Genomic DNA, 72,089 nt, shown 5'->3' with positions numbered 1-72,089 from the left:
AGCTGAAACTCCAAAACCTCACTCGCTGCTTCATTTCAAATCCCATCATGTGCTGGAGCACAATGTGAAAATATTAAAAGTTTAGCCAGCCAAATACGTGCTGTGTGTGCACACCGCAGGCTCGGCAATTTGTTAAACTCTGACAAGTGGTCCAGATCTCTGTGCAAGTCGTTTAACCAGGTGCTCTTAAATATCTAATGTTGCACTTAATTACTTTACGTTGGCTACTTGTCTTTTGAAAAATCAAACTCGTGAAGTTGCGATTAATATACGGTCAGGCACTCATCTGTATTAGTCAGCCCCACACTATTATTATTAGGTTTCTAATCTTCTGATCAGGACTTCATAGTTACTGTTCTCAAGGCTTAAAACAAGAGACTGCCTTGGTGGTTGTGGATCCAAAGGTAACACAAAACTTAAACCCAAAGTCAAATCAAAAATACATATTTTTCCACATACCTGCAGCACCATCGTGACCGTTTTAGTGCAAGTTGCTGAGTTCTGGAGATACCAGCCATAGAGACGTCTGCATTCTCTCCAATATAATGGAACTAGATGGCACTTGGCTCGTGGTACTGCCAAAAAAAAATCCTTTTTCATCAAAACTTAAAAGTCTCTTTCCAGTAATCATGATCCGTTTACTCAAGATAATCCACAGACCTTGTTTTCAGCCCTGTCACGTAACAGCTATTTTCTTTCTGTATCACCACACAGGAAAACGTGCAAAGACAAGAGGCTAGCTAACTAAGCTAGCTAACGTAGACACCATTAGTGTTCCCAACAAGACTCTCATCCATGAGTAGATGCACGTTTCCTTCTGCGTGATGGCACAGTGTCGTTCAGTAGAATGAAAATAGTTCCTGCATGAAACTGCTCACAACAAGGTCTGTGGATTATTATGACTCAGTTATAATTTCTGGAAGGGGACATTGCTGTTGAGTTTTTCAAATTATGTTTTTTAAAAACTTTGACCACGAGCCGAGTGCCAGTGTCCAGTTCCATTATGTTTGAGAGAGGGCAGACATCTCAAGAGACCGTATCTCCAAAACGTGGCACTCAAACCAAAACATCCAGAGGGATTAACAGCATTAAAGTTAAGAAGACCAACATAACCTCAGCAACAAGCAACCGCTATTGTTAGAAAGTGGCTTTTTACAAAGTCGCGGACAGCCTTACCTTCATCCTCAATTTTCCATTGTGTCGAATTGTAAGGGATAAGTATCACGGCAGTTTGTGAAATTAGCTAATGTTAGCTACTATGAGAAGGTCTTGCCTTTTTTATCCATTCATTTTTACAACACAGCGTCATGACAGTTTGTGAAATAGTCACAAGCTGAATCTATAGTATTGGTCTACATGTACAGATTTTTTATTTAATTGTTTTTGTGACACTTAGCGTAACTTTCAACGTAATGTTTTTCAATCGGCGGCATCCTGCCTCCACCGTGTTTCTATCCGTGAAAGAAACACTACCGCTATGAACCGCCCTGCCGTCATAGGGACACGGTCGGGGAGCATGCAGGAATGTGACACCAGAATCACTGGAGTGCATCCTGTCCGCGGTTAGGTTTAGGCTACAAAAGCGTCTGGTTAAAGTTATGTAAAATTGTGATTTCAGTTATAAAATTAAAAAAATCATTTTGTAAAGTATTCACAGACTTCTCAGATTGTATGGTGTCTATTAGTGCATGCTGTCTTCTGGTATCTTTAAGCTAAAAAGCTAAAAGAACTACAGCCTATCACTGATGGAGCAGCAGGGTCCTATCGCTGGAGTAGAAGGCACAACCTGTTATGCTTGTACAATGAATTTCCATTTTGCACAGATGGTTGCAGGTAAAAAATATTGCATTTTTTCCCTTGCTTGTACAGTTATTTGACTTTTGAGTGAAACGTAACAGGCCCTAGAAGCATCTCGTTTTACATAAGCACAAATAAACTTTACTTACTGTTCACACAATAGAACAGGAGTGACCAGCATTTCATGACACTGGTTAAGCTATAAATATTCACATTAGGTATGTCATCGATTTGCCTCTTCAAGCTTCATGGCCCCTGTTTCAATACTTCTTCTTTTTTTTTTACATGGAAACAGAGTGGCTGCAGTGGGGAGAGGACAGAAAAGACAGCAGAGTGTTTTGTTTGAGACATTCTCTGTCTGTCTTCAGCCTGTCCTTCCCTTGGCGCTCATTTATGGGCAGTTCTGTTGCTAGGACACAGACACGCACAGTGGTTCTTCATCAGTCTGAGTGGACGAGATGCGCTGCCAGAACCTGGTCTGCGCTCGGAGCCAAGAACAAAATGCGAACACAAAACGACCTGCAGTAACTGTAACCTAACCTGCCAGTCTAAGTAAACACCAGCATTAGCCGCTGCGTGTGCAGCATGTCAAAGTCAGCGCAAATTGGATCAGTAAATTGATCAAATTTTCACCAACCGATGGACTGTTGTTGAGGGACCCAGGTTTACATCTCCATTAGTCGACTACTACTGCTCTCTTGCTACGCTACCTATCCGCTAACATGCAGGCTAATTACCGCATAATGACTTAATGAGAGCTGCGGGTTTGACTCAGCAGGAAACAACCGTTCTGTTTTACATCCAGTAGCATGCTCCTGCAGCATGACTCACCCCCGCTTGGCCCAGTACTCAGTTCCACGCATACTGGGAGACAGTGCACAGGCCTGCCTGCATCCTGCCTGTCTGACTGAATGATTGACAGAGAGGGATGAAGGGAGTGTGTGGTTGAAGAGGAGAGGTGGAATTAAGGGTGAGTTCTAGTACAGCGGTTGTCACTGAGATTTAAAGGGTAACAGGGGCTTTAGATAACTGCAGTGTAAGGTTACATTCCTGTGTTTAAAACATTCTGCAAACTGTTTCTTCCTCATCAAGTTTTAACAACTAAATGTTAACTGAAAAATTTTTAATTTTATGTTTTAATCAGAATACTAGGATAACAGCATACTCTGCCTCACAATAGAGTCAGTATATATATATACAGTCTCAAGTGTTTTTGTGTGTCTTCATCTTTCTTTGCCTTTACTTTACTCTCAGTTTCTAATGATCCTATCAAAACACAGATAAAACTGTGGACAATTTGTGGTTGGGTCAAAAAATGATGTTGTCTAATTAATGTTTATGATGTTATTCTCAAAACATAAAAAATAATAATCCACATTTATGGTGCTCTAAGGTTGAATTGTTAAACTCAGGATTGTTTTGTTTGTATAATTATCTGTATTTATCTATTTTTTTCCTGGAATAAACACTGTTCACCACATAAGGAAAACATCCCATCGGTCCACCTCCTGGTGGAAAAAAGACCGGGTCAGGCAATGTTTAACCTCTGAGATTCTATAATCCTTCCTTAATGCTGGCTCACTCTTCCACTTAAATGGCCTGCATGTCTGAAGCTAAGCTGACAAGATGGAGGTATTGACATGAATCCGGCAATAAAGGGCTGCCGGCTCCAGTTTGTAATTCCCTCTGAGGCCAGTTGGCTTATGCAAATAGTAGACCACCCGTTACCACTGAGGAAGGATTAGAAACCCACTGTAATGTGCCGGCAGTCACTTTGAATGACAAGTTTGGTACAATGGAAGTGTGAATAAAAATCGTTTTTGTTGTCGAATACAATGGGTGGTATATTCATATGATTTCACACACTTAGTCACTGCGCCTGCGCAAGAGAGTCCTGTTTTTTTGTTTTTGTTTTGTTTTATATTCTTGTCTGAATTGGTTCAATGCCCAGTCAGAGCAGACAGAGGGAGTGTGAGTGGCTTAGAGAGCCAGTGTACAGTGAACGGTTCGGGTTATCAGCAGTAGATCATATAACATATATTAGATGAGATAAACACAAAAAAAAAATTACAAGTGTGTCAGATGCACGGTAATTTAATAAGTAGACATATCTGACCTCACAACAGCAATTTTGCAATGTTTTTAACTGAAAGATTAGTTTAAGATTTTAAAAGTTAAAGACTTCTTTCATGAAAAAAAAGTTAAAGTAGTAGTAAGTTGTATTTTCCCTTGCAGAGTATAATTCACCCAATTGTAAAAACTAGATTGTAACAACATAGATCCATCAACAGATAGTGGAAATGACTGATGGGAGCTCCGGTGTGTGTCCCTGGCAGGAGTGTTGTTGGAATGGATGCCACTCAGGCGCATCCACTCTCACTGGATGAAGAGCAGGCACACCTGCAGTTGCGCCATATTTCTCTCTCATCACATCCACTGAGCGTCATTCACGAGGACAAAAACACTTTTCTTACACACTCAGACGCTAGATGTGTGCGTAGGTTCATATAGCACATGTAGCCACAGGTTTAGTCCAAATTCGGCTCTTTTTGGCGTTCTGCCCCAGTGAGTTTGCCTCATGGAAATGAAATCTGTACAATCTGAAGTATTTGGCCAGAATGGAGCGGGTCTTTTGAAGTACATGCCAATAGAACGTGGTCCCTTTTTTAGTATCTTACACACACCAGTACAGAATATTTTTTTCAGCTTTGTAGATCACATTTTGCTGGCTCCAAATCGTGAATGACGTTTCAAACCTTCATGGGTTGGATCACATTGTGACATCAGGCAGCTCTCTGGTGGCTGTTACCAAACATAGAGTTATACCTTTTCTGTAAAAGGAAAGATGGTGACACTCCAGACGAATGCACTGTTGAAAATTGCCAGACTTGATTGAGTCATTGACATTAATATAGGCTCTTTGGATAGCTGTAATGATACTTGGTCACTGTGTTGTAACGACTGAGAGAAAAGGAAGGTTACCAAATCAAACTGTCTTATGCAAATAAGCCACGTACAACCGTATTGTGTCCACGGTTTAATAATTAACTGACCTGCATACTCTACCCTCCTTTTTGCTTCTTATTTTTATTTGTTTGAATTTGAATGACTCCTTAAACACCATAGGACCACTGGAGAGAATCAGCAACAGGCGCACCGGACCCTCCTTGTGCTGGACCTTTGTCGTCATGTGGTTAATGTTTTGGAACAGTCGCAGTTTGGTTTAGTTTAGGTACCAACACTACTTGATTAGTTTTAGTAAAAGATCATGGTTTGGGTTGTTGGTTAGCTAACATTAAACATATTTTAAGTTATCTTATGTACTTGATGGAAGTTAAAATGCATCAACGTTGACTTTTGGTTTCACAAGGGACATGACCAGCTGTCCCAACCTTATCCCTACACTGACTTTGTCACTCTTTATGCTACGTCCCCTGACCTCCTCTTTTGCTGCCCAACAATAAATGTAAATATGGGTTGCAATAAGCTGCTTGAACAGATAACTTATACGTCTGTTTTCCTGGTGAGGACTGACTGGTTATAACTGCGTTTTTGTATAGTAAAGAAATGACTTACTCATAACAAAAAAGTTGTTTATACATGGAAATTGATTATATGGCCCTGAACACATTCTGTGGGAAAAAAAACCCAGCTCAGTTTAGGGTCTCAGACATGAAAGCATCAGACCACACAGTCCTCTTTGACCTGTGTCTCTACCTGCCTTGATTAACAACTCAGCACTGTGACCGGAACATTAGGACGCCTTGACGAATGGGCATTTCTAAAAGGTTTTGGACAGTTAAGGCTACACTTAGCGGCATGGTTAATGAGGTATATACTGTAGGTTTGGAAGTGGTTGAGTGTATGTGTATATGTGTGTGAGAGAAATCATTTTGGCTCCATGGATATGTGGTAATCAATTAGGAGACATTAGGCTGCAAAGTGAACTGATGCCAACAGAGTATTTGAGTCCAGATCGTTCAATTAGAGGTAAACGTGTTGAACTCTGAGTTCGGGCTGGGCCAGACAGATGCGAGAGGTGTCCTTGTGATTTTGCTCTTTAATGTTCCAATTGGCAGACTCTATGAGGATGTTTTTACAGTGGGTTCATTCGCAGAGCATTGGGTTGTCCTTCCCTCCACAGGGAGGGAGAAAGACTTGCACGCCATTTTATTTGTGTTTGCTTTTGCCTTGGCTTCTTGTGAGGCGCTTTTTATGATGTTGGGTGAATTCATGCATTTGTCATGCCTGCGGTCGAGCCTGTGAGCTCAACATGTACTCTTTATTTTCTTTTGAACATATGATTAGCAAATAAGCAAATGTTATGCTCTTGGCAAAGAAAAAAACAATATTTTGCTTTCTGAGAAGGCTGATTTATTTCAGGAAAATATATTAAAAAAAAAGAAATGTGGTGACGTTGAATTTCAGGAAATAAGAAGACAAAAGACAACCGAGACACCTGCTCTTAATTTTACTGGAATATGATCAAAACATGGTTAGCTAATCATGGACAGATGATCTTAATGTGCAATCTGTGTTCAGTTAAAAACAAGAACTTAAAATGGACTTATGCGCTTCTTAAGAGACCAGTGAAGCCTTTCAACTGTAACAACTAAACATGTTGTGAATTAGTGCCCGAATGTCAAAATGAACCACAAGCCAGCCCAGTGTTGACCTTTGAACTTGACTATACCCACCAGCTTGATGTTGGCACTCCCTTTTTTCTTCTGTGTGTGTGTGTGTTTGTGTGTTTGCACTCTGGTGGGGGTTCATTCATCTTCCTGTGGTTTCTGTGAGGATATTGGAAGTCGTCATAGAGACATGCATGGGAAAGGTTTGTCGTGGCCTCGCACATTTGGCAACACGGAGTTAGGGTGTTTTTATTTGGGTTTGCAAAGTCGCAGGACAGAGTTCACGGACCTGCAGCCAGCACTTCACTGGTAAACACAATCGTGTTTTCAAAAACACTTTTTATGGCTGTCACTGAGGCTGTAAGGAAAAAGAGATGGAGAGATGTATTTATTCGCACATTAGCTGTCACGCCATATTTTGCGCCGGCTATAAATGTGCCAGCGGTTGTAAAGAAACTCATAAATGATATTAACTATGTATAAACAATTTTGATTAGTTACTCATGCTTTAAATGAGACTTTATTTGGATTTGTACTCTTTGATTGTTGCTTTAAATCAAGAACGTTTTGAAACATCCAACTCAGCTGCACACACTCACACTGATATATGTATGGAAATGTTGTCCATGCTGAAGAACACATACAATTTTGCTCCACTCCTGCCAGGTGTTTGAAGCTCTTGTAATGTTTAACTAGCTGTTGTGACTCTATTAGACGTGAGGGTGGTCATGGCGCGGGGGACGAGGGGGGAAGCTGGGAAACACGCACCCACTGACATAGTCACATGCATGCTGGATGATACCCGCACTCATATAACATGCACACACACTCCTTACTCTAACAGCCCCGAGGGATTAGTAATGGTTTCTTGGCAATGAGCCTGGTTTCTAGCACCACTCATCGTTGGGATCCCATATCGAGGGGATTTTCACTTCAGCTCACCGTGTTTTTCTTGCACTAAACTCATATGTTTCCATCTTGACGGCACATGTTAAAAGAAGAGTGATCATCGTAATCACGGTAAAACATAAGAAGAGTTCAAGAGGCGAACACATGTTTGTCTAGTTGTGGTTATAAATTGTGTGTTATGTATTTCCGATGCGTAGGTCCGTGCTGCTTTCACAACAAATCCACTAATGGTTTAATAGCCGCCAGTCGCCATGGCAGCGCTGGAAGCCAAAAGAAGTGCTCCCTGGGAGGACAATATGAGTGTGTTGAGTGTCTTCAGGATTAGGACCACAGGGCTATTTTTCATTTCACCTTTGGGCCACCGAACAAGGGAGTAATGGGGAACATTGCCTCTCCCAGCATCTAATCTCCCTTCAGCACTTGAGGCCAAGCAGCACAGTGGGAGGATAGTGTGTGTGAGAGTGTGTGTATTTGTATGAGAGTGAGTAAGGACCAGATGATGCATGCTAACAAGTGCAGCCACGGAATATTAATCACAGTCCTTAGTCTCACCAGTGCTTTGGCTGAGGAGTGTATCAGCATTCATGACATGTCTACACTTGAACAGCAACACACAACCTGCTACTTTTGCTCATGAATTTCTTTATTTTGTGTGTTTTGGAGCTGAGAAATACTATCCTGAAAAATATTTTCTTGTGGATTTATTTCCTTGAAGGGGAATTCCAGTATTTGTCAACCTGGATCGTATTCTCATACTTGTGTTTATTAGAACTATTGGTCATCCTCCACCTCGTTTGTAGAGATTTGGGAACATTGACTCTGGTTAGAATTACAGTGATTGTGGCAAGCAGCATAGGCCCCCCTCGCGCCTGAAAATCACAGTGGTGCAATTCCAGATCAACTTGCCAGCTGATTCATCTGCTGTAGTCATGCGCGCACGCTGGTTTCGATGCAGCCTGTTTGTATGTGGAGAAGTAGGAGCAAACATGAGAAGATGGTTCATGTCGGAAGGAGTTTAACGTGCCTCAGCTGCTTCAACTGGAGCTGGCAGCCTGTCCGGTGCTCCACTGCAGGGCACTTTTGCATCAGCAAAAACCCCACGAACAAAGTCCAAGGAATGCTGGAGCAAACAGATTCAGACAACAAACTTTTATTAAATGACTTATGTGTTCGACACGATGTGGGAAACAGCTCTCTGATGAAGACGCATATGCTGTTACCTTGGACTTGGTTCCTTGGGTTTTTCCTGATGCAAAGATGATTCATATCTACTAGTTTCCAGGCTGCAGCACGGGTACATACCATGCAGTTTACATTGACTGTAGACACACAGATCGATATGAAAATAGATGCTTCGGACCAAATGTTTCTGTGCTAGGATCGATTCTATTTGCAAAATATTGATATCTAAACTCAAAAATTTGGGGTTATCATGTATTTAATTATCAACAGGGACACAGAAAAAAAGTAACCCAATATCCAGGATCCTGTCGAAACTATTACCTGGTAGATAGGACCTTTCTTCTTCTGCAGTATGTAAAGTACAGCTCTATAAATGTGTTAGGCACCACTCACTTGGCTGACTACAAATGCAGTTGTGAGTTGACTTTTCCAGGTCTCAGAACAGCAACGAAGCTGTACGTGATGTGTGTGTGGACTGTGAGGTACTGCAGCAGTTAAGCTTCTGAGATCTAATCCCAATACAAGAAATGAAGTTGTTAAGCAGTGGCACCTTGAATCGCTGAGTCCTTTGGCACTAGCAGACCATCCATTCACAGACAGAGAGAGAAACCGGTGGCGACATTTATCACTGTCAGTGGTCGTGGGAAAGTGATTCGCATCCATCTAGGTTTCAGTTTGTGTGGATGCTCAAACAATATACTACACATCAGTATTACACATCACTGCGGTCAACCATTTGGGGGAACTGGTCTAGAACATTTGCAGAATTGTAAGTTTCTGCAAACTTTACTTTTTTTATGTTGCAACATTAAATTTTTTTGGGGTTACATTTTTTATTTTATGTTGTGACAATGCTGTGCTTATGATCTGGTTAGGTTCAGGCGAAAGAACTTGGTTAGGGTCAGGGAAAAGTTATGTTGTGGCTTAAAATACTGTTTGGTGTCCACAAACAGCTTGAGATGTCCTAAGGTCTCGTTAAAAAGGTTTCTGTTGCCACAAACACTGCAGGAAATTGTCCCGAGGTCGCCTTAAAAATATCCAGTGGTGTCACGCTTACAAACGATGAAACACAGTCTTGAACTGCGGTCACTGGCTAGGCAGCCTTTTCGCCTGTAATTCCACCAACACCCCCTTCAGTTCCGGCGGTGACAGTCAGGTCTTAAACATACAGTATGTGAACGCATAACACATATTGTAGAAATGGCAATATGGTATGTAGGCCTGTAACATATACAAATACTTAGTCATACTCATTTCCCAAATTTCCAAAGACAAAGGGGGAACAAATATACATTTTCTACTCAAACTTATTTTTTTACCTTTCTGTACAGTGCGTTTTGTTGATATCTTGTGTATATATTGTTTTTTATAATTTTAGGATTTCATCAACTTTCTCATTAAGGATGTTACATAAAAACACTAAAGAAACATCTATGGCGGACAGGGCTGTTGTGTCACCGTTAAAAGCCGATGTGGATGTCAGTGCTGACGTCTTTAGGTATACAGTACTGAGCAAACTCCCCCCAGGGGATGAAGAATTATGAGACTCAGCTACCACTCTGTAGTGTGTTGTACCTCCAGCCAGGCGGACTGAGTGGTTACCTGGGAGAGAGAAGAGCAGAGCACACAAACACTTACAAATACACCTGCATACACACACACACACACACACACACACACACATACAGGACAGTGCTCATCATGTTTAATGGTTTCTGTGGAAAGCTGCCAAATTCACTGAGGATCTTTCTCTTCTTCTCGTCCTTATTCCCTCCATCCCTCCCACTTTCTCATCTCTTTACCTCTCCCCTCTGACCATATCTCTCCATCCCTCTTTCTCTCTTTCGAGTAGCATATGCTCTTAAACCCAATCCCCCCCCAATAGTTTACCATTACCGTTCTTATGAAACAAGCAACCGAACACAGAGAGTGGAGAGACATGAGATGTCTGTGAAGTAACAATCCGTCATGATACGCAATGTGCCACACACAGAACAGGCCTGGAGACACAGCACCATCATGTTCCTCGCTGCCTAAAAGCACTTCAAGAAGACCTCCATTTTATTCCTTGAAAAAAAAAAATGATTTAAACACAGAGGTCGTGACTAAGGTTATTGCAACAGCCTTGCACCGAAAGCAATGGGGGGCGGCTGGTCAGGAATGTGTGGGAGCGTCCTCAAATTGATAAAAGTTTGTCTTGGGCCATTCTCCCCACACGTCAGATGGATTTGTACTTTACTGTGCTACATTCTCTTTTTCTGCAAAGTGATGTTTTAAGATGCAAAAGATAACACACAGGGTGAGTGAGACTGATGTCATCGGCTTGCCTTTAATGGCCTGTTTTAACACTGATAATGGCCTCCAATGGTGCAGATTGGTGAATAAAGCATTAGTATAATGTTGTGTAATATCAGTATTTGCATAAGAATTTGTAAAGGGGTGTATACAGGTTTAGTACTTGGTCAGTGCTTTAACTAAATGTGACAAAGTGGTTGCAGACAAGAGGCAATTGCACAATACCTTGATTTATAATTGCTGTATCATGTAAAACAAAACAGACCCATGACTCAGTGGTGAGAAAAGCTAGTCAAATGAAATACTGTGTGAATCAGGACAATACTTGTGGCAAGAGATCATCGCCTTTTGCAGCAAGTTATCATGGTGGGTGGGTGTGCACGTGTGTCCTACACGCAAACAATGTTTGCCTTTATATGGACTGAACCACAAACTTCCCTAACTATAGGTGTCATCTAATCTTAACCATACCTTAACATTAAACCTGCAGTGCTGGACTTCACATATAAATCAACGTCTGTTACATTCAAGTGCTTGCCAAATGAGTTCACACAGTTCTTATTCAGCCTATCACCACCAGATACATTTCTCTGTATTTCACAGCTGGCAATACCAGAGTTAACCGTGCAACCATAGCAATAGGCTACAACAATTAATAGTATAGTGGAGCCTGTGGTGTCACATGCACATCAAGAGTGTTTGTATAATTACCTTCCCTGCCAGAAGAGGAAAAAAGATTTGCACTGCAAGTTTTAAAGGAGCAATTTGTCAGATATGGCCAGAATTTTGGTTTAAAACATTAAAAAAACTAACTAATAAGAAAAAACAGTGTTGATGTTATGTCAAAGACATCTATATATTGTGTTCCAGAGATGTCAACTAAAGTTAGCATGCTAACGGGATCATCCCTATGTTCCCCGGGTCCTATGTTCCCCACTTTGTATGTGACCGGGGAAGATAGGACCCTTTTTCTAAAAAAGGTTAGGGTTAGGGTTAGGTTAGGGTTAGGGTTCCCAAATTGGACCCGGGGAACATAGGTACGCTCCCCATGCATAGCTTCCGCATTGTGCGGCCCATAGAGCGTGCACACTAGAGACTTCCACCAACTGAGCCTGCTAACTTCCCCCCGTAGTTTCGGTTGGCAGATATGCCAGCTGTTGGCTTCACGTCAGTCTGACAAATCCAGTTGAGCTTGGCTCCGTCGATGGTGGTGACTCCCCCTGTGATCCTAGGTCCTGGTTCAGACAATCTCTGGGTCACTGTCTCCACAGCTAACTGAGCCATGAGCTAATTCACTAATGGCAGTAGCTAGCTACAGTCAAGGATAGCTAGCAAGAGCAGCAGTTGTCCATTTCTCTGGCGATATGCTGCCCCCTATGTTTGTGGAGCTACCGTCGGATTCTGTTCATATTGCTCAAATTATACCTTCGAGCCATATCCATTATCCTTCCCTGACCTTATTAGAGAGCAAGAATAAAATGTTGTTAATGAACATAAGAATCAAAATTGATAAAACCTTGCGCTTTCATTTTTTGTTGTGAAGCCATACTTTTGGAACACTGACCACCTGAAACTTTCATCAATCACCTTTGTTTACATCCCCAGAACTTTGCAGATGTGGACTATTAAGTTACATGACTGGAGAAGCTCAGGATTGGCGCCTTACTGGCGAACACTTTGATTATTGTTTTTTAGTAGATTTCAACCGCAAAAGGTCAAATCCCAGACTTTCCCCGTCTTTATGTGATCACAACGAGAAGATCACAACAATTCGTCTTCCATCTAACCCTCTGTTGACGCCATTCAGTTTTTACTGTTTGTAAAAGCCTGGAAGCATTTCAGTGCAGTCAACACTGATTTATTTTCGGTTTCAATGGTCACTCACATGATGCTTTGGACAGGATGTTACTCACTGGCAAAGCTAATGCTAACAAAAGTTCACATTCCTGATGGAGAGCAGCAGTGTTCCAGATGACAGATGTTAGCTTGTTTGTCACTTCAAGATTTTTCCTATCCTTGGTGTGCACTTGCAAACACCCCATCCCTAACAATAATGCTTGTGTTTCATGATTTGCATCACAGTCAAGAATGTGAATGTCCTTGACATGCATAAGTTTTTTAGTTTTTTGCGTGGAGATCAATGAAGTGAATGGCTGTGGATGACGCACGATAAACTGAATCAGATGTATGTGGTTTTGATCAGGAAGCTCAAGAAGAGCGACATCGAATACTTCCTCTCCCCATTGTAATACATGGATCTCGCCTTTCACAATACATTATGCCCAGACACAACGGAAAAACAGGCCATATAATAGATCCTTTGATAGCATTATTAAGAAAAAACGGCATTGTTGTCTCACTGCTGCAACACATCTGTCTCGTTCCCTTCTTCTCCAGATGTTTCTCATTTCAGACTGCATGGAGTTTTTACATCAGTCAACATTTTTGACCGTAAAAATAGCTTTTTGATCTGGAGTCTTTGGTGTCGCATCATGCAATGCCTAATAATGAATTTCACATTACACCATGCGTTTGTCCTGACTGAGGCTTGTAAATACCCTCCGCTTGAATAACTATCATGATTTGTCATTCAGCAGGAGGGTTAATTATAACACCCGTGTTCGGACTTTATCGAGATGTATTCTTTTGCCACACTGTGACTTCTGGTTTTCCTTGATTTGGTCAGGATGGTGTTTGGTGGTAATGCATTAATTGAAAACGTAGGCAGAGTGATCCTCCAGTTCTGCCTTTTAACCATTGTATTACAATTTCATTGATGACTTTTAGTCCATTTTAATAATATTAAAGAAAACAAGAACAACATAATTAATTCCCAGCAAGGATCAGTTCAAAAAGCGACTCAGATGCTTAGATTGATTAGTTACCAATCAAATAAAGAACTAAACATAAATAAGATTGAATATGCAATTGCAAATCATAACATCTGAGAAATGAATCTACAAAGAAGTTTAAAGTGAAAGATTGGCGCTCAAGGACAATTGAAAAGCATAGATTTTTTTCCCACACTCGCTAATTCCCTCTCTGGACCTACTATTAACACACAAACCTCCCTTTTCTGCCTCTGGGCATCTTTCATAAGGTAGGGTAAGTAGTTACCTGAGCAGGCCTCTTCGTCAAGGAGCATAATGGGCGGAGTTGGGTCATCAGGGAGATTCACGACTATATAACTGGTGGCAGTCAGCCTGTCACCTAACCCTAATTTCAATTTTACTTGATCAACTAATGTGTGCTCTCCCCTCCTTTTTTCCAGCCTTGACCCTATTTGTTACAAATTCAATATCACAAATGTCTCTAATACGGTTCTAAAGTACTCATGCAGCACAATTAAAGTAGTACTTTCCATCTGCATGTGAATTACTGGGAAATTGGGATCGTAGAATATGTGGTGATTTAATCAAAGTATTTCCTGTAAACCTGGTCTCATCAAATGCCGTGTGATTAACAAGCCAACGTTTTATATAATTTTGCGTGTTATCACTGCACATTTTAGCTTCTTGTGTGTTGTCTAATTCCACTAACATTAAAGTGACTACGAGGAAGTTTTAAGTGTTTATGAAACAATCTCGTGATTCCTCTGATGATCATAAATGACCTGTAACAGCAAACAAGACCAACAGTGAAAAGGCTGTTATTTTTATATAGTTATTATTAGTGCCTGTGCTCAGGTCCCATCACATATATCACATATAAAATCACATATAAATACATTACCTCATCGCGATCCATCCTGCGGTCTTTCGTTTCCAAAACAAATTCATGCGCCACTGGCACACGCTAGCAAAGATCTTTACGACAGCAGGCGCTGGTGTCGATCCACTTTTGTCAAAAGGGGCTGTCAACAAAAACTGAAAGTTCCTCGTAGTCAGTAGTTCAGCTTTTCATGTGCCATTTTAGGAGCAAATGTTATAGAGAGAAAAAAGAGTGAGAAAGTCCACCTATGTTGGAGGATGGGGTCACAAACACAAGACTTCCACCCAGGAGAGCAGTGTTTGTGTCCCATGTGAAACCAAAATTCAACATTGACTTATTTTCACTTACATCCCTGTGTTAACTTATGTAATGTATTTAGCTTACATCAGGCACATGGCATGAATTCAATTCTAACCCAAACCAAGATCTCCTAATCTTAATAGAGTAGTTTTGGCACCTAAACCAAAAAGTTTTTGTTGTAGTTTATGTGGCTCATTTTTTTTATTTAAAAAAATGTATTTTATTTAATTTATTTTTTTACTGTTTATTGAATACACAGCTTTTATCGTCTAAATTTTAGTCTAATTGTGTAACAGCCTTGTCACGCCAGAGCAGAGAAGGTGGACCCAAATGCTGGAGACAGCAGGTAGGAAGTGCAATGGATGAAGTTTTATTCAGGATCACTAACAGGCAAACACGACGGGACATCAAGAGCAAGACTGAACTAAAGACTGGACTTAAATGCAAACTAAACTAACAAGGGGATGAGGTGCAGGTGGAGTGAGGCAGAGAAACACAGGTGAGGGAGAATTGCACCCAAACAACAAACCTTGTCTCAATATATCTTCAATTATCAGTATCACGGTGGCGTTCAGTATAATGTTTTACCTCTCTCATCCAGGTCAGGTAGTGTAATACGTCCCATGCTAAGGTTCATCTGCATTACGGAAGCAAACAGCAGGTTGTGTAACAGCTGGGGAATGTGTCCTTCGCCAGGTCACGGGTTTCCCCGCCCTTATCAACCTGTCTGGAGTGGACACTTCTTCACAGAGCCCCGGGGCTCCCAACAACACATAGGATTAATCCATATAATAAAGCGGGTGGCTGAATGGGTTTTGTAGAGAGCAGAAAGGAGGTAATGCTCTGTGTTTTCTAAATGGGGGAGCAGAGGGCCTTTCAGAGGGAAAACATGCTGATTACTGTATTGTAAAATGGCTTTTGATTCCCCCTGCCTGCTTTAATCCCCGGGACACAACAGTGGCCCTGTCTCCCACCAATGGCAATTGAGCCTCTAAGGAGACTTGTATTACCAGCGAGCGGGGTCTAATTGTGAACTCGATCAGTTATTAAAGAAGCCAGGGCCCGCTGAATTGGAGACTGGTGGGCCAGTCCTCTACTGCTTTTGACCGTTGTGCCTCTTTCTTCCTAGACTGTGGTTCGCAGTTTGTTGTTTGCAATGCATAGGCCGGGGATGAATACAGGCTGCCCACTATAGAGTTCTTTCTTTTCCCTCCTCCCTCTAAGTTTTTCCTCCTCTTCTCCTACTGGCTTCCAGGGAACGCAATTAAAGTGGGGAATTTTATGGAAGGATGGAGCAGCGGTGGGGAGCGGAGGGGGAGCAGGCCAGCGAGGCTATTATCCGTCCCGTAGGGTTGAATGGCTGGCCCCCCTCAGCGAACACAAAAGGAGTGGTCACAGCCGAACTGGAGAGCGGCCCCATCTGAAGAATGGTTGCCATCAGCAGTGGCTGGGCCCCGCTGGCTTTACGTCTCAGGATGTTCAGACTGCAAAAACTTTTGGTCTCAATAATGACATAATAATTTATTCTCAAAAAAAAAAATGTTAGAAAGACCATACCAGTTGAGTTGCTTTATTTATGGGATCACCAGATTTGATTATCACTCTACTGGAAGGGTTCTGCTGTTGATCATCGCTTAAGTCAGTAATCAAGCTTATGTGTCATTATGAAATTAAGAGATCTTTGAGTCTCAAAGTTAGTGGGTAAATCTAGCATATTGTTGATCACTTTAAAGTATTTTCCACATTGTAATACACTAAAGTCTCAAATTGGGAGCTTGGAACCAGGGACGTTTGTACTCTCGGTTGTGCCCAGGACATGGTAATCTCCACTGGCCTCCCAGCAGATGATTTTAATAGTTGGATATTGTATCAAGGCATTATTGGGCTCGCCCAGGGCCCAGATCACCTGACCTGGTGTTTCCCCCCCTGTTGGTATCCCTGGCCTGGACCCCCGATTGGGCCTGGGGTGAATCTTAGGGGCAGAAGTAATAGGAAAGGGGGTAAAAATTATGTTGCACAAATTATATTTTCTAACTTTTTATGTAAATTTTCCCTTTTTCTTGAAAAATTACAGATACTTCAACTGTTTGACGCCCTTAAAAATACTAATTAATATAAGAAATACATGCTCATGACAACACATAACCTGTGAGAAGGGCTCATTAACACATGCAGTATTCATTTTAAGGGGTCATGAGCCAAAAAAATTGGGACCCAAATATGAAAATTAAAAGACATATAAATCAAATAATGAAAAGTAATACAATTGTTATGTCCTTTACAGAATCAGAAATGTGAAGAGTAAGACCTTCAAGAAGCTGTGATGAAAATAGTGGGAAAAACAACATCAGAAAAACAGCGACATTGGTCAAAAGATTATATGTTTAAAATTAAATGTTTGCTGTACTGTCTGTGGCCGTGTGAATTACGACTGTTTTCTGCGATGGTTGAAATAGTGTGATGTGACATTGTACAACTGCAAAACATCTGGCGGAGGTGGTGGTCAGGGTTGAAGGTTGGGTCAGCCTGGGGCTTTGACATGGGAAACAGTTGTTTTCTTCCTCTTTCCGACCAACAGTCGGTCAGAAATAATTCATGTGCAATATTTCAGTGTGATTTATTATTGTTAATATTTTATTTTTAAATGGACCATTTCATCCTCACCACTTTGGGGAGCATAATTTGTTTAAGATGTTCTGAAAGATCTAACTGGTGGTTGCTTTCTGGTGAGAAATTATGACCTAAATTGTACATGCAGTACACTATAAACTAAAGCCATGACACAGCCTGAAACATGTGCAGGAAAACTGTTATTGCTCATTAAATAATAGATGTAATCAGTAGGGATGCACGATTTAAATCGGACAGATAAATCATTGGCCTGATAATGGAAAATTCATATCATCGGTTATCGGCAGAAAATGAAATTATAGCTGATAAATAGAACCGATAATACAAAGCCAAATTGCTTTTGTTGACTTACCAAGTGCAGCATTTGCACACATTATGTGGTGGTATGCACCTTTAAAGTTGGTTTGCCAGCCGCCAATAAACACAGAGAAGAAGAAGAAGAACAACAATGCTGTTGTCGCGTTCATGGCCTGGAGCTGCTGTACCTGCGTAGAGCCATGCAATGTCGTCGCTCATGTGAGCTTTTTTTTTCAACTTCAGAAGATGACAACACAATTGTAACTTGCAATATGTGTTCCGCAAGTGTTAGGAGAGGAAGGAAAGGTCTATGAGTTTAACACAATAAGTCTTATTAGAGCTATGAATTATAAATCATCCATCTTTGCCAGCTAAATCTTAGCCTTTTTATCCTCAGGGGTGCATAAACTACAGGTTATGAACTTATTTTTAAAATACAAAAATTGAAATTATTATCGGTTATCAGTATCAGCTGAAAAAATCCATATTGTGCATCCATAGCAATCAACATATACAGTAATATCAGAATGTAGAACATTAGGTTGACTGAGTAGCTAGCTTGCTAGAATAGCCTAAGGTTTGCAAACATAGATCATTGCATCTTTCTGGTCTTGGTGACTTACAGTACAGTGCTGGTTCATAAAGAATGTCTCCTCCCGTTAACTTGTCTATAATCAAATATGTTGAATACCACTTTTTCATATGATCCCTTATGTCCCCACCACTTTTCAGTGCAAAGTGACGGCCTTGATTATCATTATTCCCTAACCAAAATTTATTATGTCTAAATCTAACCAAAGTTTTAGTGGTTTCAGCTAACGGCAATTTGAAACTGTTTGTTAACAGTCGTATTAAATTTTGAAGGGTGTGATCCTGGGAAGAGAGGCATTCATGTGCTTGTTTTGGAAGCAAAGTTAATTACCTGTGTCATCATTTAATTTGAAGGACTTGTTGAAAATAGCACAAAAGGAATACAACAAAATACACTCTTTATCCACTTATATACAGTAACAGTGCAAGTGGGTGCAACTCTACTCATGATGGACCTGATTTTAATTTCTTAGCTTGTTTCCTATCAGTGGGTCAACAAGCCCATGTTTGGTGAATTCTACTAGACACTTAAAGAAAAAGCCGACGTCAACAAAGGATGTTGCCATGAACTCCTGGCAGCCATGGGCTTATTATGCCTGTGGTTTCTTTTCTGACACCTATTTAAAATCCAAAAGTCAGGAGTAACAGCATGTTAGCACGTCAAACAAAAAGTCAGCAGCTCAGACGCCATCCTCAACAGAGCAGTAAATGTGACAAAAAAATCATCCTGTATGCCACAACAGGTTTCTCTGGGGACAATCAGGGCAACATTCAGCTCAATTTGATGTTTTTCACACACGTTTCAATCCGACCTAAAGCAGAACACCCGTCCAGCACTCCACTCCACCTCAGCATTCCTTGCCATCCATCCGCCCAGTTCTCCATCACCAATGGACAATGGTGAATTGAGGACATCCTGGGCAGGCCAGCCTCTGTGAGGCCTGCGAGCTGTGTGCCAGTATGGGTAAATAGAGGCTCTTTAATATCCGCCAGGGGGCCGAGGGGTGGGAGTGGGGTCAGGGTATGAAGCTCACTGAACTGGCAGCCATGCAGCCCATTGTTGCTGTTTGTTAACAGGTGTGTGTGTTTAAATGGGAGTCTTTCAGTGGAGCTGCTACACGAGCCCATGGGGCCCGAGCACCTCTCGCCCCCTCACAGTGTTCTCATCAATGACAGCTTTTCAGCAGTCTGGGGAGGAGGAGGAGGAGGAAAGGAGGACGATGAGGCTGGCTGAGAGATTAGAAGTGAGAGGACAGACTGCACTACAGTACACAGTATGTCAGCAGGTACATTGCAGTCAGGGTGACTGAATTTCAAGTTGTGTGGGAGGAATGGAAGTGCACACTACGATACAACCCCATCTGCCTTCTTTTTGAGATCAACCTCACACCTGTGTTTTGTGTTTTTGGGTGCGTACACCTACCATCACCTCTATAGCTCACAAATTAATACATTGTGTTAATATTTGTCTCCATCCTGTTTGCAAAGATTTCATATTAATCATATTTCTCTCAAATTTCCCAACTATTCCTTTAAAGCATGAGCTGTCTATCCACACTTCGAACCTTCACATCTTTACATTGCTCTTCCGCTGACACTTTGTAAAACTGTTTTTCAGTCGGCCGACCATCACATTTTCCTTCCCATGTCACCCCTGCCTGTGACACACCGAGGCCTATGAAAAAAAGGTCAGGTCTTACGCATTTTCACCACGCGCGTATCAGGAAAAATCGTTACCCTGCGGCGGTGGAGGTTTAAAAACAGAGGGCAGTGAGTCTCCCCCGCTATATTGGGCTGCGTGTTGAGGATTACTGTACTGAGAGGGAGAGAGAGAGAGACAGACAGAAGGAAAGGGAGAGGGAAAGCTGTGTGAACGATAACCTCGCCACACTGCTCCATGGAACCCTGCCCTGTTAATAGTTTCCACCATGGGCGAGTGAGGAGGAGACCGAGAGAAAAAGGAGGGAAAGGAGGAGGAGAGGAGGGAGAGGGGGAGCAGTGGAAGATGCTTCCTGTGTGGCTGGATGGGTGCTGGCCACACCACGGAGAAGGAAGCAGCCTTGGGCACTGTGGAAGAAGTGATGAAAGATGCACTTTCCTCCTCATGCAAATAAAAACTGGTTTATTGTCTCGTCAACATGCTGCAGCTATATGGCTTCATTGAATACTTTGATTATGATAGTTTCTTAAAGAAAGTATGGAGCATAAACATGTAGAAGAAACATGTGTTTAAGCTGGGAATGAAATACATTTTTCAACAGAATTATGTCCAACCGTTAACTAGCTTCTGTTTGTTAGTCAGTTTTTCATCTGAGATTGGATCAAGTCTGGTCTACTTTGGCCTGCTGTGGCCTGGCCTGGCCTGAGTAGAGCTAACTGGTTTCCAGGCTCTGTTTCTCACCACATTTCAATAAAAGATTACTCTTTCAACATGGCCTAGCAAAGGTCCAAACCTGGCTTAAAGGAGACTTCAAGCGAGCAAATAAATGCACAGTATACAGTGTTTGACGCCCAGATGTCTCAGCAGATTAGAAATAGAAGACAGATTATGTTGTTGTGTCGAGATATTATGCTTTTGTTTCCAGTTTTGAGTCCTAACTGTGTTTGACTGATATGTGTTCTTTGAGTGTGTTCTCTCATATGATTTGATGAAAGTTATGACTCCAACCATTTGCCTCCCTTCTTTGTTTCTCTCAAAACTCATTTGAGGTATATGAATGTCCTGTTGTGGCTCTGATTATAGAGCACATACAGCAAACTGTACAAGTGCATTAAATGAGAATAGATCAGAATAAACTACAGTGGGGTTGATTTTCAGATTGTGCTCGAAACTCAACATATCTCCTCATGTGAAACAAAGAACCTAAACACAATAGTAATGCAGTGTGTCTGTTATCCAAACTGAAGTGATCCACCCTCTTTCCTCAACTCTCCCACCGCACTCATGTGAATCATGGAGCCAGGCGCTCCTGTCCTCAGGTGGTGAGATATGACTTTGGAGCCCACGAGACAAAAACAAACTTCTGAGGCCTACACCGCCCAAGCTACCACAGGCCTTGGCACTGTCAGGCCTCAGTGGTAGAACAGTAGTATGTAGTAAAATTCAGCTGTGCATTACAGATTATACATGTTGGGATGGCCCTGCTGATACGGCGGGTTGAGAAAGCCGTCCGCTCTCTCCCTCAGGGAGATTCTGACCCCAGGCAAAAATGAAGCGTGGCGGTGTTTTCCTCTATAGGGGAGAGCAGCCGTGACATGTTAAGCGCTTCAACCAAAATAGAGAAGAGTATATTTAGGGTGAGTCAACATCTCCAGAAAACAGTCCCCCATGCTTGACTTAGCAAGCCACAAGGGTCTTTAACATCTGTATTGTAAACTATAAAGAAGGTCTAATTCCAGAAAATCCAAGAGGAAACAAAGACAGGCAACCTAATGTACAGTACACTGGACTGTACATTGAAGTACTGAAGTACTGTGCTTTATAGAGATGACTGTAGACATGTACATTTACTGAATGTTCATCATGGATGATGTAGAACACATTGTTCCTGTGTAATAGTCTTTGCCAATAAACCCTTGTGTAGTGTAGTGTTGAACCCACAGAGGATTACAACCGGGCAATACCGTTCCCCTCAGCTCTACAAAGAGATTTTGTGTCTTTCAGCTGCTGTTTCGGTTTTTCCGACCCACAACTTAACTGGTTTGGTTCACTCTGACCACAGTGTTCTCATCAGTGCCATTTGCAGAAGCAGCAGGCAGCTCAGAGAAACCCTCCACAGCACCTTCCCAGAACCAAAGATCCATTTTTTTTTACCCTGAGGAGTTGGTGGAGACCAAAACAGGGCTAAAAGGTAATTTCATGTTAATGTTGCAGTTGAAGACATCTATGGCACAGTACATAGACGTCTGTGACATGTCAGTACTGTTGTTTCTTCACATTCCATTGATGATGTTAGTCAGTTTTTAATGTTTTTAAAAATTGTGACCATATCTCATAAGTTGCCTTTTTGATGTGACTTTCTTCTTACTAACAAATTTTAGCATAAAGGTTCATTCTTGACCATGGGATTCGTATCGCTGATAAAATATCTTAAATTGACACCCACACAAGTTCAATTTACTGAAGAAGCAGTGATTGATAATTTAAAAAGATGTTGAGTAAACCTTGAGTGTAGAGTATTTGATGACACATCAAAATGTAAGCGATTATAGAATACTTTAAATTTTTAAAGCTGAACATTAGTCAATATAAATGTCGGCCATTTTTAATTCCACACAGAACATTCATTCAACTTCCAACTGTACGAAACTGCAGGACTCCATTTCTCAGGGAAGACAAGTTGCATTATTATAAAATTGGTCACAGATCATTTGTCAGTGAGCAGATCATTTGAAAACAATGATCCTATGACAGAGAGTGGTTGGGTGGAGTCGCCACACAGAGGGGGGGTCAGAGAGACCTTGCACTGACCCCCATGACTGCTCTGCATCTGGATCACTAAGAACTTCATCTGGGGAAAACGTGTGTAACTGTTGTGATGCTGAAAAACATATCTTTGAACTTCCTTTCGCTCCGAAGTGCATGCTGAAAACAAGACGAGGGCTTCCAAAAAAGACGTGCACTTGAGGAGTAGCGGGATCACAGATTGACAGTCTTTGGTTTGGTGTGTGTTTTTCTAGAGCATCTGTCTTCCTGCTCCGGCTCAAAGAGACAAGCCGGAGGAAGCGTTTTGCTCGTCTCCGAGGCCTTGAATGTGGGGAGGAAATCATCCGCACATTGCGTGAGACCCGATCGTTGTTCGCTGGTGTCTGTGACAGCACTCATCAGCACGGCATTAATTAAGGATAAATACAAAGCATAAACAATAAACACGTGACCACAAAAGCCACAACTACCTCCCATACCATTTCAGAGCCTCGCCAAAGAAAGTAAATACAATAATCCTTTCAAGATTTGTTTCCCCCAATCTAGCCAGAGAGCCCCCCTATATGAGGACTTAAGTGAAATGCATTATTCAACAGATAGGAGCGTAAGGATGTCATTCATTGGAATCAAGCGGACCAGCATTAGATCGTATTTCACATGGCAGCTTGGCAGGATCTGACTGCAGATGTGCAACTTGGCATATCGTGTCATTTCTAAAATAACCTGTTTTTGAGAGCTGTGGGTCTGGGTCCATGTCTGAGTTTTGCTGGAGCACCCGTTGGAACTGATTTGTACGTGTTTATGGAGAACTGTGTTTAAATGGTTCTGCCTGTGTGTGTGTGTGTGTGTGTGTGTGTGTGTGTGTGTGTGTGTGTGTGTGTGTGGTTGAATGGGAGTAAGTGAGTGCGTGCAGAGGGGGGATGGTTGAGGGGACAGCTGTAACGGAATCACTTCATAAGTGAAATACCACTCCCTGTACAATAGCCAGCCACAAACCAGAGCTGTGGTGCAAATGTTTTTCCAACATGGCATGGATCTATCCCTGCATACTGAGATTAAAAAATGCATTTTTCACTTCCTTCAAACAAGAAACCAAAGAAGGTTATGACTGGTACACTCAGGGTTCGGGGTCTCAGCTGCACTTCATGCAAACAATTACGAACACTGTTGGCTGTTTTTGTGAACTTTACAATCCTGAGACTTGTGTTTCCAGTGCATGAGTAACGTTAGCATTGCTAGAGCTTGAGCTGATGATCACAAATGTCTTCCCCGCTGTTTCACCGTTTCATTTTGGAGACAAGTTTACCAAGACAGCCTTCAGAATGCCTGTGTCAATGAAGACGGTCTATTGAGGGGCAGATAAAGGGTGCTAAAATGCATTCGTTCTACATAGTTTCACATGCTGAGAGCTATTTTGCATCCTCCTGAAGAGTTAAGATTCAATAGCCTCTGACCCTGAATTTGTAGAATGGCCTCATTGAGGAGGCCGAGGGGATGAACTACATTCCAGAGGCCTGCTGGGAGAAAACAAGATGGCCGTGTGTGACATGTGGCTTTGTTGGCGGGCGAGGGATGTCTCTCATGGCCATCAGGGTGTCAGAACTGGTTACCTCTAATCGCGCCTGATAGGGGGATAGGGCCTGGGCACAACCGCAGGGCCTCGTGATTCAAATCACAACCGCTTACAAAAACGCACCATGACCACACATTGACAGATTAACATTCCGCATGTTTAACTCATATCTCTGGAGCTGTGAACAAGCGGTGGCAACCTCCCTCCCAGATTCCAGATCACATTGTTCGACCTTTTTTCCCTCACACCCTCCGTGATGTGAACCTGAGGGAACGGCAGCATTGGAATGTCCAAGATGGAATTCCTCTGAATGGCCGTTTGACCTGACTCACCACTTAGTGTCAGCACAAGGAACACACTCAATCATTAACAACTGGACCATGGCGACCGCTGACTAGAATGGCTGTTGTGACCCAGGCCTCATGACTGGCATGGCCACTTACATACACAGGCAGGGAAATCCTATTCCACCATTAGCCATGACCTTCCTATTGCAATGGTGGAAAGGAAGCTTGGGAGGTATTTTGTTTGAGTTGTCAGCCGCTACTGAATGAACAAGTTATCACCATGGTAATGATCTTTTGGGTTTTGGTGTGATGATTAAATAGTTTCTCACTTAAGAAGCAGCTCTACAATATTTAAGTCAGGTGTCACGGTGAAACAAAAACATTTATTTACTGCATTTATTCTGCTTTGTGTAAAGTCAGAAACTAAGAATGCACTGATCCTACTTTTACTTTCCCATACCGTTTCACACATTCCTCCTCAAGGTGTCTGCCACCACCAAATCCTGATCCAATACCCAGTTAGCCGCAGTGCTTAGGATGTTTGGAAAGAGTCACTGACAAATTTAAGGGAAAGCTAACGAAATAGATGCAGACAACAGGATTAACATAGTCAGATCATGGAAAAGAAGCTATCCAACCCTAAGACAAGAGATTTTTGTGTTTGTGTATCTTTTTATTTTCCCTTCGATGAAAAGGCCTTTACTAAGTGTTGTTAACTAGGTATCCATGCCATAAGGTGCAGGAGAGAGCCATTCAAAGGAAACAAATGCTGGGACTATACTGTAGCACCACTGTTGGACAAATCAGGCCTCAAAGAAGACCAAAATTGTCACTGGACATCAGAATATAGCACCATACGATAAATAATGTGGTTTTATGATACTACAAATTTACAACCAAAATCGGCAGAATAAATGTTAGCCAAGTACGTTTCTGAAAAACCACACTTCCTTTATGATGCAACTTTACATTTGTTTAGGTTGAATTTTCTTTCTCTCATGTCAAAATGCTGTGCTTCTGCTCTGGTTCGGTTTATGTACAAAAAACACTTATGAAACGATCATGGTTTGGCTTAAAATACCTGTTTTGGTCACCACGATCATGGATGGAGAACTTCCTCTAAAAAAATAGCAGTTATCAATAGTTTTGGTTAGAAATGTCCGCAGGTCTCCTTAAAAAAACAATTGTTACCACAAAAACGGTCCCCTGTTGTGCTTGAAAGTATACAGTGATGTGGTTTGAACTACAGTTGGCCATTTGGCAGCCTTGTTGTCTTGTGATAATGCCACTGCCTCCCGCTGCACCTCCTGATGTGAAAGTTGCGTTTAATGTGAGTTTGATACGCCATGTTTGGTGCAAATGTCAACCTTGGACATATCTGTGGTTTGAAGAAACGTCAACTGCTGACATTATATCCTGGCGACTGGGCTGCTAATTTGACTATGTAAACTTTGCTAAACTATGCTAGTAGTAGCAACTGGGCTAACTGCTACTCTCATCTCATTCACCAATATTTTTGTGACTGAATAATTGAAAGTCATTAAAGAAATACTAGTCACTGTATTTATACCCACCATCCATCTATTGGATTGGATTGTTTTGTGTAACTTGTTTACAAATCAATGATGGCACATCGTAGGTCCTTTCGTCCTATATTTCCAGTCCCTGGCCAGTTTTTCTTATGTGCCGCAATGGATTTCAATTCTAACCACTTTTCACAGTGGAAAACATGCCCACACCAACTCCTGCAACATAATCCACTCCTCAGTGTGCTCCAAACAGTCATATTTTCACCCAAAATATGGCTGAATACACAACACCCAAGCTTTTTAAGCTATACTGTTACAGCTCATTTCCCACTGTGATGAAAAACATTTGGAAGTCACAACATGTTAAGATTACCGATCACACTGGAGGCCACACCAGAACCCTCATTCACAAAACACAGCTTGACACAAAGTCAACAACAAAGCAATGAAAAAAATGAAACATTTGAAAGAAAGAAAAACTGCTGAACAGCTTTGATAACTGAAATCCTTGTAACAAATTCCACGTGTTTATGCAGCGACTAATTATAGCGACCACTAAAAGCATTCCATAACCCACAAGCGGTGTCCAAATGTAAAATGCACGGCAACTTGAAAATCTTCAAATGAATAGTTGAGCTGTGGTATTTGTAATACTTATTTAGACAGTTCAGAAGGCCTGTGTTAGCTAATAAGTTTAGCTCTTAGTCTCGCACATGATTTCTGCGACTTTTGACATTATTATTATGTATCTGAAACAAATCTGAGTTGAATAAATGTTAAACCCAACCTGATTTACACTGTGTGCTGAAGGTATATTGCAGTCTGTTTAGAATGTACTGCAAGCAGGTAGAATATTACATCTGCAACTGCCTCCAACAAATGACAGTGAAAGCAGCATCTGGTGGAGTATACACACGAGGCTGCCAACACTGTGAGGCCTCCCTTCACCACTCTGACCACACGTGGCTCCCCTATAGTACTTCTGGCACCAAACCATAACAGTATGCCATATCACTTTTTCACGTGATATATCCACCACTGTCTTCTTGTGCAATCCACAAGGTCTTTATGTGGATTGGGAGTGATAGTGGGTTAGTTCTAGACATAAGACTCTTTCCATGAGAGTCGCGGTGGTGCACCTGTTTATCCAAAGCCCAGAAAATGTCAGAGCTACTGTGGTAGACGATGCCTTGTCTTTTCGAGTCAGAGCGAGTGTCAGTGAGTGTCGGAGACATCTCATTGCTTCGCCAAAATTGCAGAGCAGAGTTTTGCTCTCCACACGAAAACATGCCCTGTTGGTTTCATTTGATATCTGATCACAGATTATGTTCCCCAGTCATAATTAGGAAATATCTCTTTCAAACATTTTGCGCCAACAACATTATATTATGGTTAAAGGAAACCATTCCTGCAATGTTGAAACGGCAGTGCTGAAAAAAACACGTCACGTTTGAAAAATGTGCTCGAGCGTTCACTCACATTGCAGGCTTGTGTTTTTTTTCTGAGCACCCAATTAGTTTAACCAGCGCTTGTCAACAGCCAAACCATCAAATAACTTACATGCAACATATTTGAAACCAAATGTGAGCGAGCTACCACAACAACCCTAACAAAACCGAGCTCTTCACAGGCAGGGGGCCGTAAATGAGTCCAAATAATGACACAACGCCACCCAGAAACAGCTGTCTGGGAATTATGGGAAAGAAAAGTGGACTGACAGGGAAGTGGGGACACATGTGGGGTCCTTTTCAGGGCTGGGGAGGAGGAACCTGTGAAAGGGCCTGCCACAGTGGAGAAAGGAGCCTCTCATGGCCCATTGTGCATGAATGCTACAACCTCTAGACCTGTCTCTCCAGCTCCAGCCATCAGCCTCCCTCCTGACCCGTTCTCATTACCCAGGGCCGCCTGCTCTCACCCAGTAGGAATGTTTGTGTTTGTTTGTGTACCTCTTTCACGATCTTTCATCTCAATTGTGACCCGTTTGACACTCCAGACATCAAACCTGCAAACCTCAGCACATAACCACACATCACTTTATACTGAGAAACGAAGACAGCAGCCTGAAATTCAGACTCACTGATCTGAAGCGTAATTGCAGTTAATCGCAACTTGGGCCTTATTTTCATGGTTTGGGCGATAATAATAGCATAAAGTCCAAATTGAACTACATTTTTTTGTCTTCAACAGCATCGAATATACTTTATACATCTCATCGTCCTGTGTTCTACTTTGAGAAGAGCTCTGAACATCAAGCTTGTGGTCCTTTGCTAGTAATCCAGTATCAGATGGAAAACATGGACTGAACTTCACTGGTTCTTTCACTGTATATGGCCACCCCTACCTATATAATGAATTTACATTCATCAGCCTAAGTTTCATGCAGACTCAGCTTGACTTTGATAACTGAGTCTTCCATGCCATGTCTTGACATTGCGGCTATCCAGTACGTCCACCACGGGGCCCCTAAAGTACCAAGTGTTGAGCTTGCAGATTGTTTTGCTTATACATCCAGCCTCTAATCTGCAAGATTTATACCTCGGCCCACCCCTGTAATTAAGAGACTTCCTAATAACTCACCTCATACATTTATAACATTTATTATCCCCACATATCAGCATACAACGGGACCTATTGAAATGTCAGCTTCAAACTGAAAACACGAGGAGGTTGCCATAGGGACAGTCATCACTCATATTCCTCTCAAACCAGCTCTGCTTCGAGCTGTGTTCGCTATTTATTCTCCTGTCACATCTAAAGATCTCTCTGAGGGAACTTCAAGTAGTATATTTTAGGAAAGAGAAAAGGAGGGATATGACCCAAGAACAGGATTACTGTGGCTCACAAATCACAGTTTGTTTAGCTGTGAAGTTGCTGTCAGATCCTGATGCGACCAAGCACACCCAGGAAGTCATCCACACCTTCGAGTTTCATCCATGCAGTCATAGCCCCCGACGACCACAGTACGTCAACCAGTAGTCTGAGGCATGCTTTAGGGTCAACTCTCTACCCGTGGCTCAGCGCAGTAGCACAAGTGTCTGGTCAGACCCGCTGGTCAGGCACCACGCCCTGCCAACAACCACTGTCTGACAGCTGCTGTTGCCTCACCAACCTGCGCTCATGGGAAAAGTCCGCAGAAAGCCAAGTAGACAGTTGGGACATGACAGGACAGGAGTGTCTGCGTGCCCCACCACTCCACGTGGAGCAGACAGTATTCTTAAACGGCCTGAGTGATGAGAGGTGTAACTGCAGGTCGCAGGCCAGCAAACTGGCAGGAGTTAAAAATGGATTTTACTGCTGCTCCAAGACAGACCTAATAGCACTTCCCAATGAGGTCTAATGCGTTTATGTATTTGTGGATTACATTTTATTGCAATTCAGCTCAATAAAACAGAGAAATGTAAGGGTAGAAGTTTTCTTTGGAAGGATGTTATACAGGTCCATATGCAGAAACCATGATACTCAGAATTAGAAACATATTAATTTTTCCTCTGCTTTCTGCCCAAGCCCGCTAATTGATAGAACATATCCGAATACTGGTAAGGTGATCCTAAAATGAACATACTGGGCAACTATTCTTTCAGACCACATTTCATCTGCTGCGAATGGCTAATGAAAATCATGTCTGAGCAAATTCAAAGTAAAGAATTTATTTTACTAATCCTTCAGAACATAAAACAAAGATTTTGTTTAATGTGAGAACATAAACTTGATTTGTTGTGTTTACAGAACTCAAAGCAAAAGATCTGATGAACAACATATAATGAACCCCTTCGCGCCAATGAGATTTACAACACATATGGCACTTCACAGTGGTGTTATAATCTCCCACCCACAGACGTTAATTGGTTAAAAAAACAAGTTATTTGCAGAATAAACAACAAGTTCTAGCTTTAAGCAAAACCTGTACCTTGTTTCTTGGAAGCAACATTAAATTGAATTACTTTGTGGTAGCGCACAGCTTTCTGCCTCCAAAAAAACATTCTGGTGCCAGTGTGGTTGCTGCTCATCAAGTTGACACTTGCACTGCAAATACAATTATTACTCACATCGCTGACAGAAACTGACTAATGGGACAGGCTTCAAAAGTATCTTTACAAGGAACTGATTGTGCATTACTCGGAAATCAAACATCATTTGGTCTCTATATGTTTAACTGTGGGAGTTTTTTAAGATGTAAATTCAAATGTAAAAGTTAATCTAAAATTGTTTAAGCTAATTCATATAACAGTAAGGTGTGCATTGTTTAAAGGTACATCAAGCAGGATTTTTCTAATAAACTCTGTAGTATCATACACAAGTAAGACACACTGTCCTCTGCCTGTATTGTATTATTTTCTTAGTATTTTGTTGTGTTCGGGATGTTTGGTGACAGCCTTTGGGCAGTAGTTTGTATCCCCCAGCCAATGTACAATGAGTGCACAGGTTCTTAAGGTAGCAACCACCTTACTTCGCTCTCTCCGTCTTCCTCCTTTGCTCTTAGTCTGTCATGAATGTTTAAAGAGCTGCAGGTCTGTGTGTCTGTTTGACAGAGGATGGGGCTGAGCCACACACACACACACACACACACACACAGAGAGAGGCTGGATGAAGCATGCACGTCAGCTGTAGTCACGCAAAATTCAGAGGGTTGTGTGGCGGTCTGGGCATGTTTATTTTTCGCTTTGGAACGTATTGCTATGAAACAATCTGAAAATAGGGTTTTATTTCTCTGATGCACTTCTTGCTAACACAGCTCCCTCTCTTCATTCACTCTGTTTACCAACAGCAGTTAACAATTCCTGCGTAGTATGCCTACAAATGGTAATGGCAGAATGTATCCTTTATAAATATATAAATAGTCGATATAACATTTATATTTAGACTAGCTGCTGGTTAGCTTAGCTTAGCAAGAATGACTGGAAACAATGGGGAACAGCTCACCCGGCTCTGTCCAAACATAACAAAACTTACCTACTAGCATGTCTAAAAAACAGGTTACCTTTTATTTGTGTGATCAGTAAAAAAGCTAACTGGCTGTAGGCTATAACGATATTAAATAATTAATGGACAGATATGATCGCGGTATCGATTTTTTTTCCCCCATAACTCCCAATAAGAAAGCAAATAAGTGTATCTGCCAAAATGTCTATTGGTTTAACTGTCGGATTGACTGACCAGCTAGTCATTTGGGGAAGAAAAAGGGTTTTCTCATACTAGAGGCTGGATCTCTTCTCTAGACCTTCTCCTTGATAACTCTGATAGAGTGCTAAGAGAAGGAGAGGAGCTTGGGAGAGGACCGTCAGTGCCAGAGCTTTGCCTTAAACAAAGACATGTGTTACCAAAGGGATGTCAGCCTGCCCGCTCTCCGGCACTGTGTAACTCAATCTCCCCACATTCTCATCCACTGAGGGGGTTCTTAGGAAGAAAGGGTTAAGTATGTTGATCAAAGCCTCAATGATGGACCAAAGGACTTCTCTAGATCATCAGTGTGACCTCGGTGCATCCATCAGCCATTAGGACGTCAGGACTGCGGCGAGGCAAGGCCCAGTTGGTGTGGAGGCAGCGGAGGGGGGGCGACGTGGGGGCTGAGGGTCTTTTGGAGCTTGGGTGCTGACGGGCCTGTGTGGTAGATGGGGAGCTGGTGGGGGAAACGAGACCCACAGAGACAAGAAAAAGAGGGGAAAAACTGGGAGGAGGGTTGGCGGATTAAAGCCCCAACCAGCCTTTAACTTCTCCCAAACCACATGGAGCTGGTGTCCAATGCCCTACATATTCAAAGGCATGTACACGAGCCCACTTCCAGCCGGTGACACAGATGGAGACAGAAATATACAAGCGCTGGGCAACCAGTTCCTCTGATGTTGCTTTCCATGCGGTGCGCTCTGCTGACAGACTGAGTTAGCCATCAACTCTCTGAGCGGGAGATGGACAAGTTCACTTGTGTTAAGCAAACTTTGTCACCAAGCTGCTCATCATTACCTGCCACAAACACTTAAGGTTTGACAACAGCCGTAGAAGCCATTAAACGTAGCGAGATAATTTTGGGCCAATTTTTCTTGCAGCTACTTGTTGAGTTGGAGCTGTTTGTGTGGTGTTCCGGTGACCTTTCATCCCCATGGAAAAGCAAAGGACTCAGCAGAACTTTCCATGTATATGACCCACATAATGGAACCTCTTCACCTTCACCGCTGCTCTTTCCACAGGCGAGACAGGGAAGGATGATACACTGGCACTGAACCTCACTAGCACTGGCTGTGTTCCTGGACTATTCTCTTGACCTGACTCTAAAGTGTCGCTCTTAAGTGGAGAAAAAGAGTAATTTGACTTGTAGCTGTTGCTGCAACTTGTTGGATTACAGTACATAATTCTCAGTGAGTGTAGAGGTGAAGTAAAGTTGCTTGAGGTGAGAAAATTATTTCAAGACCGATTCTTTTTAACTTGTTGTCAACATTTGCATGCCGTGTAAGTTAAGCAAAACATGAAAAATGCCAGTATTTTCCAAATGGCAGCTGTAGAGTGTCAAGTTCTGTGGTCTCAGCTGTGTAGCATATTGATGTTGTTTTATCAGAACAGATCATTTAGAGTACAGCACTGGGAGCCTCTCTGAGTTTCTATGGTTTGGACTGACTTAATTCTCTGCAGTTATAGTAAGTTCAGTTTGTTATTTGCAGCATTGCAATGAGACGCCAAATTCAATTTGCTGAAAAGATGAATCATGGTTTAGAAAAACGAATTGCTGAGCATAAAACTTCATGCTGTGTCAGCTTGGAAATACTGTTCTTCAGTACATGTTAAAAGCAACAGGCCATGGAAAATGTGTTTCCAAGATATAACTTTTTATGCGATCATCTTTGTAAAAATTGTAATTTGCTTCATCGGGACAATTTGTCTTCGGCTGCCTCTCACAGAGGGTGAGGGGTAAAGTGCGAAGGAAAGGGCCCTTAAGGGTCTTGTAGTTTTTCCCCATGTTGGAGTCTGATTTTAGAACCCCGACCTCACTTCATGAAAACAAAACGCGAGGAGAAAAATAACCTCAAGGAGAAGCCGTGGCCTAGCCAACCACTGGACACTGAGCAGCACAAAAGCGCGTGTGGGCTGTCCTCGAACTCCCTCCACCGAATGTCTCCACGTAGAAACCCACTTCCCATAGAGATTTGTCCGTCTCACACTCGCACAGGCACACACACGCACATAAAGACGTCGCATGCAGACAGAGACATTAGGTGAGGTGAGGAGACAAATAAATGCTTAGTGCTCTTTAAGTCTACAGAATGAGCACAGACACAAATACAGCAGTGCCTGGGGTTAGACCCATCCCATCGTCCCAGACTGCTGATGCTGTCCTTACTGTAGCTGTGAGGCCTGAGGGCGTCACCGCATAAGTATTAACCTCGCTCATATTTTACAAGCACCGCTTACTGCCCCAGTCCAACATAAACAGGTGTGTACGCCAAATTGGGCGTCATTGCTCCCCAGGCTAATGTCTTGTCTGCTTATATATATATATATAGACAGAACTTTCACTTTGCTATCTATGAATCTAAAGTTATTTACAGCGTCTGTAACAGACATTTTTGAACCTGTTCAGTCAGAGCCACATGTAGGAGAGTCCGTGCTTGGCGAGGTGATTCACATCAAGACTCATCAATTAAAGCTTTGTTGCATCTTGCCTGTTTTTCTTTCCATTTAATCATCACGCACAGTCTTTGCTATTAAGTGTGACAGTTGATTTCAGTTCAGTTTATTGCGCTCTGCATTTAATTTAGATTCGACACTGAAGATATTCTGAAACGGGCCTCGCAGACTTCTAACTGTCTGTGCAGAAGAGACAACACACAGTTCTGCAAAAACCAAAAGCACGCATCAGAAACAGAGACCCGCGCTGGCACAATGCAGTTGCAGATGGATGCAGGCAGTCAGGTAGTGTTCAGAGACCTCAGTCTGGGGTCTTGACGATCCCCACTTTGCCTTGTGGTCTATGATGTCACACAGGGCTTTGCCTTTGAATGGCCATGTGTTCCTCACCACTAATATCAAACAGATGATGAGAAACCTCCAAATGATGGTCTTTCACTAAGACAAGCAGTCAAAACAAAGTTAAAGGAACACAGAAAAACACCAAGCGATCACATGAAGAAAAAAAAAAAAAGACTATACGTTCTTAATTGCTGCAGGCTGCTGCGGGCAGCATTAAACTGTATTGTATGCGCTTCTTCTTTGTTGAGAATTTTAACATTTTGAACCTGCATTATCATTACGCAAATACTGACTGCATATGCACGTCCCTGAGGGCGGCTAAGAGATGTTTTCAGCACAGTAGTACTTCCATGTTTGTGTCACCTTAACCAAAGCCTTCACATCCTGAGTTAACAAACAAGACTTAAAGGATTGCCCCAGAACAATCCATCTTCCATGGGGCTGTTAAATATCCCTTTCCTCAACTGAGGAGAAGTCTATAATTGAAGTGCTGCATCTGGAAGACAACAATCCTTTTCTTCTCACTTGGTATCTGGCTAATCTCAAGCATCAGCTCGAAAGACCTCTGACTCCTCCATTTTTAATTTTATCCCTTCATTTGGGTAATTTATTTTTTTGCCAGCCACTCCTGCAGATGTGTCTTATCTCTGGGAGGCCAAGCTTCTGATCTGAACGTTCCTGTCTCACTTTGCCAAAGTTACAAATTACAAGAGGAGGCCGAATGCTGGAGCTAATTTAAAGGAATTTGGGAGGGCTTTTGTCACTTCACAAAACGAGGAAGAGAGTTTAAAAAAAAATAAAACGACTTGGCATTAAGCAATGTTGCTCGTAACAAGTACAAAGAAAAATCTCAACTAAGAGTTGTTTTATATGTCCTTGGCTGAGATCCATTTAATTACCTTGACAGGCATCATAAATTATCTTAACAGCAAAATGTCAGCCAAATGATAAAATCATTCAGCGGGTTCGTCCTGTTCTGAGCTACTTTATTGGTTCAAATCATTTTTCTTTCAGAGCACACTGAAATCACTGACCACCGTTTGTGTACACAAACTCTTCCAGTTTTCTGTTCTTTTCAATCTGCGTGAATGAAAACTGGCAGTCTCGTGACTCCTTCACTCTCTCTTTGAAGCCACCCTGGCTTCCCGTAGCACTAAAGACCCTGATATGTCTTGCCAGTGAACTCATCCTATCGTAAATTTGCATAAGGTAAATACGTGGCCTTGGCAAACTTCAGTTACATCCTTTCCAGTGATGTGAGTGTTACCTCCCTAATGTCTTTCCTCCCGACTGGGCCCTGAATTGGAAAAGCGGGTGCGTCTCTCCCAGTGTGAATTAGACCAGAAGCATTAGCTTGCAGAATATCTCCCAATGAACTAATGATCCTGACACCTAAACAATAGCTGCTTTAGAAGAAGGCACACACAGCAGACTCTGTTTTTCTATCTCATATTTTTAATGACAAAATGTTTGTCAGAAACAAATGGATTTATTTTTCTCAATCCAGGGCATAGTATGGGGAGCTTATGCGGTTCCGGTCCCCAGGGCTTCAGACAACTAACAAAACACATCTTACTTCTGCTCTGCTGCCTGCCTACAATGCTTTGCACATACAGGAGGACGAGTGGGAGCGTCCAGCAAATGAATGAAATAGCATGGCTCTCTTTCACAGAGCCACATCATAGAAAGAGCTGGACGTGATCGCGTCCAAAATGGTCATTTACTAATGATATAAATTAATTTAAATATCTTTATCAATTTACATGGATTTTTCATGCTCTGTGATCAGCGACATTAACAATACAATCAGTGAACTATTGGAGATTACCACAGAATGCCCCATTTTGAAGGCTAGACAGAGTGAAAATGAACTATCATGAAATTAATCCTCAACTGAAAACTGTTTTATCCTTTACCATGCTTTGCAATTAGTCCGTAACTTGGTTCGACAGCTGCTCCTACTTATATAGTGTACCCACTCTTTCTCCAGACCACTCTCAATTAGCTCCTCTCCTAAATAACCACTCTTTTCACTTGCAGTTTCCGGCTACACATGCACCTCCTTGTTTCATCAAGCCATCCCATCCATCTCAAAAACACCCTCACAAAAGAACTACACTCTTGTTTGTGTGTCTAAAAACAAGAGGCACACTGAGCCACTTCCTATTCACATCAGGTCATTTGCATGATGGTCCTCTCCCCATTTAGTGACTCCGAACGGCTCTGCCAACACAGAAAGCATGAGGAGAGGCTCGAGTGTCGAGCCCGTTATTCTGTCATCCCGCGTCCTAAATCCTCATTCAGTTTATCCTGAGTGTCATGAATTGTAACACACCATGCTTTGAGAATACACCGCGAATATCATTTAACCACAACAGAAAATAAACATGCAAAGTTATGAGTTAAAGAGTTACTGTGGGTGTCACAGGTGGCTGTGACCACCCAAGTCAGACAGCCCCAATTACCCTGAAAAAACAGCGTGGGTGCTTTTCATTCGTAAACAAAAACCCATTCCTACTTGATGAATAATCACATTTTGCACGGTTACTGGGGATTTATTTTGTGGGGGGTATTGCTTTTTTATTTTTAATGGAAAAAACTGTTTTCCATAATCCTTGTAATGTCTTGCTTTTTTCCCTCTCTTCTTTCTGATCACATTTCTGCTTGACACAGACATGGAGAAGACGCTCCTTTCCATGCTGGAAGAGATAATTGACTTCTGTTCCGTGCGTGCCACAATCAAGACAGAAGACCACAGCATATTACCAAAATGGGCTGTGTACAAAATAATGTCAAAGTCAGCACGCGGCTTGATTTATTTATTTTTTGATTTTTAATGATTTATGCTTCCTCGTGCATTTGCCAGTTACTATATTAAGCGTGGTTGGAATGTTTGAATAACAGACTTCTACATAAAGTTTGGCCTGAAACCTGGACACACACAATGACCAGATTTAATTTGTGTGTTTTTTAATGTTTTTCCTCAAAGGGAGAGAATTTATGAAAATAATAGCTTTGGATATTTGTTGGAACAGTCAATATGGGCAACTGAACACTGAACGGGAACATTCTTGTACCGACATGCGTTGAGCAATAAAGTGAAGAATGCGGATTCCTTAACTGGGGGTTCAAAGATAGGCTTTCTGGTATGTTACACAATACAATTCATCATTGAATCACAGACATGTCGGCTTTTTATGTGTGGAAATGTATTTGCATTCTAGTCAAGCAAAACATGATTTTGTTTTAAAATGCAGTTGGAGTTATTTTAATCTATTTCAGAATAAAATACAAATGTCAGAATGAGACCATGTGCTAGATATGTTATATTAATAAGTTACTTTAAGTGAGTAAATATGGAAGTCTATTTACATGAGATCTGTGTTTGATCCATCCGAGTAGCACCTCTACTGAAATAAAATAAGTTAAACACTGATGCACATACAACACACTAAACTGCACTAACTTGCATGATTATTGCAAAGTGCCAGCCTCACCTGCGTCATCTGGAAATCTCTAAAATATATTGGTATTATTATTATTGTGCAAACGAGATAATACATTCTGAACCTAAACCAAAAGATAAACTGGCCTGTATAGACTGTAAACACCTCATGAAAATATAGTACGGTAGATTAAAGCTGATTAAATATGCCAACAAAAAGTGGTTATAACATAAAGTGCCACGAAGCACTGCACATTCTCAACCCAAAGCAAAGTGTCAGCTTACAGCTCACTTACACCTCTTCCACACTGTATGAATTAAAGAAATCGTTTGATAATGGGGAAAGTTGCTTTATCGCTTTCTTGGCGACAGTTCCACGAGAAGATGCCGCCCTCATGTCTGTGCATCGAGTTTGGAGCTTGAACCAGGAGGCAATTAGCTTAGCTTAGCAGAGTGAAACACCTAGCCTGACTCTCTCAAAAGTTGCATCAATCAACATTGTGAAAGCTTACTAATAAACACAATGAATCTTGTTTGTCAAGACGTGTATAAAGGATAATCTATGGTTTCAGAGGGAGGTTAATGCTCCAACAATTAGTGGTAACACTGACTCTCTGGAGTCTTCTTACCAGCAACCACAAATGGGCCCATTGTTGTTCATATGATAGTTACAGCACCTAACTCATTTTGAACATCATTCCTATCAATTATGATAACAATGTTCTTACCAAGTTAATATAATTGATCTGGGAATGTGGAGAGGTTAGCCACAGTTATTTGGAAAAGAGATACAGCTGACAGGCTGGTTCGAACAACTGTACGAACAATCTCACATTGTCTTTGCCAAAGTGGTTGAGATAATCTGGGAAACAGTTGACTTGTTTTGCAAGCTTTCACAGCTTGCTAATTATCTGACTTCTTGTGTTTTTGGCCCGTAAGACTTCACTGTAGCCTTTCCAAGCCCACATGGAATCTGCACATTTTTTTTTTTCTTACACTTTTCAGCGGCAATCCAGAATGAAAATCAGCGGAAATCAGCTGAATGTTTCTTTACTTGTAAAGTGACAGACAATATTCGCTTAACATAACAAAGATTGTTTTTGAGCAAAATGAAGCAAACATAATACATTGAAACAACCAAATATTATCTCAAGCAGGTTAAATAATTAGTATTAAGGTCCTCAGCAGTAAATCCAATTTTTTGACATACTGTCACGGTGCACCACAAACTTTGATCTTAGCGCTAACTGAAAACGACACACTACTGTCCCACACATGCACAAGAGGGTGGAGATGTGTTAATGATCTCAGTTTTACAAGCAGAAACTCTGTCTAAAATCTGCTGAAAATCTGCTGAGTTGTCGTCGGTATTCTGCGGCCGCAGATTCCGTGTTGGCCTGCAAACACTTAGTTCCCAGATTTCAGCAATTACTTTGGCAGTACAATGTTATTATAACTGATAGAAATCATGGCCAAAGCTCCATAAACTTGTTATAAACTCCAGTTTATAACAAATTTGTTATAAACACACAAGTGTGAGTCATGAGACACGAATTAGCTTTGTGTTCAGTAAAAGAAATGATACTTTAAAATATTATTTCATGTTTGTTAGCACTTGAGGCTAAATAATAATAATAATCCCCTCTATATGTCTTGTTACCTCTGCTATTATATGCATGTGGGTGTCGAATCTAAAGGCGGATTGGCATGTTCAACTCCAACTGATATTTTAGCAATGAACTGCCAAACTGAGTCAAATGGGAGTTTATTTAGTTCTCATGAGTGGTATCTGAATAGAAAATATCAGTGCAGCACTCGACAACACATCCAGCAATGTATCAGTTTCATGTTTAATGAATTGAGGAAGGATCTCTGCAGTTAAATGATTTTTCTTGCTACTGTCTATTAACTGAACTTGCAAAAACATCCAAATAGATATTACTGCTCGGAGGTAAAGGACTGCAAACAAACTATGCTACAGTAAAATAGAACCAAGGTGTTTGAATGTGAAACACACTGTCATGATGTTTTTTTGTTGTCAACACACCAGTAGCAATGAAACCTTTTTTTTTTTCCTTTTTTAGAAAAGATTAGGTGTTTTAGGGGGTTGGGGGGTCATTTTCTAATAGACACACATCTTCAGTCAGAGTTTCTAAAAAGTATTTTTCTTTACACTTAGTACAAAAAAAAGACATCTCTACCCGTTAGTGCTTCGTTTTAAGATACTATAACATAAATAAACAATTTATTTTCAGTGTTCAGAACAGACAGTTCCAGTGTGACTGGAAAACTAACATACTCCACCATATTCCAGTTGGCAGCAGAGGGTTTAACAGAGTTCTCCACTCAGATTTTGGCGCACCCCAACGCACCGTACTTACAAAATGTTCTTCATTTCTACAAACCTCCAAAATAAGCCCCAGCCAATTTGGCGAGGTCATTCATGTCAAGATTCACTTTTGCTCCCCTTTAGTGAAAATACGACAAAACCCTTAAAAGTTTTCAACCAAAGACTTGACAAATCTCTCCCAGTCACAACCTCATCAGCTGCGGTCATTTTGTTCTCCCACGTTACTGTGTTTCCTCTCCATGCACGAGTCTCTTGTGAATTTAACAATTACAAATCCCAGAGTGCAAAGCACAGTTCCCAACGAGGGCCTCATTCATTACCTGTAGTCCCAACTTCACTGTGGATACATCAGTACATGAGCACGATCTCTATGTGACAGTAAAGTTCTGGGGTATTACCTACTGATATTTAGCATTTACTTTCTGAAAAGAAATTAGATAGATTCTGCTGTGCAAAACGATGCCATGAAGAGCTGATAGTGTAAATTCCATTCTTTTATTTCAAAATCTTTCACTGGTCCATGTCACACTTTTATCTCGCTCGCTCGAGTCTTCCTCATTCGGCTAGTCCTTGGCGCCTCACTTCCTGGCACTGAGTTCCTCACGTCCTTATTTGCAGGTAAACACCTCCGTCCTCTCACTGCATGTGTTGCACTTGACGAAGCAGCACCATTGGAACTTACAATTGCACTGCCAAACTTTGGTGTACTGGTGTGTATTGTAGCCACGCCCGCAGCACATGAGGTCGCAGCCGTCTGTATGTGGCGAGGTGCGGTTGCACAGGCGTCCCTGGGTGCCCACGCTCCCCGTGGCTGCGTCCTCCTCGCAGTAGTTGGGTGACCTCTCGATGTAGACGAGGTCCGTCTCCATGGGCTTGCGGTAGCCCTGAGTCTGCTTCACCTTGAGGTGGGTGGGCTGTCGGAGTCGGCTAGCCCGGACTACCTCCACGTGCACGGCTTCGTTGTACTTGTCCTTGAGTACGTAGCCAATCTCGCGGAACTTGGGAAGCGTAGTCCAACAGGTCTTGGTGGTGCAGGAGCCTGAGACGCCGTGGCACTTGCACTCCAGCTTCATCCTTTCTTCTAGTACCTGGAGAGCAACAGAGAAAACAAAACAGTTGTAGAGCTGCACCAAATATAACATTAAATATAGACATTAACCCCCAAATTAATAAAAGGACCAAGGACCATTCTCGTCTTTCTTGAAGCAAATCCACCTAAATTATGAATGCTTTGAATGAAAGATTAGGAGAAACCCAATGGGGATCAATAAAGTATTTGTGATTCTGAGAAAAAAAAGGTATTTTTCTAATTTTGGCATTAATGATGATTATGTATCAAACATCTCATTGTGTTAATATCTTGTTAAAGTACCGATCCTTACGATAACATCATATATCAATATCAGGGTATTTTGCCAAAATATCATGACTTATGAGTGCTTCTGAGGAGATTTTAAAATGTTGTCCAGCCCCAGGAGAAATGTGTTTTTAACTCACTCGATATAACTATATTGGTATACAGGAACTGTGTATATTTTAATAAATTGTGCAGTCCTAGTAGAAACTTTGATGACAAAGTGGCCTTTGCTTATGTGCATTAGTAAGCAAGTAATTGTGCGGTTGTATTATATTGTAAAACTAGTGCATTTATGCCACAGGTACTTCACTGTCTTTGGTACAGAGTGATAGATCTGTGTGTAGTAGACAAATCCAAGCATATCTGAATTTTCTATCATAGACGACATGTAGCTGCCTGTCCTGAAGGGGAGAAAATTGCACTTACTGGTAATATTCCATCCTGTAATTTTGTCTACCTTCCCGAAACCACATCAATGACGGAGAAAAGAAAACATGGATCTCATACAGCCATCAGTCATTTTGGACAATTTGCCTCAAGATTATTGTGTCGTTAAATGTGTTGCTCATGCAGAGCAAAACAAAGACAAACTCAATTGTTTACAGCTGTACAAGAGACTTGAGGCTTATTTGACTGCTTGAATAATATTGTGATCAGGAGAAGAAAGCTATGTTGCCACATGCTTGAAAGTGGATCACAGTTATAGATTCTGATGCTTTTAGTCAAAGAGTCATTTTAAATGCAATAATGTAGCATTCTTTAGATTATGCCTGTTCTCAGACTTGGACTCGATTTCTCTTTGAGGTTATCTCCAACATATGGTACACAGGGCAGAATGTCTTCTCTCTGCTGCCTAATCCTGGGGCATATGGGAAATATTGTGCGCTGTCGTCAGTATTTAAGTGTCAATCCTTTACCCCGTGGGACTAAGAAACTAAACAACCTTAAAATAAAAACTGTACCTTCTTCATTTTCAGCTCAAATGTTCTCAAAGGCAAAGGAACAGAGGGAAGAGGGGGTGGGGTTTGAATGGGTCGTATTAACACATCCGTAATAGTCTTGACATGACTCCTTTAACCAAATTAGGAACCCTCGACTTGCTTGAGCGAAGCATGTGTCATTGTTGTATAAGATGTAAGTTTGGTTGGCAGGGCATTTTTCCAGTGCAGCTTTTTCCTGGCACCTCGCCTCGCCAGCGGCACAAGTCATCTTTTCTATCAAACACTTACGAAATGTACACAAGACTTGTTCAGTATCTCTGTCTGTCTTGTCCGTAGGACCCATGTGGTCACAGTATCCCGATTTGAGGACATTTGATTGAAAAAACATGAGCTCCCCCGACTTCAGCTATCAGTCCCGCCTCGGATGTTGATTCAGAGCGAGGATTTCCAAAAATGTATAGCACCAAAACCACAAGGAATGCCTGGCATAAGGAGTCTGACAGATGCATGGAAACATTTACTTAAACTGTGTCCGTCAAAGCCTCCGATCTGTTACTAATTAGTCCAATATGACCAGATTCCCATCTAAAGATCACTTGTCAAACACATAGCCCCGGCGCAAGATGAAAGAGATCTGTTGAGTCACTGGGTGTTCTTTTACATTCGGTTTGGTCCCGGAATCTATTGTAATTATATAGTTTTCTGTTTCAATGATGCTTTTTATCAGTCATTACAAAAAAACAAAACATCAGCTGGATCCCATTGGAGGAACCACTTCCTCCCTCACCAGAATCAGGGTTGTTTTTATCAGCTATGAATATATCGGCATTGTGACTTTCTCTCATATGATGCAAGACTGAGCGATCTGCAGTGGACTATGAACACAAACAAGATCTGGACAACACACTTTGTTTTTTCCCAACAAATCAAGCTCAGCAGAACAGGGGAGATCTTCAGCAGTCCCGAGGGTGGGGATAATCCACATGAAACTGTTTTGTGATGGCCAAGTACACAAGAAAACCAATGTACCGTAGCAATTTAGTTTCAAGGATAAGTTTGTAACAAGAATGGAACTCAGTAGAGTGCATACCTACCAACAGTCCCCTTTATCCGCATGAAATTGTACTCACTCATTGATACTAGCCATCTGAATATGCCTGCTTTTTTCCATCAAGATCCACTCAATATTCCCTGAGAAATTTGCAAAAATCTAGACCTATCTCAAAATTGTTAAAGAAAGGGAGAGCATATCCATCCAAAACTGCATCAAAAATAAATGGGGTCTATTCTGAGAGACCCATTTTTGTAATCCTGCTGACAAACCAACCAACCAACAAACAAACAGACTCGAGCGAAACCCCTTGGGGTTTATGGGGAGTAAGGTAAAAAATATCCAGAAACTAGTCCGACTGTGGGTATAAACCATGAATCTGTTAAGGAAAATCTGGATAGATTGTTGGAGGTGGAGCCCCATTCATTCCAATGAATGTTGCTCAGTGGTACATGAAGCTAAAAAGATTGACTTCCTAAGTATAAAATTACCAAGCCCATAGAGCATGCATACTACAGACCTCCGCTGGATGGATAAGTCATTACAGTCATAGGTGATGCTCAAAAATCCTTATTCACTGTTTTCTAGCCGCTTCTTTCACAATGTAAGCCTAAAGTAAAAATATGTTAGCAGCAAGCATCGCAAAATGTTGCAATTGCAAGGTTTGGCCACAATGCTAAGCCCAGCGCTATATCTGGGGGTTTGCTATTAACCTGACAATATGAGTCAGCATTCTCCTCCCTTTCTGCTATCTGCATGTTAGCATTTTCAAAATTGCCATCTCTACAGCAAACAAGCTCCGAGCTGGCAACCTACACGCTGATAATGGCACCCTAACCGTAACCTGGTTGCTAACCGTATGAACGCAAACAAACTAGAAGCTGTTACCTTTTCTTTTGCGGGGCCATTTTAATGCCTCACTACATACAAATGTTCCAGCAAATAAAATTCCCCCGAAACACTTCGAGGGGCACTACCGCTGCATCCTGGGCTTTGCACAGCCCATGACAACTGTGACTGGTTCAAAAAAATACAAACAAGCCAGACAGTTTTTTTCCATATAGTAGAATAATAATGGGTGCAGCCAGACATTTCTCCAGCACCATGCCAGCGCTGTGGTCTGGCTATGCGAGAGTATCCATAAACTAACACTATTGCATGGATAAATCACATTTATGGACTATAAGAGAGACTGAAGTTTTTTTCACCCAAGTTGTTTGGAACAATGTGATTTTAACCCATCTCGAACGGTACTTGGATTTCACACGAATTTATTGATATCCGATAGCCCCCCACCCAAGACGCATGAAGTGATTAAGGGTAAACAGGGTCGAACAAACTGAGTTTATACCCTGTTAAGGCTCGGACCTCTATATCCTTAACAAAATCCAACTGTAAGAAACATTCCAGCTTCCTACTGTCTTAGCAAAGAGGAAATCTGACTTTTGCACATCCGTCTACAATCCCATTTTCCAATCCCCAGAGTGAGAACAGCAACAGTGCCAACCCCAACCCTGACAGTTCAACATGCCAGCACCCTGGCATGCAGCACAGACCCTATCAGTCTGCTGTGTTAACACCGGCATTGTCGTCCTGCTTTCACACCCTGAATAGACGCAGTCAAATGGCAGTGACATGTTTTGGTATTGTGCAGAGAACTGCAATAATATCCTGTTCCTGACTTTACACTTCATAATTCCATGAAAGGAACTGGAAAGAGGGGATGGCAGTCCTCCATCTGGCAAGGCACTGGCCAGGCCTCATTTTCCCAGTGGACACAATAAGCCCAAGTTATTAATTAGATGCATTTGTCAACATAACATCATCTCTTCTCTTTTATTTACCCCTCACACTCTCTCTCTTTTTCTTTGCTTCATGACTGTTCTGGGATGACTAATAGCAAACAAACATGCCCATAATGAAGTTTGCCAACACACTCTCTCAGAAATAAGAGACGCCCTCTTAGAATGGAAAGATATATCAATAATTGGCTGAAGCAAAACGAGCTGCTGAAAAGCAAACTGGGTGATCAATCAATCAGCAACTTGGTCAATCACAGTGCTCTGTCACATGACTGTGTGTCTGTGAGCTCTTTATCTGGGACTGTTTGCTATTCTGCAAGGGAACACATTAGCACACGCATTGTGTCTTTGGAGTAAGATGATTATATGTAACTTCTTTTCATTTAAAGGATAATTCCACTTTAGTGCAGCTTGGGTCTGATTTCCGCCATTTCCATCGCTTTTGTTAACATTGTAATTGCAGCGATCTGGGAGCACGGCAACATCGTTACAACAAAGTGGAGGCGAGAAACATGAGCAGTAAAACAATCTGCCAAGTTGTAAACAAACTTTTACAGTTTTAACAGTTTAGCCAGATTATCTAAACAAGTACATTTGGAGATGAAAACAAAAGCACCCAAAACGTTGGTAACAGTCCCTCATTGCACAGGAAAAATCTACTGCAAATATGATCGGTCACATTTAAACAAGAAAGCCAGTCTTTGAACTAATGCGGATATTTATAGCGAACAGCTTGGGTTTCCAAATGAGTTTGGCTTGGAGAGCGCCATGTTATAATTACTGATATCCAAACTACACAAATTTGAGTTGTAATAAATCAGAATTATCCTTTCAATCAGGTCATTATCTCTTAAACGCTGGAATGAGACGCTTAATTTTATAACATCCTCTGTTCATTCAAACAAACTTGATTCAGAGTGGTTTTACTGTCGCTCTCTTTTCATCACTCCTGGAAAAACACTTGCGGCAGAGTATCTGAGATTACGAAACACCTCTTTACCTTTCTCCCTGCCTCGTTGTTATGTAAGTTCATCAGGCGCCGTGGGGTCTTTTTAATCTCGCGGGCATCCACGAAGCGGCGAGAGAACTCGATTCCGTACTTGATGTCGGCCGAGCAGCCTCCCCACTTCCAGCCTTCCTCCTGATTGTAATACCCCTGCTTCTCCCGGTCGCAGCCGCACTGGCTCAGGTTGCCCTGGCTGCACGCCGCTGTGATGGCGTGGGCCACCCCTGCCGCTGTGATGGCGTAGGTGAATGCCGCTTCCCGACTGCCTGAAAGAGAGAAGAGAGATCTTTGTTAAGAAATACCGGGAATGAGATGATTTTATGTCACGCTGGAGAAGATGGACCCAAATGCACAAGATGGTGAGCAGGAATATCAATAAATGAAGTTTATTCAGGATCAACGGCGGGAACAGGCAAACACGGCAGGATCAGGGAAACACAACGGGAACAGGCAAACACGACAGGATCAGGGAAACACAACAGGATAGACATGAAGAAAAGAAAAGAAAAAACAATGGAGAGTGAGTGGAAAAAACAGGCTTAAATACACAGGGAGTGATTACCACTTGAGACACAAGTGCACGCAGAAAAAAGCGGGAATACAAATAGAGGAAGTGGAAAGTGGAAACATGACAGGACATAAACTACAAAATAAAACAGGAAATAACTAAACCAAAAACTCAAACCAAACAACTGCCACTCTGACGCTGTTTTGTTACTTATACTAAGCAAACACAAAACCCTGCATAAAGCACATGTTCAGCACCCATCACAACCATTAAAGACCCATATTAACATTTGTCAGATGCAAATGACAGATTGGACAAGAGTTACGCATCCCACCTTTGTTTTATGAATCTTAAACCCAAGTATATTTTATACATCAGCTCAAAACAGCTTCCTTAGTTGCTTTATTAAAATTGTAAAAATGCAGCTTCTTATTTGGGCTGATCCCGACCACTGTCACCTTCACCACAGCAAACTTTCAACACGCCGCTCCAGTTACATAATGAGACTCAGCAGAGATTTTGACCTTGATATCCAGAGCAGAAATTCCAAGTCTGCTACATCGTCTTGATAAGCTACCAATTTTTTCCTTCCCTCTCCTAAACGGCTTCCCTCCTGCACCTTGGTAGAAATGTGGTCACATTTCCGACCGCAAAGTCCTTGGGCCCAGCCTGTGAGAGAGCAATGCTGGAATTCCAGTGTGGGGAGAGCTGGTCTAGGTGCTGTCCAAAGTGCTGAATTCCTCTACAGGAGCACCTTGTACTGCTGCCCACACTGCAAACAGCTGGGGTCTGCAGGTCTCACTGCCTCGCTCGCACTGCTCGCTGACAACAGAGGAGACACTGTGGGGAGCGAGAGCCAGACGGTACCCAGACGGCACAAGATGAGATCAGCGGTTAAACCTAAAAAGGAGGTATTTTTACCTGTGTTGCGTGTTACACTTAAAGTGAAACTCTCGCCAAAAAGCAACCGAGGCTTTATTTATGATTGGGTATGAGTCAAACCTTCACGTACAAGCACACTCATGACCAAAGAGGCACTTTTAAGATTTACCGTAGTTTCGTTTTGGGGCAAGCTCATTTTGAACGGGAGTACATAGGGCATACCACGACGGCATCAAAATGTCTATTTTTAGACCACTAAGAAGGCTCCACACATCATGAAACTTTACTGGTAGCATCACCAGGGTCTCTACTCATGACACGAGCAGTAAGAACATTGTTTGTGTACACAAAGTGTGTGAAAAAGACGGTTTTGAACTACTTACGCTTAGCTACTGGGACTCCGGCGCGCCGCCGCCATTCCAGGCAAAAAGTGTGGATCTCCGAGTGCGGCCATCATGACGGAGAGTAACGGTGGGACGCTCCTCGGGCTTATTTCCAGATGAATTCGCGGATAATTCGTTGTTCTGTCGTTAGTCAAAAGCAACACTGACGTCCATGTCGACAAGGGAGCCACATATTACAAACAGTACGGCATCAACAGCCGGTGATGTCACGTAACCTCTCGCGTGGTTGTTGTTGCCGGAAGCGTGTGTTGCTTTTGACTAACGACAGAACAACGAATTATCCACGAATTCATCTGGAAATAAGCCCGAGGAGCGTCCCACTGTTACTCTCCGTCATGATGGCACTTTTTGCCTGGAATGGCGGCGGCGCGTAAACAGGGAAGAGCACGTTTCCTCGGTCAGTTTTACACTGACCGAGGAAAATAGCACACAGATGCTTCTTCTTGCAACAAATCCTGGATACCTGCAACTTCTCCTCTGATGAAAGCAATGAGGACAGCGAGGAAGAACGTGTGACAAGGGAATTGTTTCACCTCTGTCAACTTTTCTTTAATAAATGATTAATCGGTTGTCGAAATTCATCAAATATCACTTCTGTGAAATATCAATAATAGATTTAGGATGAAGAGGGAGCCAAAGGACTATGGTACACATTTAGCCAAAAGGTTGATGATAACAGCCATGCCATACCATTCCTTCCTCCTTTCTAAATATCTCAGAGTCCTCTATTTCTCTCCTAATGGCCACAGAGGGCTGGCTTAAAAGGCCTCCTCTGGTCTAAAACAGACTGTGGGCTATTAAAACCCCGGCCTCCCTTCAACTGGCAGTAATTTGGAAGGGACCGAGCAGCAGAAACAAGGCTAACCGCAGAGCACAGAGGAATGTTTTGTAAGTCTTTTGATGTATGTTGTGTAATATACTCAGTCGCAATTATTGGAATCTCTCTAGGTGAAATGCATTTTTTCTGAACTTCAGTGAGCCAAAAGCTCCTTGATGATTTATCATGTCTTGAATGGCTTTCAGAGGAAACAGCCAAGAACCTTGTCAGATGAGCTTGGCAGCGGACTTCACTGTGATGTGTGTGAAGATGTGAACAGCGACTGGAGTATTCTGGACATCGTGACTTGATGTCACTTCACACTGCAGACAGTTTGGGTGTGAGGAGCACAGAGCATTTTAAATCCTGTGTGGTCAGAAATTCCTCAGAAATGGATTCATCAGTGACAAGAACTGCAATTTTTTTTGATGAATTAGGAGTTATTATTGGATATTAACCAGCTATAATTGCAGAGCACCGTATTGGACTACATTTGGCCTTGAAAAGTGACAGATGTACATGTTTTCAAAGGAATGGATTTAAAACAAAACGTCCTGTGCAAAAATGGGAACTAGAACAGTTTTGATCTGGTGACAAACCAAATGAAGTGAATGTGAACTCTGTAAACATTCAATAACTACAATAAATAAACTGTCAGATATTGCAGACATGCCTACAGTTCTGCCACCAAAAACAGAAATAATATCCTAAAATGAGCCAGTGGAGGAAATGTTTACATCTGCAGCAGCAGCAAGTACAACAATAAAGTGGAAATTATTTGGAAACAAAACACATACAGTACGGCCTGTGTTATTTTCCCTGACCAAATAAACTTTTAACAATTTTTAAAGATACTAGACGTAAAATCTTTTGCTTATTTTACCTTATTTAACGGGCCCATTCATTGCGGTTAGATAGAAGCAAGGCTGCTAGCGTGAGCTGGAATGTAGCAGAGGCATGGCTGCTGTGCATAAAGCAGAATAGCAAAATGTACTTACATGTTGGGGTTTGTATTTGTCTATTGGCTGATTTTATGGAGCTTTTTCAGCATTTAAAAAATGATTTGCATTAAGTGCTTCTAAATAAACCGCTCACATGCAGTCATTTGCAGCTGTTTTTATTTCATTTCCTCTTCCTTCTTCAGAGGCACTTTGCACCTCTAATTCTAGTCCCAAGGGAATTTTCTTCTGAACTCTCAGAGACGTTTTCACCCAAAGCCACTGTTAATTTCCTATCTTGGCACTGGCGCTGCAGCCCTAATACCACGGCCACAGGTTTGCCCGGTGGGGACTGACTCACAACCACTTGCTTCTTTGGTTAGCAGCAGAGCTGTGCCCCACCAGCTTGTGGTAACACTCTGCTGCCCCCACCTCACACACGTGCACGGACGCAGGCGCACAACTAGTGTGTGTGCATTCACACGCAAACGTATGCACGCAGTGTGACCGGCCACATAATAAAAATACACAACACACTCGCACTGCCCTCAACCCTCACACACATACACTGTTAAAAACACATTTGCACATAAACGCACAAACAGAGCGTCACTGTAATGTTTAAAACAGGATAAAGGCAGTTTCCAGAGAAAGGGTGGTTCCCTCAGCCATAGATGCATGCCCATTTCTGGGCCCATTGAGTTGTGCTGCTCATGGGGAAAATGATGATGATGGGCTTGTACTGGTTGTCACCCCCTGGTGGGTCTGGCACAGCCAAGGCTCTGCCTGGCCATAATGAAAGCCAATTACACAAGCCATGGAACTGTGGCGATCAAGACCCTCTCTTTTCTTTGTGCAATGGACCAAAGAAGACGTCGGAAATCAGATTTCTAGCACTTAAAATATGTTGCTGCTGGGTATAAGTATCTCTCTTGCCCATTCAATGCAATTAAGTAATATAATGTGTGACAGATATTTTAAATCAAAAACATAAAAATGAAGATTTTTTATTCACTCCATACTCCACTCCATAAAACGAATGAATGAATAGATAATACATTTAGTTGCCCTGAAGTGACAGTAATCAAAAACTCAAAGGTTCTGAGTGCACTGAGCGAATCAAATATCCTAATATAACCAAAACCCGGAAAATTCATATTTTAACAACAATGCTCCGTTGTTCTTTGTTGGATGTTTGTGTGTGCAACATCATTTTACTCCCTCCGGGAGCTTTGCTGAACAGCCGTGCGGTCGATGAAATGCGGAGGAGAAAAAGCACCCATAACAGCAGCCGAAAGCCCTACAGAGGCTGGCCCCAGAGTCCTGACAGTCCTCCAGGAGGAACCACCCTGGGATAGCCTCGCTCGCTGCCAGTGGAAAATTGGAGTGACCAGAAAAACCTCAATGAACTTGGAAACATCCAGGAGAGAAGAATGGGGGAATATTAAACCAGATGTCTAATGGAGTTTAGTGGCAAGTGTCTGCTACACTATCCAAGAAAGTAGGGAGGAAGAAGATCAGCTTTGCTTCACTCAGAACAGGTACAAGAGTTCATAAAATATCCTGCCATCTCCGTGTATCAGGGGCTAAAACCAGAGATGTAGCAAAGCTACTGACTCAGTACGCCTTGGCCTTCACATTAACTGACCACATAACTTTGGACACCAGCCCCTGCTGCAATGCCCGTCGTGTCTTTTGACCATCTGCCGAAAAGCGGGACACAAAAAGAAATCTCTGGATGTAGTGGCTCGCCGCTAAGACAGCAATCTGTGTTTAGAGCCGGAGGCAGGCACACCGCTAGACAAATTTCACATGACACAGCACAGGAGATTTACAACCAAGGACACTATACAGGCAGCGCTGTTGTAGTATAGGCAAGCCGATGTAGTAGTAACACTGCCACTGACCCAAACAGGCCTCGCTTCTTTCACCGCTCACAGGCCATGGTTAGGCCATGTTGCTGACAGGGGAGAAAAGGGAAGAGATACACTGAAGGAACATGGAGAAGGGGGTGTGTGGAGGCCAGTGCTCTGTCCCAAAAAGTCAGTTGTGTTGAGTGCCTGTCACATTATGAGATAAAGGGTTGAAATATAAAGTGAAGGAATCTGTTTTGTAGCTGGTGAGACACCAAACGGGCAACAAAAACATACTTTCTGAGTGGTACGCTGCATTTCTGGGTAACTTTTATGACTAAACTTACCTGCACAGAGTAGCTACTGTACATGCTGCGATTTTGTTTGAGTCAATTTCCTTGTTTGTGTCAGCATATCCAGCCACAGACCTTCAAATTCAGACAATCAAGGTTGCACACAATAAGGTCTTCAGCCTACGTGTGCTCCGATTTAATTACTGTAAAGGTGAGGAGGACTGGATATCGTAAGAGGACGGGAGAGGAAATTCAGAAGGGCTGGAAAGAGGTAGTTTAGGCTGGAATACTAGTAGGGGTCTTGTCAAGCTAGAGGAAAAAACACACACATGCACACACACACACACACACACACACACACAGACCGGCAGAACCCAGCAGTGCAGTTGAATGGCCTCTCTCCACACAAGACGAGCCTGTTGGTGGAGCAGTGAAGGGGAAAGCTTTTTAAAGGCCCCCTCATCCCGGACATGCACTCACACCCCGGGGACAGAGGAGGATTGGATTGCATAAGAAATTACATCTCAACAACACGACGACACACCGGAGTTCTGGAGCTTCATATCCATTAGGCGCAAGGACGTCCTGTCACGGACAAATGGCACTACAGTGAACAAAGGGGAAAGTGTCACCTGCTGGTGGGCAGGAGTGTTTACACTTGTGGTGATGCTGGCTGACAGTGTGTTGTAAACAGGGCAGGAAACTTGTTTTCATGTAGAGGACGTGTCACCTGTCGCTTCAGTTACAAGCAGACTCTATTTTTAAGGAGGAAAGGGAGATAACCACAGCAGTTTTTCTGGGGTTGCATGTATGATTCGCTGACTTTAAATCCCGTTGAAGATTCTTCTTTGTTTTCCCTCTGCTCGCTCTGCCTAACTGCACTTCAACTCTCCAAATAAGTGTCCTCAAGCCAAGCCAAGAAAGTCCCTACTCTTCATTTAAAAAAGCAAAACTCTATACAGCAAGATAAAGTCGAAACGTACCACCAAAAACGTTTGCAAAACAGTGAATAAGAAAGAAATCTGATATACTTTGAGGATTTTTTAAACCACTGGTTAGTTCATGCACACTCTATAAAAAAAGTTATTTTTCCACCCCGTACATATATAATACAGTTATGACACCCAAAACACTGAAAACAAGCTCTAACCAACTCCGAGACGGCGCTGGAACTGTGACTCCAGGGCCCCATGAAGGGGAAGAAAGTTGGAGGAAAACCCCTTGCTTTGTATACCAATCACTGAACTGACTAATGCGCTCTCTACTACTGTTTTCCGTTCCGCTTTATGTACCGTTGCTATGAACATATGCTCCCAGCAAATTATAGACAAAGTTGTGGTCCGTGAGGTTTGCAGCTTGAGGAATTAGCACAGCCGTGTTCCTGTACAATAAAATAATATTGTTTTACCAGAACTAGGCTCCACATTCTCAGTGTACTCACATCATGGAGCCGGGGAAGTGACACGCTTTGGCACAGACGCTCGCTGTAGGGTCTCGATGTTTGATTCATATAATAAGGAGGGCTTTGAGAAGTAAAGCTAAAACAATTATGAGGGTATTTAACGGTGCCGGTATTAAATGCTGAGAATCTAAGTAAGCTGCCTCCCAGGCATAGAAAATTGGGCTGGCAGAAAGCATCTCAAAAGCATCCTTTTTCTTCCCTGATCTCCCTGAGGTGGAGATAAAGCTTTTTGACTGAATACCGAGACTTGCTAAAACAGGCACAAATCCTTCTTCCCACCCTTTCATCCTAATAATGAGACCGAATCAGGACCTCACCTGCTCAGATCTGGAAATGTAGGCCTGTCTATGTGCTGTACATGGTAATCACCAAGTTCATTTGAGGACATTGTTGAGGATTTTCCTCAATTTCGATCCCATTTGACTTTGTTTCATCTTCAATGGAAACATATTTACCGAGATATATATCAATCCCTCATCATATCGTTGAAGATATCATTATCGTCATCACTATAATCAGTGAGTCAAATATGCCACTGATGACATGTTTCCTTTCTCATTACAAAAGAAACCTCCAGACCTAACATTTCCATATTCGTTGACATTCATTGAAACCCTCAAATAAAGCCCCAGGTCTCTCAACATCCTCTTCCTCCTGCCGATGTCTCTCTGCCTCAAACCCACTAACTCTCCCTCTCTCTGCGCTCTTACCTAAGTGGGCCAGTAGCAGTGTGATTGTTGGCACATGTAAATGTCCAGTGGCGGCCCTGCGTGTAGAGAATACAGTGATCGGCCTGGGATTGTGTGGAACAAAGCGCGCTGTGAGATTACAGTTGATCCTCTCGCATCCTGTTTCCTCCTGCGTCTAGCGGCACTGGCAGACACAGACAGACGCAGATCCCACCGATAACACATCACCGCGGGGTTGGGCGGGGCGAATGACACACACACATACACACAGGGGCCCGAGGGCCAGGGCCCAGAACGACCCCGGGCCACGTCAGCAGACAGACGGTGGGTGGGCAGCAGGGAGAGAGAGTGAGTGAGAGAGGGGTGAGGGAAAGGAGAGGGACCCTAGCTCCCGACACACCCACACAGTCTGAGACAGAGACAGAGCTGATGAATGAACAAGCAAAGGGGCCTGGCGATGATAGCGCTGTTCGGTCCGCGTAGGACGAGAGGCCCCACCCTTCGTCCAGACGCATGTTGTGGGCAGGGGAAGTGAGGCAAAACATTGGGAGAAAAAGAGTAAGAGATGACCTTTACTGAGCCGTGATGACCACAGCCCACACACTGTAGAACAACAAAACATCAGACTCTCCTATCAGATAAAGTTAGGGGAAAGATCCTACACACTCGGACACACACACACGCTGTATTTACGAGCGCTCTGTTCTCTCTGAACTCACGTAGAAGAGGGCAGGGAGGAGTACGGCTACCCACATGATAATGGGCTGAAAAATAGGCCTTTTATCCACCACCGTTCCACCATAACACAATGCACGCATCGCTTGCACACCGTTATCTGCATCGAGTTCTTGGCAGCCCGGGAGTGAATCTGCCAACCAACAGTCTCCAGGAGGAATGTTGGCGAAATAGGTTTCTGCAAAACCACACATAAGTTCAAACTTTACATTTCTTTATGTTGCAACTTTACGTTTCTTTCGGTTAAATTTAAAAAGAAATTCTCATTAAAATGGTGTGCTTATGTTCTGGTTAGGTTTAGGCACAAAAACCACTTGGTTAGGGTTCGGAAAACGTCATTTTTTGGCAAAAAATATATGTTTTGTTGAAACGAAGACTCCAACCGTGGCAGCCTTGTTGCCTGTTACCCCACCACCCACCCACACTTTTTGTACAAATGAAAATATCCTTCATAGCCTATGACACGTGCAAATTAGGACACATCTGTGGTTTGCTGCAACATTAACTGTTAACATGTTATCCTGGCGACTGGGCTGGATCTACAGTTTCGCTGGTAGCTCAGCACTACCATGCATCACAGATGTTTTGTATTTATTTTTATGCAATATCAGACGTGATAGAGCATCCTTGTATGATTACGGCAAATATTTTCTATCTATGTGGGATAACTGATTACATATCTGTGCTGATAACCACAATTTCCCTGCGGGGTGTACAACCAACAAGAAACTAATCCCACAAAGGGAAAAACCTCGGCGGCAGTGAGATGATTGATGGTGTTTTGGGAGAGTTCACCAATGTCAAAGTATCCAATTGTGTGCTCTTGAAAAACCCCCCAGCTCTGAGGAATGACTTTCTGACTGTCTTTATTAAGCTAGTCCTGGTTATTAAACTGACAAGGCTCATACGTCAAACAAGGTAACGCTGTAGTTTCTGCGAGCGAGAATGAAACAGTGAAGCTTCACTCCATAACAATGGTAGCCTTTCATTTATGAGATGTAAATACATCTGTTTTAATTATTTCTGGGTTGACAACGTAGGTGGCTAAAGTCCACACAGTACAACTGACGTATTCACTTTCAAGCAAAGTATGTTTATCCTGTGGTTGATATTTAACTTGAACGTCTGTTTTTTGAGACGGCATCACCCCATGATTTAAAAGGAGTTCAGCTGGTGCTCGAAAATGAATATTTCAACTTGCATTTCCTTCCACTTTGTCAAAATGAAGAAACAAAACATGAATGGAACCACACGGTCATGTGAATAGATTTCCTTGTCCGTTCATTATTAGACTTAGGTTGGACTGTGATGTTGTACTCGCATACTGCAGGGATATGATTTCACCACAAATGACCATCAACTGATTCCGAGAAGGGGAAGGAGCTCCGCCAATGCATTTATAATCTGCAAGTATTTTGTTGTCCTTGAACCGGGAGCCTGTAGCGCAGCGTGTGAGAGGAGAAATGCTAGATATGTGGGAAGAAAAGCAAATGAACGGCTATTTTAAGCCCCCAACAAATAATAAAATGTGAGGATAATAATCATTAACTACAATTGCTGCTGTAATAATATTAAATTCCACCTGATTCAGTGTATTAAATCATTCTGACTCATTCCTGCCTGCGAATACTATTGTATGTGTGGTTTCAACAGATCCAGCCTTATAAAAAGGGTATGAAATGTGAAACACGAAGTCAAAATCCAATAACTTCCATCAGCCACGTCCTCTTTGCACTTATCCTCCTCCACTGTTTGAACTGAAGATACAAAAACCAACCTCAGCACTGAGTTATGTCTGTTTGTAGTGACCTTTCCCCTCCTGTGAGAGGGAGCACTGCTTGAAGGAGTTCTGCATCTCCAACTCCCCGATCAAGTACCTGCCTGTCTGGGAGTTCTTTCCACACAAGTGGTTTTCAATGAACCTGCTGACTTCAACATCCTCTATCTGACTAGACGCTGATTTGGCCCCTGCAGCCCTGCAGTCCGGGCAGGTGGATTGCCCCACTGCCTTCACCACACTCTGCACCGCCAAAAGGAAATGGTTGAACGAGGGATGTAGGGACTGGCTAGGAGGTGATTCTATAAATATGATGGGAAAATACAGACAGAAACACATCCTCTAACCTCCCCTGCACATTTCACACAGACCATTCTCATTCCTAGGCTATGAAATTCAGAGGAATTGTCACATCCTTTGCCATCTCATACAGATGCGCAAGGCACCCTTACAATTAACTCCAATGGAAACCCATCCATGGCAATTAGATGCCAAGAGGAGGAAATTGTTGTGTATTAATGCAGTAGCCGAACAAGACTTATTGGTCCAATCTGCTATGAGGGTTAAAGACAGGACTTTCACCCAGGAGACTGCAGTTTGTGGACTAAATGTCACTTACCATGTACGCCACTTAAGTCATGTACAGAACGTTTTAATCCAAACCAGGATCTTCTCCTCTGCCTAGCTAAGAAGTTTTTGTGTGACTGTACTAAACCATTTCACAATGTTAACCACATGTTAGAGAGGCTTTCTCAGATGTCCAGGGGTACCATCTGTCAGCGATGCCAAGAGGCATAACAACATGCGGCCCAGTCACCAGGATAATATGTTGGCCGTTAATGTTTCTGCAAACTACAGATATGTGTCATCACATTCACATTCACATTCATGTTTATAACCTGACTTTCATGTCCTGAGGTGAAGGGGAGGGTGGTGGAGTTTGAGGCGAGAGACATGCCAAGACAGTGACCGCAGTTCAAGACTGCGTTTCAGCATTTCAAAGTGTGAAACCAGGGGATATTTCTGAGGAGGCCATGGGGAAATTTCAAGGCATGCTTGTGGCTACAAAACCGGATGTTTTTAACGAGATCTCGGGACATGTCCGGCCGTGTTTTCAGCGTGTTTTGGGGTTTTTTGCAGGTATTTTGAGCCAAAACATGCTGTTTTCCTAACCCTCACCAAGGGGGTTTTGTGTCTAAACCTAACCAGAGCATTACATTGTCAAAACATGAAATTGAAAATTAAACCTAAGGAAACTTGCCGCATGAAGAAGTGTTTCAACATATCCGTGGTTTGCAGAAACTTACATTGCCAACATTTATCCTGGTGATTGCGTTGCAAAACGTTAGTCTATATTGACCTGGGATTTGTTTGACCATACATTGGTTCTTTGTAACTACTCAGACAGACATTTCTTATCCACTTTCCCAGTTTCTAGTCATGAAGTACAGCTTGTTGCAACAACTCAGTGCCCACCTGAGGTAACTGAGAGAGAGAGAGAGAGGTATGATGTAGGTCACAGAACGGGCTTTTCCTTTGCATCCTTTCTGAAGCCTTTTTGTGTCAAAGCAACTACAATGCTTTCCTGCAATTCTACCTGAGCACATTGATCTGGGCCTTTAAACACAAGTTATGTTCTAGACATGTTTTTTTGTTGCACTGCTAAAACAAACACACAGCCGTAAACTCTCTGCAGCTAAAGGTTCACCTGCTCGAGTGCATCTATTCTTGTGCAATAAGCCAGAGGCCGCATGATTGAACTTTTGTCATATTTCACCGCCGGCACAACAAGAAACCTCTTTCAGATGAAAAGCATGAATCAGGACGGTGACAAACTGGCTGGAAAGTCAAACAGAGAGTAACCAGAGCAGGCCGTTTCACGACAAGGGGGCCAGTGTTGGCCTTTGATGCTGAGTGTAGCCGTTGAAAGGTGTCCATTTTCAAGCTCTAATCGCCGACATCAAGTGCATTGCAATTTGAAGAGAGCGGTAAGGTGTTCATGAGCGGGTCTTTTAAGTGAAGGGCATCTCTATTACAGGTGATTAACCAAAGAAATGTCTGATGGTACACAAGATGAGGCGTTTTCAATCAAAACATATCATCAAAGAAAGAAAAGGTATCAATGTCCAGGGGAACAGAGGAAAGTGTGTTTACACGATACTCTATGTGTGTTAAAGTTGAGGCATGGGGCAAAGATCACTCGCTGGGTCTAAAGCATGGCAACATATTATGAGAGATGTGTAACAGAAACCACATGGGGCTTTCGATGCACTTCATGCGTGGGTGAACACACTTAAATATGCATAATAAAACAGCATCAACAAATCGCAGCCCTGGGATCAGTCTTGACAGAAGTATTTAAAACAGAGTGATTCATCCAGAGACCAGGCCAAGTATTATGATTGGAGGATTGACCACGTTTGCCATTCTTATCCTGAAACCCCCCTCCGTTCCGCCTGACCCGCTGATGGATTTGCCTCTAATTTTATTATTACTTCTTAATAGACTGCAACCAACCACTCAATAACACCCATTTCTGTTAGCGAGGGATAATTCATTCCACATTTTTACAGACTGAAGGTACCAACTCATGCCAACACCAGAGCAGGGCACGAGGGGAGGACTGCTAAATCTGCTTCTGCGGAGGAAACAGAGACGCGCTCAAATTGCCCGTTTCAGATCTCACTGGGAGTTTATGGTGTTGTTCTCCAATTTGTCAGTGAGAGCATAATGAGGGAGCCAGCGCTCTTTGCAAAACAGAGAAACTGTTGAGGGACAGAGCTGCAACAAGAATGGGGATGCTTTCATTTTTCCATCAATCCATCTAACCTCAAGTCTCGTGTTCCGCGGGAGTGTCAGGCAGCAGGGAAGGTGCCAGCCGAAGCCATCGCCTGAACTGAATACACTTTTCTGTTGACAGTAGTAGAGCGACGTAAATATCAAATGACCAGCCTTTGAAGCTGAATTATCTCTCCCAAATGAAGATATCTCAGGCTCTGTAATGCTCAATAACTCGACTATTAATGTGCGTTCTCTTGGAAAGCGAATGTAATACCATGGAGCAGCTCCAGAACAGAGAGACTGCCTCCAAGAGCAGGCAGCACAGAGAGAATGCATTAGACTTGCGGTCGGCTGATCTTTAGTTCTTGAAAAAATGCCGACATCTCCTCCCTCCAGTCCAAAACTAAGACTGGATCACAGAGCGGGGGGAAAGGTTTAGTGTTCATAATTTGGGGGATTTGAATGAAAAACTTAAATAGGAGCAGAACGGGAATAGCTTTTCCCCTGCACTTGATTATGATGATGTGGGAATTTGCAGATTCGGAGAAGGGATCGGAACATTTTGTTGAAGGGGTGTATTCCATGATTTCATATGCCATGCTAAAGAATCCCATAATACATACAGACATGGTCAGAAAACATGGTTACATCTTCAGCCGTGAGCAACGAACACTGGAAAGTCTTGCAGCTGCGCATGTTGCGTGCGTGCTGGTGGCAGTTTGACATTAAGGTGTTGAGCGAAAACGCTAAATCGGCCACTTTTCCACAGCGTCTAACTGGCAGAGGAGCTCTGCAGTAGCTGTGGTGTCTGTGGTCTCCCACGATGACCGAGTGGGACACTGCTAAACTGAACGAGCACTGTCAGATCCCACCTACAGCAGTGGAGAGCCTGATCCCACAGCAGCCAGTCACACCCCTGTAACCAGCAGTATATTGTGTCTTAAAGTTTAGAGAGAAGCAACACTTTTAAACTTTGACAATGAAAAGAAATAACTATATACGGAAAGAAAAGGGCATATAATGGTAAAAAATAGGGAAACTGAATGAGTGGAACTCTCTAAAAACACTTTAAAGGTCAATATAGCCATTATTCAAGGAAGTTCATATAAAATTTGTATGGTACTGCAGAATGAGCTCATTCAACCCTATAAATGACCAGTAGCCACCCAATACCTCATCCACAAAAAGCTCAGTTAAGTTCGAACCTGTCTTCTCAAAACTAAAAACCCGTTTCCGAGAGTGAGAGATCAGTGCAGCTGCAGAGAAACTCATCTGATTTAAAACTAATGTCACAGTATGTAACCATTGTTACGCTTCACACAGGATTCATCCTCCTTGGGACAAAACTTAATGGGAGACATACTGTATGATGCTCATTTTCAGGTTCATAGTTTTATTTTGGGGGTTTCTACAAGAAAAGTTTACATGTATGTATATTTGGCTTTTAGTGCAACATATCTACCATATACACACGTCTCTTTTTAAGTGCTGATCCCAGACTGAACATGAACATGTCATCCGGCAGTCAGAAACTGTAATAAAATATCTTCTGGACGTGCCAGTGTCAGCAATGTTAAACGGCAGTTACATTAAGAAAAAACAATAAAGCACTGATTTCATAGTTTGGACAATAATAAGTTGTGAGAAAGTTTTCTATTGAACTTAACTGCTGGGACGTGTTGGCAAGTCAATATGACTACCGACCAACGTGAGCAGTCACTCGTTTCAAGTCCTAAATTTAACCAGATTGTCTAAACCACTTATTTTATAAGTGAAAAGTCATAAACTGGTTTCCTCTGTAAATGTCCTGCTGTATTACCATGGTTGTGCACACATGCACGTTGACAGTACAGATGATTATAATAAACTATTCCTGTGCTTTCACTTGTTGCTCTTCCAATAAAGTGGATTAAATCATGAATGTAATCACAATACAGTGATTTGCTCCACTCATACTGTACATAAAATGTTCTAATCTAATCTATCATAATCCCCAAAACATCAGAAATTAAGACCTTTGTCTTAAAATGATCACATCAGCATCACTAGTCAAGCACTTTGTGGATACTTTTGGATTTCTGAGCCTGTGTGGTGTCCCTCTGAATATATTTTAAATACATTTTTCACTACTTTAAATGTGCAATATGCAATATGCAAAAATCACATGCTCGATTACTTAAGAATAATTATACATAAATATGCTGGCGTCTTAAATAGGTGACGATTCAAATAGCTGGCTAATATGGTAAACCGGTGTATTTTGAGAGAAGCAGTTTTACAAACAGACCATATACCCGCCCCTACGGAGCACTCAAAAAAGTGCAAAGGAACGCACCCAAGGCGGCATCCGTCATTTGATTGGTCCATACTCTAGCTGTCCCCTATTGGCTGGTGAAACACAATATTTTGAGCGCAAGGAGGGACAGCCTTGAGTCTGAGCAGACTCCTCAACCTGAGAGGAGGTGCTAGTTCTGAGTGCGTGCACATTAGTTTTGAGCGCGCAGACTTTAGATCTGAGCGAGCGCAGGACATATTTGAATGCGAGCGAAATTTTTGAGTGCAAGCAGAAGAAATGTGAGCACGAGCATGTGATTTTTGAGTTCAAGCACACATTTTGAAAGAAAGCAGCAGACATCCAAGTGCGAGCAGAAAATATGAGTGCGAGGAGAATAAATCTGAGCGCGAGAAGGAGCTATGTCACTGAAAAGGAATGAATCATGCTCTCAAACTGAAAATCTACGCTCTTGAATAAAGATAGGATAATTCTTCCATAAACAGCACATCTCACAACTCACTCATTAGGTACATTATATACCTGTGCAAGCTGAAATGAGGATCAAATTGTCGCGTTTCATGCGTTCAGAAAGAGGTAACTGCCACCGACGAGAAGATTTCTCAATCCAGTTCAGTGCAATCTAACCTCATGTTTTTGTTCCACTAATGTTCCAGTCAGTGAGTGGCTTTATTGTTCATCGGAACGTTTGGCTTTCATTTCACCACAGTTTATCAATAACACATTTATTACACAATAATATTTGTGTGTCAGTGGCTCCGTGTATAAAGCTACTGATGCTTTCAACACTACCGATTTTCTTTTTCTTCCGTATTTTGAACAAGAGTTACCTTCTAAAACCATGAACCTACATACCCATCACAGAACCACTGAACGAGCCTCTGTTTGGACCGTTACCCGGCCCGATAGATAAAGACTTGTAATGCTCTTTACGCCTTAGTGTAGCCATGGCTTCCAAATAATATGCCATCACTGTCATTGTCATTGTCACCATTCAGATTATGCACACATGGGTTGGAGAGTGTTTGTAGTCTTACACTGACTCACATGAATCTGTGCATTTGAGCTCAGATTGGTGCCTGCCAACAAGGGGTTTTACTTGTGAAGACTGAAGAGCCATATTACATTGGGTTTAGAGGGTCGGGTGCTGGTACTGTCATTTTTTATACTGTTCTCACACTGTTAAATCTGTAGGACAACAGGATAGGACTCCTCATCATCCTTCGACAGAAAAGAATTACCACTGTCAACTTCAATATCATTACAAAGTAAAAATAAATGAATCCAATGATCCAATGACATAACTGAATCAATGAATCCAATGATTTAAATATGCCAAGAGAGCATTGGATATGTGGTGATTATTATGGAGAAGAAAAATAAAAATAAATAAAAAAAGCAAACCCAAATCAAAGCCGTCATGGGAACCTTGAGTAAAATCAAGTTCTACGCTGGTCTAAGAAAAGACGTCATCATTGGAATACTTTGTTGAGAAGGCCACCAAGTCCCATCATTATTGGACAATCATGGCAGCCCAGTAGTCATCGCTTTCTGACCAGAACTGGACACCAACAGTGATGTGCTCAGTGCGGGCGCATGAAGGATTTATTTGTGCAGATCCACTATGGAAACCAAACAAGAAGAGCAAAGGAGTGCAGGAAATTTCGATGACGCCATTAAGAGACGTAGACGTAGCATTGCCGACGGGTAGAATGGCCACAGCTTGATCGAGCAGGAACATGTGACTTTCCCTGTGCATCAAATACATCAAATACTAGACTGTGCGAATCCAAATTGCTAAACGTAGATTTTTATACTGGAAAGCACTCTGGGTAATCAGTAAAATGTGTAAAAACACAAACATCTGACAACAAAAATAGAAAGATGCTTCTGTTGAGCAAGTGCCTAATATCAGTCTCAAACCTCTACGCCCTTCAGAATGGCATCAAAGAACAGACAGAAAGGAGGAGGAAAGGGGATGCCGAGTGTTGAGGAAAACAACATGAGCTCCATTACAAAAGAAAGCACATTCACAACAAAGAAAAAATGCTTTTGGAGAGGGAGCTGGAGCTAATTCAGCTACTCCTTAGGAGGAGTGATTGTTAACAGAGCCACTGGATTAAATGCGCAGCCCAACCGCAACGTAATGGCAACAAAGCATCTTCTAAATGAAAGGAAATACATAAAAGTCTCTGTAAAACAAAAGCAATGCAAAAGAGGTTTGCGGAATGCCAAGTCTCCCAAACAACAGCATCGTAAATGTAAATGTTTGTCTGCTTAACGTCATTTTCTGCATGTATGTGCACACTCCCATGAGCCAGCCAGGCATGGACACAACCAATTTTGCCCGATTAACAACAGATGTGTCCATCTATTTTGGTTCTACAAGCGTTCTCTGCAATAACACCATTAGTTGTCTCCTCATTTGCGATATCATTTTTCAACCATACGTTTTCCCCATTAGGGCTCCAGTGACGTTCGGTAGCTTTTCCATAACTTTGGCATAGCCAGCCACGGGCGGCATGCTGCAAACCAACAGGCTCATTGCAGAACCTACATCAACAGAAACCAGAGCGCGCTGGAGAAATACAACATTGTCAATTGAAAAGAGGACAACTAAGATGTGCTGGAATCAGAAGTATATGAGGTCCTCTTGAGCAATGCCAACGCAAATGGTTATACAATAGAGAGTCAAAGAGACTGTGTGTTACTGGTTTGAGTTTTGACTGTGTGATGTGTGCAGCTTGGGTTTGGCTTGTGAAGAGCCATATTTCATGGAGCTCAGAGGGTCGGGGGCTGGTACCACATTTTTGATACTCTTCTCGTACTGTTTCTTAAAACTGAAACAATAGGATGGCTCGAAACTCGCGTTACGTAACTTCTCATCCCTCTTCAACAGGAAAGTCACTGGTATTATCACTGTCAACTTCAAGATTATTACCAAATGACAATGAGCGTTCACTGGCAGCTAAAAGAGCATCCAACATACACACAACATCCAAGTTATAATCCTTTTTGTGTAGTGTGTTTCCAACCACTGTGAACACACACACACACACACACACACACACACACACACTTAATGATTTATCACTGATAACATTCATACTCTCAAGCAGTGACCTAATCCCTTACACAACACTCCAAACCTTAACCTCATGAACCTTGATGTTCATTTTAAAATACTTTAAGTTGCTTCAACGTTACAAAAACATGATATGATCCTGTACAGCAACATCTAGTTTATTCTGGTGGCAGTTTGTTCCAATGATTGATGCAGTACCTTGCACACACTGGAGACAAATTCAAATCCAACATGTCATTCTTGATAGCTGCACTGCAAATGTAAAACTTTGTACATCACTTTAGACATTTGCGGAAGTTCTGGAGGATTTGAGATCCAAAAACTTGCAATCGACTGATATGGTATTTTCAGGGCCAATACAGATACAGATTACTAGTAATAAAGGAGGCTAATGACCAATATTCGTATCTGATCCACATACAGATTTGTTTTTTGGTGTTTTGGTTTAGTGCAAATGTGTCTGAGAAGTCTAATATTAATCAACACGGGTTCTGTAGTAATACATACTTTATTTGCCCTTCCGCTGGTCAAAATTTTAAGAGCTTAACTATTTTGGTTAAATGTGTGCTGTTTCTATGTACAGCCAAGTTTAATCAAATTACCACAACCTAGTTTATAGACAGAAACGGGGGCCAAATTTTTGCTACAGGCTCCCCTGACATGTTAACCCGTCCATGTCCAAGAGTTTGTACAACGCTTTTCTGCCTAAGATGCATCAGCCATGTTCTCACAACTAGAGTCAGGCAGTGGAGACGACATTAACCCTAAATCCAAAGCATTAAAGGTGCACTATGCAACCTTTTTACAGACATATAAACAGACAAAGAGACAGAGCTCCTGATACACTAAATAACCAGTTTAGATGTGTATACTTTAAAGCCATTTGTTTCTGAACATTAGAACAAAGAAGACTTGCGTTTTGAGTCAACAAAAACAGCACATCCATCTGGAAGTCCTACAGTTCAAGAACAAAGGACTACATAACCAAAAAAGTTGCTAAAAAAAGTCACATAGTGCACCTTTAATGTAAAAGTAACTTCATCAACACTACAAACCTAAATTCAATTCTAGTTCTGATAAAAAAAATGTTTGACACTGAAGAAACTTGCGAATGAAACAAGTGATTACTGGTCGAAATGACGGAGCGTCCTCTTTTCAACAGCTAAAGCTCAACACAGGCAGCCACACAGGAGCACACAAACACACACACACAGCACACAACGTTCCCTTCCCCTTTTTGCGATAGAACCCAGACTGACCTACTCGCAGCTCCTGGCCGAAGACTGTCCTTTCTCCCAGCGCCGAACAGTTCCAGCGTCCATATCGGAACTGGTATTGACACTCATTGATGCCCATCTGGGCGCCTTCGCCCACAACAATGATGGCGTCCGGGCGGCTCTGGCAGATGGCCCGCTGGCGAGGTGCCAGCCCGGGAATCTTGTTGCAGATGATGTTGGCACCCAGAGCCACCACCGAGGACAGGGCCCTGCCAAAGAAAGAGAAACACACACACACACACACGAACAGAGACTCAGTTAGGACTTCCAAAGGATGGTCAGACTGACTCACTTATGTGAAACTCTCCAGAAACAGGATTCAATTCAACCAGTGATTGATGTACATTCCGTAGTGAAGTGAAAGCTGCACTGCATGAGTACTGCTATTTAATGGATTAGAGGTAAATCAAAAAACCTGAAAACATTTTTAAAAAAACATACAGGGAAACTTGTTAAAACAGTCCAGAGAGAGAAAACAAGATGCTTATTTGACTGCTGACAACGCCACTCCACATTGGTTTGGATGGTGGGAGTTTGAGTAACGAGTTGCGGTTTTTGTGTTAATTGTTAGGTAGCATGGTGGCGTGAAAAGCTGCCAGACTTGACTCTTACGCAAGGACGGTTTATACACTTGCTCAGTGTCTTGCGATGTGGATGCAGAGTCCACTTTTTAACCAAATGTCACACAAAATATTACTCCTTATGATTTGTATAATTATGTGGGGTTTTTTCAAGGTGTGAAATGCTGCCTATAAATTCACGAGAGACTATTTTTACTTGAGTCACATCTTCAGACTTGTCTGCATGGAAAATATTAAAGGTTTTCAACACTGGTTGCCTGAATTCGTGGGGTATTATGTGCTGTACAAAAACCGACACACCTCCCTCTCGGCTCTCCCCATCACATCTGATCACTCGATGTGATGATATCAAAACACATGTTCAAGATGGCTTTGCAACCACCGAGAAAGCCAAAACAGATCACAGCCAAACAAAGCGCTGACTTTCTCCACGACTCTGTTTATAGCCCTCGAAACCATGTAGATACAAACTTTTCAAACATGTCAAGGACGGGGAGCCATAAATGAGCGCAGAGGCAAACGCGGGCTTTGAAGTATGACGTCGATCTCCGAAGGCTTCACCACAAACGGGGCAAACTAACGCTGGCAAGTTGTGTGTCAGCAAAAAGCGACGACGGCGGCGTGAGAGGAGCGAGAAGGGAGAACGGGTGAGGGGCGCTGAGAAAGAGAAACACACACAATGATTTCTGTGGATGCTTTGGTAGGAGACCTCTGGCTAAGAACAATGACAAGAGCGTTGATTAGAAATCACTCCTGGAGTGAGGCTTCAGGCTTCCGTTTTGCTGGTTGTTGAAGTTTCTCCACAAAGGCAGAAAAACATAAATCTCGATTTCAAACACATACGTTCAAATAAATCCCAACTGCAGCGAGACGCATATGTGTTACCAGGCTGCAGACATTCTCTTGGTCCCCTCGTCGCAGTCAGGGGAACGTACCACAGTATGTAAAAGGGAAAGTGCCATTGTGTACACTGTTGATTTAGCAAACCCTGCTCTGAAAATACCACAGATTCTAGCTGAACTAAGATTTCTCTTTTTTTGAATTGCAGCTTGTTCCATGTAAACATCTGTTACCCTAAAAAAAAGAGAGAGAGAACCACAAGCAAGATGTTAATAAGACAAAGGTTATGATTAATCTTTCTACACTGTCAACTGAAGACTGTAACTTTCAAAATGTACAGAAAGTCAAATGCCTTGAAGAAAACATGGCGTGCATCGAACACATCCAGCGTCTGCAGTAAACACTCAGACCTGCTGCTGCTTTCAGACCCTCTTTGCTCTCTGCTGTTAAACAGGCTTGAACTCCACTGACCCTCCGTGACCCTCTGCTGTATATGTGGTCGTTCATGGCAACAATGGCACGTAATCCGTACGAACCAAAAGGTCGAGCTCATTAGGACATTCACCATCTCGCATCATAAACATGATGGTTAAATGGAACTGGGTTGGTTGATATAAATCCAAAGGGCAATAAAATACTTTTGAGTCACTTCATATCTCCGATATTTCAGTGCACTCCCCAAGAGCTAACACAAAAGCACATTGATGTTTTTAACCCTGACAAACAGAAACTCTTAACAACTTCCCCTCTTGGCTCTTTCTCACGTCATTCACCTGCTAATTCACAGAATCACAGTCTCCCATTCTGGCAACCTAAACCATCAGACAACAGCAAACAGAGAATTCCAGAGCTAAGCTTTTAAATCCCTGAAATCATCAAAGTGCACAAATGCGATTCTGTTTGCTTAGCGTATGCTCTGTGTGTACGCCAGCAAGCTTGGGGACGACTCGCCCACGGTTACAGACCCCGGCCGACAGCAGGAACTCCAACAACACTTGGAAATGTCACAGAATCGATGCTGCGGCTGATATCGTTGAAGGAGAAGCTTGTGCATCATACGGAGTGTGATTTCATGTGTTAGCCACAGCAGTGATCTGGAGTATGAACTGATGCAAAGTGTGCAGATTGATCACTGATGTTGGTCTAGTATTAAAGATGCATACTTTTTCAAGAGACAGAGCTCTTGATTTAACATTTTGGATGCACTTTACAGCCATATGTTTACATTTGTCTTTGCAAGCATTAGAGCAATACAGGCTTGTGTTTTGAGTTATGAGAACAAAAGAAGCCCAGCCGTTCAAGAACACAGGACTAAATGACCAAAACTGCAACCAAAAAAAAGTTGCATAGCGCACCTTTAACGCAGCTGTCTTGGTGAGATGAGGTAGTTATTTTGCTGATTTCTAATCAACAGGTGGCGTGAATTTTTACCAAGTGTGAGCTTTGCAGAGATGTTGTAGAGTGCATATCCAAAATTTGACATAAACTCAGAAAGGCCACATTAGTGTTTTGTTTTCATCAGGACTGCATGTTCGGATTATTTTGACAGAGACTGAGTCACAAACAATGGGAGGTATAATTTCTTGCATAAGAAATTTCATTGTCACTGAAAATAGCTATTAAAATCATGATGATGTGACATTTGTTGGGGTCTTCAGCGAACAAACATGTTTTCTTACATCTGGAGAACAAGATTTATTGGCCATGGCATCTCTGCAGCACTGCAGACACTAAATATAATCATTTACATTTTTGATTATGTTGCGATTAAAGGTGCACTCTGTAGTTTTGGGGAAGAAACTTTAATCAGAAGAGAAAGATCTTCATTGACTGACTTTTTTTAATGCCTAAACAAACAAAATAAACAAACTCGCTTTGTTTTCATGACTGAATAAACTGAATAAATAAACTAACCTTAAAGGACAACACAATTTCATACTGTTTTACTTTGTTTATATTTGGCGGACCCTGCCACCTTTCTAGCTTCAAACAGTGTTGTGGGGACCTTATTTTCCTCTGAGAACAGCTTGTTTATTCATTTATGGAAAAAATACATATATCTGAGTTTGTATTATTACCTCATTAATATCGTGAATATTAAAATTCTGAGTTTCAATTTCTTCTCCGAATCTAAATAGTGCCCCTTTAAATTATGCAGTCCTAGTTTTGATCCAAAATGTTATGTTATTGGATTCATCAAACATCAGTAAGCTGGCTGTGCACAGGGACTCTGTCAACCACAGCTTCACTTCTAAACTTTGAGGAGACATACATCTTTATCACTAATAATCTGATTATTATTGAATGTCTATGTCATATAAATCACAACATATGTCAACATTAAATGTCAGAGACATCGATCTCTCCGGCAGTTTGACCTGGCAATTAAATTAACTTCTTCAGAAAAACACAATAAAAAATGACAAAATCAAATCAGCGCCCGTGTGAGGAGCTCGCAGATTCCATCACAGGGTAGTCTGGCCTTTAGAGAAACTATAGTCTACGTCATGGCATACAGTGTGCTCGCAGCCACCTACTCCATCACATGGAACACTTTGAACCTTACTGACACACTATTAAGCTCCCAGGCATGCATCTTCTACCGAGGAATGCACTCACAAAAACGCCAGAGACACGACTTAACTAAGTCAAGTGAATAAACGCTGTTCTTTTTCCCGGAGAAGGAAATTAACTGTTAGTTTGATGCTGAATATTTTTCCCCTTTTTGCTGCTCATTTACAAATACAGGACTTTAAAAGAAAAGGGCCCTGGGGGTGTTTAATTCACGTCAAAATCCAGTTTTTGGACTCTGTCAGCAGTAGCACACTGGTTAGGCCGGAGTGATATTAACAAAACACAGTGAACATGGTCAGATTATTGTCATTGGAACATTAAGTGTGAAATTCCTCGATATTGAAGTGTGAGGTGTGCGATGACCCCAAACCTCTCCGTGGTCAGATCCTTTTGCTGACGGCTCATTTGCCACCCACAGCTCTACAAACTTTACAGTTTAACACTCCACAACATCAGCTGTGCAGCTTTGATGCGTTACATTATTTCGCATCCATATTTAAACGTTCTCCGGACGCATTTTGCGGTTAATGCCCAACAGGAAACATACTTAAATAATCCAAACAAACAATGGTATGTAGTTTTAATGTGCAAGCCGTGGCTATTCTTAGCAGTGTAGCCCACTTTTAACAGAAAACCAAAAACCACATCTATTTCAGCATCAGGTTTGGGGTCTCCGGGCAGCAGAGGAAGGAGCGAGGGCGCATGGGTGAGTAATTATTTTGGAAGCTTTAAGAAAAAGCCAGTGTTTCTCCTGCAAGAGTCGTCTCTCTCTTTTAATTCAAAGCCGCAGCGCATTACAGCGTCGAACACGTGCGTGTTGCAGGCGCACGCTCTTTAAGATGTGGGTTCAAAAAATGATAACATCGAAACGCTGAGAATTAACCAGGAGGTGAGGTAATGCGCGGAGAGGATATTTCACACGCTCTGACAGGTTAACGGTGCTCGCATGCGTAAAAACCCGCCCGTGTTGTTTGAACTTCTCCTCACATGAAAGAATCTCAGCATCCAATTGTCTTGAACATCTCTGCCACTCTGTGGCCAAAACGGATCCATGTAGCAGTCACCAAAATGTTCTGTTTTTTCGGATCCTGCTTAAACATTTGCAACACCAAACCATCACTGCTGCTCCCTCACCAGACACGCTCACCCGCCGGCAGACGGCACATTAGCGGCTTCACCTAATTAGTTTATTCCCACGTGGATCATTTTCCACTGATGAGTTCTCTCTACGGGATTTAACGCGTGTGTAACATGAGGAGGTGTATGAAAAATATCCTAGAATTTAACACATTTGCTGCGTTCAGTTGAGCTTCTGCTGCGTCTGCTCCCTGCGCCGATGACACAATATAAACCACTTTAAATGAACCTCCAATCCGTGGACGCAGAGAACTCAACAAAATCATCCTGAAAAACCGGCGTTTAGTGATTAGAAAGGAAAGGAAATAAAGCCCAGGACAGCTGCACGGGAGCAAAAGCAAACCCCGTGCGTCTTTGCGCTGCTGAGGATGAGCGCGCGCACTCTCTGAAGTTAATTAAGGACCCCGTTAATTGGCTCAAACTTACAGGTAGCTGCCACTCGTCAGGATCAGGAAGATCTGCGGGTAATAGACTGACAGCAGTACACTGCGCGACGAGAAGATGATCATGATGACATTGAGCAAATGGCCACGTTCGGATTGAGTGAGACGACGCGGACGGGCAGGGTGAAGAAACTCCGTTAATTCCCGGCTTTAAAGTCCCTCTCGCACAAAAATCAAAAAGAGGTGCCGTGCGTCTCCTCGTCTCTGGTGCGGTGGCTCTACGCAGCTCCAAGCTCCCAGGGCCGTGTGTGCGCTGAGATTGGCTCTGTCATCTCTCAGCGGCGGAGGCTGTTGCACAGTACTGTGGGTTCCCGAGCCGGAATGATGATGGTTTTAGGGATTTCGCATGGCAGAAAAGTGCCTCTCTCCACTCTCATGAGAGTCGTGCCTGCCATTGGGCAGGGAGAGACACTGCTATCCGCCCACTTTGCCACGGCGGGACAATAGGGTGACACTGATCCGATCCCCCCGTTGGACGTGCAGGAGGTTTCATTCATCGTCACCCTCCACACCCCCACCTCCTCCCCCCCTCCTCCCCGTCCTCCTCCCGCTGCTCCTCCTCGTCCTCCTCCACCACCACCACCACCCCACTCCACCGTCCAGCCAAAAATAAACAAACATAGACGCTGGCTGCATTGAGCCTCGCACCATCA

At 42.4% G+C, this 72,089-nt stretch overlaps 1 protein-coding gene across 1 annotated transcript; it reads right to left on the bottom strand.

Annotated features, from left to right (window-relative positions):
• Nucleotides 1-39,392: 39,392 nt before the first annotated feature.
• Nucleotides 39,393-71,874, bottom strand: wnt7bb (wingless-type MMTV integration site family, member 7Bb). Its single transcript, XM_084364736.1, has 4 exons — nucleotides 71,420-71,874; nucleotides 65,844-66,070; nucleotides 46,062-46,333; nucleotides 39,393-40,998 (listed from the first exon to the last, which is right to left on the bottom strand). The coding sequence occupies exons 1-4, from the start codon at nucleotides 71,500-71,502 to the stop codon at nucleotides 40,519-40,521; spliced, it is 1,062 nt and encodes a 353-aa protein (XP_084220862.1). The 5' UTR covers nucleotides 71,503-71,874; the 3' UTR covers nucleotides 39,393-40,518.
• Nucleotides 71,875-72,089: the final 215 nt, after the last annotated feature.

This window comes from Pagrus pagrus, assembly GCF_965226575.1.
Source record: "Pagrus pagrus genome assembly, chromosome: 10".
Taxonomy (NCBI): domain Eukaryota; kingdom Metazoa; phylum Chordata; class Actinopteri; order Spariformes; family Sparidae; genus Pagrus; species Pagrus pagrus.
The sequence above is the reverse complement of the archived record's forward strand: the minus strand, read 5'-3'. Positions and strand labels throughout refer to the sequence as shown.

Bases quoted from the DNA above. Each gene is read 5' to 3' on its own strand.
- wnt7bb (XM_084364736.1), bottom strand. From the start codon at position 71,502: ATGATCATCTTCTCGTCGCGCAGTGTACTGCTGTCAGTCTATTACCCG. The intron at 66,071-71,419 runs GTAAGTTTGAGC...TTTCTTTGGCAG, and splicing joins CTGACGAGTGGCAGCTACCT to GGCCCTGTCCTCGGTGGTGG. The intron at 46,334-65,843 runs GTCAGTCTGGGT...TCTCTCTTTCAG, and splicing joins CGGCCAGGAGCTGCGAGTAG to GCAGTCGGGAAGCGGCATTC.